Genomic DNA, 72,089 nt, shown 5'->3' with positions numbered 1-72,089 from the left:
TGCATGGATGAATCCATCATCCTTGGCAGACCCTTCCTAGCCACAGCAAGGGCTGTGATTGATGTTGATAGAGGAGAATTGATCATTCAAGTGAATGAAGAATCCTTTGTGTTTAAGGCTCAAGGATATCCCTCTGTCATCATGGAGAGGAAGCATGAAGAACTTCTCTCAAAACAGAGCCAAACAGAGCCCCCACAGTCAAACTCTAAGTTTGGTGTAGGGAGGCCATAACCAAATTCTAAGTTTGGTGTTGAATCCCCACATTCAAACTCTAAGTTTGGTGTTGGGAGGTTCCAACATTGCTCTGAGTATTTCTGAGGCTCCATGAGAGCACTCTGTCAAGCTACTGACTTTAAAGAAGCGCTTGTTGGGAGGCAACCCAATGTTATATTTTATCTATTCTCTTTTGTTATTTCATATTTTTTGTAGGTTGATGATCATGAGAAGTCACAAAATCAATGAAAAAGGCAAAAACAGAATGAAAAACAGAAAGAAAAACAACACACCCTAGAGGAGAGCACACTGGCGTTTAAACGCCAGTGAGGCTAGTAGATGGGCGTTTAACGCCCAGTCTGGCACCATTCTGGGCGTTTAACGCTAGAAAGGGGCACCAGACTGGCGTTAAACGCCAGAAAAGGGCAAGAAGCTGGCGTTAAATGCCAGAAATGGGCACCAGCCCGGCGTTTAACGCCAGAAATGGCTAAAAACGCATTTTTGCATGCCATTTGGTGCAGGGATGACTTTTCCTTGACACCTCAGGATCTGTGGACCCCACAGGATCCCCACCTACCCCTCCACTCTTTCTCTTCTTCACCCATTCACCAATCACCTCAACACCTCTTCCCTAAAAACCCTTCACCTATCAAATCCCATCTTTCTCTTCACCACTCACATCCATCCTTCATAAAACCCCACCTACCTCACCATTCAAATTCAAACCACTTTCCCACCCAAACCCACCCTCAATTGACCGAACCCTACCCTTCCCCCTCTCCTATATAAACCCATCTTCACTCCTTCATTTTCACACAACCTAAACACCACTTCTCCCCCTTTTGGCCGAACACAAAGCCATTCCTTTCTTCCTCATTTCTTCTTCTTTTACTCTCTTCTTTCTTTTTTTGCTCGAGGATGAGCAAACATTTTAAGTTTGGTGTGGTAAAAGCATTGCTTTTTGTTTTTCCATAACCATTTATGGCATCCAAGGCCGGAGAAACCTCTAGAAAGAGGAAAGGGAAGGCAAAAGCTTCCACCTCCGAGTCATGGGAGATGGAGAGATTCATCTCAAGGGTGCATCAAGACCACTTCTATGAAGTTGTGGCCTTGAAGAAGGTGATCCCCGAGGTCCCTTTTTTCACTCAAAAAGGGTGAATATCCGGAGATCCGACATGAGATCCGAAGAAGAGGTTGGGAAGTTCTTACCAACCCCATTCAACAAGTCGGAATCTTAATGGTTCAAGAGCTCTATGCCAATGCATGGATCACCAAGAACCATGATCAAAGTGTAAACCCGGATCCAAAGAATTATCTTACTATGGTTCGGGGGAAATACTTGGATTTTAGTCCGGAAAGTGTAAGGTTGGCATTCAATTTGCCCATGATGCAAGGAGATGAACATCCTTACACTAGAAGGGTCAACTTTGATCAAAGGTTGGACCAAGTCCTCACAGTTATTTGTGAAGAGGGCGCCCAATGGAATAGAGATTCAAGAGGGAAGCCGGTTCAATTGAGAAGGCATGACCTCAAACCCGTGGCTAGAGGATGGTTGGAGTTTATCCAACGCTCAATCATTCCCACTAGCAACCGGTCCGAAGTTACTATAGACCGGGCTATCATGATTCATAGCATCATGATTGGAGAAGAAATAGAAGTTCATGAGGTTATATCTCAAGAACTTTATAAGGTGGCGGACAAGTCTTCTACCTTGGCAAGGTTAGCCTTTCCTCATCTCATTTGTCACCTCTGTTATTCGGTTGGAGTTGACATAGAGGGAGACATCCCTATTGATGAGGACAAGCCCATCACTAAGAAGAGGATGGAGCACACAAGAGACCCCACTCATCATGAGATCCCTGAGATACCTCAAGGGATGCACTTTCCTCCACAAAACTATTGGGAGCAACTAAACACCTCCCTAGGAGAATTGAGTTCCAACATGGGACAACTAAGGGTGGAGCATCAAGAACACTCCATCATCCTCCATGAAATTAGAGAAGATCAAAGAATCATGAGAGAGGAGCAACAAAGACAAGGAAGAGACATTGAGGAGCTCAAGCACTCCATAGGATCTTCAAGAGGAAGAAAGAGCCGACATCACTAAGGTGGACCCGTTCTTTAATTTCCTTGTTCTTTATTTTCCTGTTTTTTGAATTTTAGTGCTTATGTTTGTCTATGTTTGTGTCTTGTGATCATTAGTGTTTTAGTTTCTATGCCTTAAAGTTATGAATATCCTATGAATCCATCACCTTTCTTAAATGAAAAATGTTCTTAATTGAAAAAGAAAGAATTGCATGAATTTTGAATTTTATAACAGTTTAATTATTTTGATGTGGTGGCAATATTTTTGTTTTCTGAGTGTATGCTTAAACAGTGCATATGTCTTTTGAATTTGTGGTTCATGAATGTTGGCTCTTGAAAGAATGATGAAAAAGGAGACATGTTACTAAGGATCTGAAAAATCATAAAAATGATTCTTGAAGTAAGAAAAAGCAGTGAATACAAGAAAAAAGAAAAAAAAAGAAAAGAAAGAAAAAGAAAAGAAATAAGGTTGTGATCCAAGGCAAAAAGAGTGTGCTTAAGAACCTTGGACACCTCTAATTGGGGACTCTAGCAAAGCTGAGTCACAATCTGAAAAGGTTCACCCAATTATGTGTCTGTGGCATGTATGTATCCGGTGGTAATACTGGAAGACAGAGTGCTTTGGGCCACGGCCAAGACTCAATAAGTAGCTATGTTCAAGAATCATCATACTTTACTAGGAGAATCAATAACACTATCTGGATTCTAAGTTCCTAAAGAAGCCAATCATTCTGAATTTCAAAGGATAGAGTGAGATGCCAAAACTATTCAGAGGCAAAAAGCTAAAAGCCCCGCTCATCTAATTAATACTGATCTTCATAGATGTTTTTGGAATTCATTGCATATTCTCTTCTTTTTATCATATTTGATTTTCAGTTGCTTGAGGACAAGCAACAATTTAAGTTTGGTGTTGTGATGAGCGGATAATTTGTACGCTTTTTGGCATTGTTTTTAGTATGTTTTTAGTATGATCTAGTTAGTTTTTAGTATATTTTTATTAGTTTTTAGTTAAAATTCACTTTTCTGGAATTTACTATGAGTTTGTGTGTTTTTCTGTGATTTCAGGTATTTTCTGGCTGAAATTGAGGGACCTGAGCAAAAATCTGATTCAGAGACTAAAAAGGACTGCAGATGCTGTTGGATTCTGACCTCCCTGCACTCAAAGTGGATTTTCTGGAGCTACAGAAGCCCAATTGGCGCGTTCTCAACGGCGTTGGAAAGTAGATATCCTGGGCGTTCCAGAAATATATGATAGTCCATACTTTGCCCAAGATTTGATGGCCCAAACCGGCGTTCAAAGTCACCCTCAGAATTCCCAGCGTTAAACGCCGGAACTGGCACCAAAATGGGAGTTAAACGCCCAAACTGGCACTAAAGCTGGCGTTTAACTCCAAGAAGAGTCTCTACACGAAAATGCTTCATTGTTCATCCCAAGCACACACCAAGTGGACCCGGATGTGGATTTTTATGTCATTTACTCATCTCTGTAAACCTTAGGCTACTAGTTTTCTATAAGTAGGACCTTTTACTATTGTATTTTAACCTTCTGATCTTTGGAATCGTTTGATCTTTAGATCTTTTGATCACTTTGGGAGGCTGGCCATTCGGCCATGCCTAGACCTTGTTCTTGTGTATTTTCAACGGTGGAGTTTCTACACACCATAGATTAACGTGTGGAGCTCTGCTGTACCTCGAGTATTAATGCAATTACTACTGTTCTTCTATTCAATTCCGCTTGTTCTTGTTCTAAGATATCACTTGTTCTTCAACTTGATGAATGTGATGATCCGTGACACTCATCATCATTCTCACCTATGAACGTGTGACTGACAACCACCTCCGTTCTACCTTAGATTGGGTGGATATCTCTTGGATTCCTGATACACGATGCATGGTTGATCGCCTGACAAACGAGCGCTCGCCTGACAACCGAGCCAGCCATTCCGTGAGATCAGAGTCTTCGTGGTATAGGCTAGAACTGATGGCGGCATTCAAGAGAATCCGGAAGGTCTAACCTTGTCTGTGGTATTCTGAGTAGGATTCAATGATTGAATGACTGTGACTTGCTTCAAACTCCTGAGGGCGGGGCGTTAGTGACAGACGCAAAAGAATCACTGGATTCTATTCCGGCCTGATCGAGAACCGACAGATGGATAGCCGTGCCGTGACAGGGTGCGTTGAACATTTCCACTGAGAGGATGGGAGGTAGCCACTGACAACGGTGAAACCCTTGCTTAAGCTTGCCATGGAAAGGAGTAGGAAGGATTGGATGAAGACAGTAGGAAAGCAGAGAGACGGAAGGGAAGGCATCTTCATACGCTTATCTGAAATTCCTACCAGTGAATTACATAAGTATCTCTATCTTTATCTTTATGTTTTATTCGTTTATCACCATACCCATTTTAGTTTGCCTGACTGAGATTTACAAGGTGACCATAGCTTGCTTCATACCAACAATCTCTGTGGGATCGACCCTTACTCGCGTAAGGTTTATTACTTGGACGACCCAGTACACTTGCTGGTTAGTTGTGCGAAGTTGTGTGATCACAATTTCGTCCACCAATTCCCATGTGACCCGGACGCGTCAGCGACGCGGTCGCGTGGGACAATTTGTGCCACTGGCACGCCTCCAGCCACGCTCCAGCGTGACCCTCTGTTCAACTTTCTTTTCTTCATAACGCACTGGTGATGCGGACGCGTCAGCGACGCTGCTGCGTCGTGTGCGTAATTTTTTTCTTGATTATGCAGTATGCAGAGTGCAATGCTTAATATGAATGTTATGCATGATTCCAGGTTCAGTAAAAATTCAAAAACAAAAAAAAAACATACTAGAATTAAAACTGAAAAGGGAACGATCATACCATGATGGGTTGTCTCCCACCAAGCACTTTTAGTTAAAGTCCTTAAGTTGGATATTTGAGGAGCTTCTTGTTATGGCGGCTTGTGCTTGAACTCATCCAGAAATCTCCACCAATGTTTGGAGTTCTAGTAGCCTCCGGGGCCCCAAACTAGGCACAGAAAGCCTTCAAGTAAGTTAAAGCAAGTGACAAGGCCCCAAGAGTGTTGATTTCTAGATTGAATTATGGGGTCCCAAATCTTGCTTTTGCACCCGTCTTCTTGTTGAGCAATATTGTTCCAGCCGGGTGGCAAACAGTCTGAATTCTCACTGAAGCAGCCAGACAACTTCCTAGACCCATTCAGTTGAGCTCTACACCAACCTTTGCGTTTAAATGTTGAGCACACAACCATGTTGAACCTTGCAGGATAAATCTTATCACTGACCATCTTCTTCTTACTCTTAATGCCACAAAGGGCTCTAAGTTGACCATCCGTCTCCAGTAGCCCATATTCAAGTGGGGTTAGAAAGTTAAGGGATATGAATTTTACCCACTTGAATGTTGTGAAGGATGATGGCAACTTAGGGGGAGGTATTTTTAATGAAATTGCAAGCTCCACTCCCTTGTGCTCTTTTTACAACTTCCACCTCTTTACAAACTTCTTTGATTTCAACCTCTTCCTCTTGGTAGTTTTCTTCTAATTAAAACTCTTCTTCATTGCGTACCAAGGGCATGGGAGATTGTGCTTTTTCTTCTTGAATCTCCATCTCTTGATCAACCTCTTCCAAGTCTTCAACCATAGCATGCCTTGGGGGTTGTACACCCTCCTCAACAACAAATTCAAACTCCTTAGAAGAGGGTTCTATGACTTGAGGCTCCCGTGGAGGTTCTGCATCTCCTAAATCTTCAACCACTTCTTCCTCTGCAACTATTATGGCTTTCTCCACTTGTTCCAGTACAAGGTCATGCTCCTTATTGTCCACTGGAGTCTCTAGTGTCTCCTTCATGCTACGTTCTTTATTAGATTCTCCACATGAAGCCATAGGGGTCCCTTGAGTATCCGAACATCCGAAAGGTAATTGACTTATTGCTTGCTCCAATTGATGAAGGGTTGCATGAAATTGATCTACTGTTTCCTTGAAATGATCCCTTGACTCCTGCTCATCCTTGATGATTACCTTTCCATGACAACTCCCTTCAATTACTCCTTCACCTTCAAGGGTCTCTTCTACCTTCACCTTTAGTGCCTCCTCTAGCTCCTTATGAAGTATGGGTTCGCGAAGATGATCCATTCTCTCTTATTCCATATCAATAGCATCATTGGGATCATCTTGCTTTTGGATTGATGGATGTAGGTGCTCTTCCATGGATGGTGGTGATGGGATAGGTGGATCATTATGTGGTTGAAAAGAAAGTGCACTAGAGCTTGAGGGTTGATTGTTGAAGGTATTTGGTGGTCTGATTCGCGCGGCGAGAGCTTGTATAGTAGAGTTTAGATCGGTAAATGCTTTCTCCATGGAGGGTTGGGGTGGATAGGAGGGTTCATTTGTTGGGAGAAGGGGTTCATGGTAGGAAGGTGGTTCATCTCGATAATGATAAGGAGATGGTGTATATTGAGGTGGTGGTTCTGGGTATGGTTCATATGGTGGTTGGTGTGGTGAATAAGGATTGGGGTCATATGGAGGTGAATGGTGGAAAAGGGCTGGTGAGTGTGCTGGTTCAAAGTTATGTTGTGAGGTGGTGGACGAAATTGTGATCACATCAATGTAGTATTCTTTGTTGTTGTATGTAATCATTATTATGGCACTTATGTGTGGACACAACTCCGTTCAACTAACCAGCAAGTGTACTCGGTCGTCCAAGTAATACCTTACGTGAGTAAGGGTCGATCCCACAGAGATTGTTGGTATGAAGCAAGCTATGGTCACCTTGTAAATCTCAGTCAGGCGGATTCAAGTATAATTGGATTATTGGTTTAAATTTGATTAACAGAATAAATAGAAAATAAAAAGGGATAGAAATACTTATGTAAATCAATAGTGGGAATTTCAGATAGGCGTGTGGAGATGCTAGAATCCTTTCGAATCTCTACTTTCTTATTGCTCTCATCCAATCCTTCTTACTCCTTTCCATGGCAAGTTGTATGTAGGGCATCACCATCATCAATGGCTACTTTTAATCCTCTCGGGAAAATGGTCCTATGCACTGTCACTACACAACTAATCGTCTGGAGGCATCACCCTTGTTGATAGCTACATCCCATCCTCTCAGTGAAAATGGTCCAAATGCTCTGTCACAGCACGGCTAATCATCTGTCGGTTCTCAATCAGGTTCGAGTAGAATCCATTGATTCTTTTGCGTTTATCATCACGCCCAGCCTTCAGGAGTTTGAAGCTCGTCACAGTCATTCAATACCGGAATCCTACTCGGAATACCACAGACAAGGTTAGACTTTCCGGATTCCCGGGATCTTTCTTAGAATACCACAGAAAAGGTTAGACTTTCCGGATCCCCATGAATGCCGCCATCTATCTAGCTTATACCATGAAGATTCTGTTGGGGAATTTAAGAGATATGCGCCCGGCCTAGAGTAGAATGGAAGTGGTTGTCAATCACGCGCGTTCATAAGTGAGAATGATGATGAGTGTCACGGATCATCACATTCATCAAAGTGTTGTGCAACGTATATCTTGGAATAAGAATAAAAGAGAATTGAATAGAAAGTAATAGTAATTGTATTGAAACTTGAGGTACAGCAGAGCTCCACACCCTTAATCTATGGTGTGTAGAAACTCCACCGTTGAAAATACATAAGTGAAAGGTTCAGGCATGGCCGAATGGCCAGCCCCCATGAAGGTGATCAAAAGACCGAATGATCAAAAGATGACTAATACACTAGTAAAAAGTTTTATTTATACTAAACTAGCTACTAGGGTTTACATGAGTAAGTAATTGATGCATAAATCCACTTCCGGGGCCCACTTGGTGTATGTTTGGGCTGAGCTTGATCTATCCACGAGCTGAGGCTTCTCTTGGAATTGAACGCCAAGTTATAACGTGTTTTGGGCGTTCAACTCCGGGTTGTGACGTGTTTCTGGCGTTTAACTCCAGACAGCAGCATGTACTTGGCGTTGAGCGCCACTTTACGTCGTCAATTCCCGAATAAAGTACTGAGGCTTCTCTTGGAGTTTAAAGTATGCTGGAAAGCTCTAGATGTCTACTTTCCAACGCCGTTAAGAGTGCGCCATTTGAAGTTCTGTAGCTCTAGAAAATCCATTTTGAGTGCAGGGAGGTCAAATTCCGACAGCATCAGCAGTCCTTTGTCAGCCTCCTACCAGAGTTTTGCTCAAGTCCCTCAATTTCAGCCAGAAATTACCTGAAATCATAGAAAAACACACAAACTCATAGTAAAGTCCAGAAATGTGAATTTAACATAAAAACTAATGAAAACATCCCTGAAAATAGCTTAAACTTACTAAAAACTACCTAAAAACAACGCCAAAAAGCGTATAAATTATCCGCTCATCATGAGGATAGTCTATAGGCACGGGGTGGGGCTTGTTGGTAGTTACAAGGTTGTCCACCATATCTTTCAGCTGGGTATGCATTGTAGAATGGTCGTTGTCCATGATATCTTGGAGGGTGTTGTTGCCTAAAGGGTTGATTAGATCCTCTTGGCTCCATCCATCCTTGATTGGTCTGACCTTGATGCATATTCCTGCTGTAGTTTCTATTTCCTTCAACAAAGTTAGAACCAAACTCAAAGCGAGAGGGGTGAGAATTCATAGTAGTTATCAGAAATAAGAGGGAAGAGAGAAAACAAATAAACAAGTAAAAGAAAAATATTTTTTTAAATATTTACAATAACCAATAATAAGGCACACGTTTGCAATTCCCCGGCAACGGCGCCATTTTGACGTTAGAATTTTTGCTACTAAAGAATTTATAAAAATATTCGCGTTGTAGATATAGCTTCTAAACTAACAGAAATCCCTTCGTACAAAAGTTTTGGTTGTCATAAGTAACAAACCCCTAAATAAATTGATAACCGAAGTATTTAAACCTCGGGTCGTCTTCTCAAGGAATTGCAGGGAGGTATGTTCTTATTATTGGTTATGAGTTTGTAAATTGGGGGTTTTAAGAATGAGGAACAATTATGATGAATGACAAGTAAAATAAATAATTGACTGTAAAGCAAACCCTTTGGCAAGGTATGAGAAATTGGAAGTCCAGACTTAGTTATTCTTATCAATAATAATGAAAGTTGAATCTTAATTCCACTTAGTTAACCTTTGCTAAAGCAAAGGAAAGTCAAGGGACTAATTAGTTTGACCTTTGAATCCTATTTATTTCCTAAGAAAAGGTTGGGATTATTGAAGTTCAATTCAATTAGCAAAGATAACAGTTATCAATTATGTTGAGCTAAGATAACTCCTGAGTTACTGATTTCTTAACCAAGACCAAAAGTGTGGAAAGCTGAATTGAAATCATAAATCTAAAAACATCTCAATAATGTATAATCCAAACATGAAAGGTTCATAAGCCAATTGGGCAACACAAATCACATACCAATAAAAGCATTAAAGTATCTAAGATAAGAGATAAATATAAAGTAAAGGAAATATTGAACCTGATGAAGAGTCGAATTAAATCCTAATTTCTAAAAATCCTACCTAAATCCTAAGAGAGAGGAGAGAACCTCTCTCTCTAAAAACTACATCTAAAACTGAAATTATGAATTATGAGAGCATCCCGAGTCTCTGCAAGTTTCCTGACTTTAATCTGTGTTTTTGGGCCAAAAATTGGGTTGAAATGCGTCCCAGAATCTCTGCCAGCAACTTTTGTAATTCTGCAGATCGTGCACGTCACGCGATCGCGTCATCCGTGCGAACGCGTCATTCGCGTTTTTTCCTGCCACGCGTTTGCGTCGTCCATGCTTCCGCGTCACTTGTGCTTTTCCAATCCGCGCGGTCACGTGAGCCATGCGACCGCATCACTACGGATTCCTTTCTTCCGCGCGGTTGTGTCGCTGACGCGTACGCGTCACTTCTCGCTGGTCATCTCCTCAATTTCTTGTGTTCCTTCCATTTTTGCAAGTTTCCTTCCCAATCTCTCACTCATTCGTGCCCTATAAAGCCTGAAACACTTAACACACAGATCAAGGCATCGAATGGTAATAAGAGAGGATTAAGATTAGCTAAATTAAGACCAAAGAAGCATGTTTTCAATCATGTAATAATTTTAGGAAGGAAATATAAATGCATGCTAATTATATGAATAAGTGGGTAAAGACCATGATAAAACCACACAATTAAACACATTGTAAACCATAAAATAGTGGTTTATCACTCCGCCTACAATGCTCTGATAGGTCAGACGACGCTAAAACGGCATGGGGAGTCCAAAACCGGCATGGGGAGTCTACAATTTAGTCTCCTCACCCCTGTATGAAGTTCCTAACACAAGAAGGGATTGCTACCATCAGGGGAGTCTAGAAGCTAGCGAGGAGGTATTATAATGAGAGCCTAAACCTAAAGGGTAAAGGAAAAGAAGTCAATACAATTTAACTCAGCGGAGTCCAAGTAAGAGAAGAATTACGACGAGAACCCGGACGAAAAACTGAAGAAGTCTAGATCGGGAAAGAAGTCGGGAGAAATATCAACATATGAGCTAATTTAGCAGAAGATCTGAAGCAAAAACTTGTAAAGCTCCTACAAGAAAACTCCGAGCTCTTCTCCTGGAAAGCCTCCAACATGCTCGGGATCAATCCCAAGCTTATGTTGCACAGGTTATCCGTCTACCCCAGATCCCAACTTGTCCAACAAAAAGGCAAAAGCTCATACAAGAACGGGCCCAAGTGGTCAAAGAGCAAGTACAAGGCTTGCTAGAAGCCGGGTTCATCAGGGAAGTCAAGTACCCGGCGGGGCTGGCAAATGTGGTATTGGTAAAAAAACAGAACGGAAATTGGAGGATCTGTGTCGATTATACCAACCTCAACAAAGCATGTCCAAAAGACCCATATCCTCTGTCCAACATTGACTCCCTGGTAGATTCTAGCTCAGGGCACTAGTATCTATCATTCATGGATGCTTACTTGAGTTACAACCAGATACCGATGTACAAGTCATCTAAGAAGAAGACATCTTTCATCACACCTAGAGCAAACTATTGCAACGTGATCATGCCATTTGGATTAAAAAATACATGGGCCACCTATCAAAGGTTGATGAATGAAGTGTTCGCACCTCATCTCGAAAGCTTAATAGAAGTGTATGTGGATGACATGCTGGTAAAAACCAAGGATGAGGCTAGCCTCCTGGTCGACCTTTCACAAGCCTTTGATACTATAAGGAAGCATGGGATGAGGCTAAATCCTACCAAATGCACTTTTGTAGTGGAAGCAGGAAAATTTTTAGGATTCATGCTGACACAAAGGGGAATTGAGGCTAACCCTGATAAGTGCAGAGCAATCCTAGAAATGAAGAGTCCGACCTATTTAAAGGAAGTCCAGCAGCTAAATGGTCACCTCGCAGCACTATCTAAATTTTTGGCAAGATCAGCATTGAGATCCCTACCACTTTTTTTACTACTTAGAAAAGGATGCAAATTTGAGTGGCCCCTGAATGCGAAAAGGCTTTTCAAGAGTTCAAAAGGTTTCTGAGCCAGCCTTTTATCCTTACTCGACCAAAAATAGGGGAAGAACTCATATTATACTTAGATTTCACTGAGAAGGCTATGTCATTAGTATTAATACGAGAAGGTGAGGTCGGATAGCATCCCATTTATTTCACTAGCAAGGTGCTACAAAGTAGTGAATTAAGGTATCTAAAACTTGAAAAGTTTGCATATGCCTTAATTGTAGCATACATAAGGCTCCGACTTTACTTTCATACTCATACCATAAGAGTCCGAACGAACCAACCTATGAAGCAGATCCTTCAGAAAATTGATATTCCGGGCAGAATGGTTCAATGGACTATACAGCTATCCGAGTTTGTCTTGAAATACGAAACTCGGACAACAATCAAAGTCCAATGTCTCACCGACTTTTTTGCAGAATATACAGGCGATTAGAGTAAGACCTCTATAACCTGGGAGCTTTATGTAGACGGATCCTCTAACAAGGTCAGAAGTGGAGCCGGCATAATATTGGTCAATAAAGAAGGAACTCAGATAGAGGTATCCTTGAAATTTGAGTTCTACGCTTCCAACAACTAGGCCGAATATAAAGCTTTGATCGTAGGGCTAAAACTTGCTAAAAAAGAAGTCAGTGCTAATTAGATAATAATCTTTAGTGACTCCCAAGTAGTAACTTCTCAAATTAACGGAGAGTACCAGGAAAAAGATCCTAACATGAAAAGGTACTTGGAAAGAACGCTTGAGTATCTCAGACAATTCTTGGAAATCGAGGTTAGGCACAAAATGCGGGAGCTCAATAACTGAGCTGACGCTCTCTCCAAGCTAGCAAGTACCAAGCCGGGAAGAAATAATAGAAGCTTGATACGGAAAACTCTACAGGATCCCATAGTTACGAGGATAGACAGCAAATTGGACGTCCTACCTGTCTCAGGCCTAAACCTCGGATGGATTACTCCTCTAGTCGAATATCTAAAATTTAACATCCTTCCCGAGGAACAAAAGGAAGCCCAAAAACTCAGAAATGGAGCCGAAAACTATACTTTGGTGCGGAGTGTCCTTTATAGAAGAGGGATATCCACACAATTGCTGAAGTGCATCCCGCCTCTAAGACAGAGGAGGTCCTGAAGGAAGTACACAATGGCATTTGTGGGAATCACCTTAGAGCAAGATCTCTAGCCAGAAAGGTGATACGAGCTAGGTTCTTCTGGCCGACTTTGCAAAAGAATACCACTGACTTCATTAAAAAGTGCCAACCTTGTCAGATGCATGCCAATTTCCACGTTGCTCCTCCCGAAGAGCTCATTAGCGTGACCTCTCCCTGGCCCTTCGCGAAATGGGGATTAGACCTACTTGGACCTTTTCCCCAAGCTCCAGGATAGGTCAAATACATAATTGTGGGATTAGATTACTTCACCAAGTGGATAGAATCAGAACCACTGGCCACTATAATGGCACAAAGAAGTCGAAAATTCCACTATAGGAACATAATCACCTGGTTCAGGATTCCCCACTCTATCACCATAGATAATGGCACCTAATTGGCCGATTCCACATTCAGAAGCCTGGTATCTAGCATGAAGATTAAGCATCAGTTCACCTCGGTAGAGCATCCTCAAGCTAATAGACAGGCTAAAACTGCCAATAAAGTTATCCTGGCAGGATTAAAAAAGAGGCTACATGATACAAAGGGAGCATGGGCTGAAGAGCTCCCTCAAGTATTTTAGGCTTACAGAACAACACCTCACTCCACGATTGGCGAAACACCATTCAGATTTGCCTATGGAATAGAAACCATGATCCTAATAGAAATCAATGAGCAATGTCCAAGGGTGAGATTCTACGATGAGGTTGACAACATCCAAGCCCAAAAGAAGAACTCGAGCTACTCCCAGAGGTCTGAGAACAAGCGCAAATAAGACAAGCAGCGATAAAGCAAAGGATGATAATAAGGTATAACCAAAAAGTCATTTGAAGAAGTTTCGATACAAACGACTAAGTTCTCATTCGAAATGACATCAGAGTAAACAAGTCAGGAGAAGGGAATCTCACTACAAACTGGAAAGGACCTTTCAAGATAATTGAAGTCTTGGGAAAGGGTTACTATAAAGTGTCTGACTTGAATGGAGCTGAGTTCTTGAGGTCATGGCATGCTTGCAATTTGAAAAGATATTATAGCTAGAAGCATACTCCGTTCCCTAATGTACTCTTTTTCTCAACTTCATGGTTTTTTCTCGAGGAGGGTTTCCCTGAAGAGGGTTTTGACGAGGCATCAAAGCGGGGGAAGGGGGTGGTAGGGGCATGAAAATTATTCCCTTAGTAGCAAAAGCATCTTTGTAACATTAGATCTCATTAATGATGGTACTTCTCTTTCTTAAAATTTCCATTATTATTATTACTATGTTATGCACCGACTTAAGCTTGAATAAGAGCAAAAATCTATTGCCTGACCTAGGTGGCCGATAAGATAAAGCAACGAGGTACAAGTCGATGTAAAGAGGTTATAAAAAAATGATCATAACATCTCGGCCATGAAAAGGCAAATGACTTACAAGTCGGAAAGCCCCCAAACAGAGCAAAATGCATCACAAAAATAACCTAAGTTATGAAAACGATTCAAAAGCAAAAATAAATTGAACGTTTATGCCCAGTTAGTAAAAAATTGGAAAGTCTTCATAAAAGTTTTCATAAAAACTTTCTAAAACAAAATGCCCTTAGAAACTATTTGGCTAAAGGTTTTCATAAAAAGCTTTGCAAAATTCTTTCATAAGAAATTGTGGCCAAGAAAAAGGTGATTCCCGGGGTCCCCTTCAAGCTCAAAAAGAACAAATATCCGGAGATCCAACAAGAGATTCGAAGAAGAGGTTGGGAAGCTCTCACCAACCCCATCCAACAAGTCAGAATCTTAATGGTTCAAGAGTTCTATGCTAATGCATGGATCACTAAGAACCATGATCAAAGTGTGAACCCGAACCCAAAGAATTGGCTCACAGTAGTTCGGGGGAAATACTTGGATTTTAGTCCAGAAACCGTGAGGTTGGCATTCAACTTGCCAATGATGCAAGGAGATCTTCATCCTTTCACAAGAAGGGTCAACTTTGATCAAAGGTTGGACCAAGTCCTCATGGATATCTGTGTGGAAGGAGCCCAATGGAAGAGAGACTCTAAAGGCAAGCCAGTTCAACTGAGAAGGCTTGACCTCAAACCCATAGCTAGAGGATGGTTAGAGTTCATCCAATGCTCTATCATTCCTACTAGCAACCGGTCCGAAGTAACTGTGGATCGGGCTATCATGATCCATAGTATCATGATTGGAAAAGAAGTGGAAGTTCATAAGATCATACCTCTAGAACTATACAAGGTGGCTGACAAGCCTTCCACTTTGGCAAGGTTAGCCTTTCCTCATCTCATCTGTCACCTATGCAATTCAGCTGGAATTTGTCATAGAAGAAGACATCCTCATTGAAGAGGACAAGCCCATCACTAAAAAGAAGATGGAGCAAACAAGAGAGTCCACTCATGGACCTCAACAAGAGCATGAGAAAATTCCTCATCAAGAAATCCCTGAAATGCCTCAAGGGATGCATTTCCCTCCATACAACTATTGGGAGCAACTCAACACCTCTTTAGGAGATTTGAGTTCCAACATGGAGCAACTAAGGATGGAGCACCAAGAGCACTCCATTATCCTCCATGAAATTATAGAGGACCAAAGAGCCATGAGGGAAGAACAACAAAGGCAAAGAAGAGATATTAAGGAGCTCAAGCATTCCATAGGATCTTCAAGAGGAAGAACTAGCCGCCGTCACTAAGGTGGACCCATTCTTTAATTTTCTTGTTCTTATTTTTCTATTTTTTGGTTTTTATGCTTTATGTTTTGTCTATGTTTTTGTCTTTATTACATGATCATTGGTGTCTAGTGTCTATGTCTTAAGGCTATGAATGTTCCATGAATCCTTCACCTTTCTTAACAGAAAAATGTTTCTATTTGCAATAGAACAAGAAGTACATGAATTTCGAATTCTATCTTGAAATTAGTTTAATTATTTTGATGTGGTGGCAATACTTTTTGTTATCTGAATGAATGCTTGAACAGTGCATATTTTTTATAGTGAAGTTTATGAATGTTAAAATTGTTGGCTCTTGAAAGAATGATGCAAAAAGAGAAATGTTATTGATAATCTGAAAAAATCATAAAATTGATTCTTGAAGCAAGAAAAAGCAGTGAAAAACACAAAGCTTGCGAAAAAAAGAAAGGGGCAAAAAAAAAGAAAAAGAAAGAAAAAGAAAAAGCAAGCAAAAAAAGCCAATAACCCTTTTAAACTAAAAGGCAAGGGTAAAGAGGATCCAAGGCTTTGAGCATCAGTGGATAGGAGGGCCCAAAAGAACATAATCCTGGCCTAAGCGAATAAATCAAGCTGTTGATGATTGGATTTTTGACGGTTTAGAAATTCACAAATGAATTCTCGTTGCAAGTATAGTTCCTAAACCAACAATAATCCTTTCATACAAAAGATTGTTTGTCACAAGTAACAAATCCCTAAAATTAATAACCGAAGTATTCAAACCTCGGGTCGTTCTCCCTAGGAATTACAATAAAGTGTCTTGTTATTGGTTAGAAATGTGTTTTGGGGTTTTGGATAAGAAGCATGAAAGTAAATGGCAATGAAAATAAACTAACAACTATAAAAGGCTCTTGGCAAGGTATGAAAATTAGAAGTCCTATCCTAGTTATCCTTCTCAATTGTGATGAGAATTGTTCATTGCTACCACTTAGTTAACCCTTACTAAATAAAGGAAAGTCAAGTGGATGAATTGACTTGAGCCACAAGTCCTAGCCAACTCGTAAGGAAAGACTAGCTTTAGTGCACTCCAAACCAATTAGCAATCTCTCCAATGACCAATCAATAAAGGAATTAGATAACTCAAGTGTCACTAATTACTCTACCTAGGCGAAGAGGAACAAAATCTAACTAATAGCTATAAGAGACATTTCATCAAACACATAGAGTGCAATACAAGTAAACACATGAATTTGAAAGAATTAAAGAGAGATCTAACTACAAAGGCAAGAGGTCCACAATAGAAAACCAAATCAATCATGAAACAACAAAGAACTTACAAATTGCATTGAAGGAGAAATGTAGATCTACAAAAGAGAATTCACAAACTACAAACAAAGGAATTACATTAGAAGAAGAATTCTACAACTACAATAGAGGAGAGGAACGAAAATTGGAAGAGAGAAGAAGAAGAAATAGATCTAGATCTAAGAACTAACCTAATCCTAATTCTAGAGAGAAGAGAGAGCTTCTCTCTCTAGAAACTAACTAAAAGCTAAACTAAAACTAATTGGTAACTAACTTCCAAAGTATGAAAAGTATCCCATTCCCCCTTTAATCCCTGGCTTAAATAGCATCAGAAATGAGTTGGATTGGGCCCACAAGGCTTTAGAATTCGCTAGCCACGTTTTACCTTAAGTGAACCAGGTGGCAGCAACGGCGTGTGCGCGTACTATGCACGTACACGTCACCATGCGCGGTTCAACCATAGCAAATCTTATATCGTTTAGAAGCCACAGATGTTAGCTTTCCAACCCAATTAGAACCGCATCATTTGGACCTCTGTAGCTCAAGTTATGGTCGATTAAGTGCGAAGAGGTCGGCTTGACAGCTTTTGTGTTTCCTTTATTTCTTCATGAGTTCTCCATTTCTACATGCTTTTCCTTCATTCCCTTGGTCCAATCCTTGCCTCCTAAATCTGAAATCACTTAGCAAACATATCAAGGCATCTAATTGAATCAAGGAGAATTAGATTTAGCTATTTTAAGACCTAAAAAGCATGTTTTCACTCTTAAGCACAATTAAAGGAGAATATACAAAACCATGCTATTTCATTGAATAAATGTGGGTAAAAGGTGATAAAATCCCTTAAATGAAGCACAAGATAAACCCTACAAATGGGGTTTATCAGCTGTCCCTAACCATGTCCTTGTGTCATGAAGGTCCAAGTGAAAAGCTTGAGACTAAGTGGTTAAAGTCGTGATCCAAAACAAAAGAGTGTGCTTAAGAACTCCGGACACCTCTAACTGGGGACTCTAGTAAAGCTGAGTCACAATCTGAAAATGTTCACCCAGTTATGTGTCTGTGGCATTTATGTATCCGGTGGTAATACTGGAAAACAAGATGCTTAGGGTCACGACCACGACTCATAAGTAGCTGTGTTCAAGAATCAACATACTAAACTAGGAGAATCAATAACACTATCTGAATTCTGAGTTCCTATGGATGCCAATCATTCTGAACTTCAAAGGATAAAGTAAGAAGCCAAAACTGTTCAGAAGCAAAAAGCTACTAGTCCCGCTCATCTAATTGGAACTATGCTTCATTGATGTTTTGGAATTTATTGTATATTCTCTTCTTTTTATCCTATTTTTTTTTTGGTTGCTTGGGGACAAGCAACAATTTAAGTTTGGTGTTGTGATGAGCGGATAATTTATACACTTTTTGGCATTGTTTTTAGGTAGTTTTTAGTAAGTTTTAGTCACGTTTTAGTATATTTTTATTAGGTTTTATGCAAAAATCACATTTCTGGACTGTACTATGAGTTTGTGTGTTTTTCTGTGATTTCAGGTATTTTCTGGCTGAAATTAAGGGACTTAAGCAAACCTCTGACTCACTGGCTGAGAAAGGACTGCAGATGCTGTTGGATTCTGACCTCCCTGCACTTGAAGTGGATTTCCTAGAGCTACAGAAGCCCAATTGGTGCGATCTTAATTGCGTTGAAAAGTAGACATATTGGGCTTTCCAATAATGGATAATAGTCCATACTTTGCTCGAGATTTGATGGCCCAAACTGGCGTCCAAACGTCCACAAGAGACCCTTTTTTGGCGTAAAATGCCAGAACTGGCACCAGAACTGGAGTTAAACGCCCAAACTGGCATCCAAGCTCGTGTTTAACTCCAAGGTTGGCCTATCCACGTGAAATCTTCAAAGCTCAGCCCAAACACACACCAAGTCGGCCTCAGAAGTGGATTTATGTACTATCTACTCATTTTCTGTAAACATAGGTTACTAGTCTAGTATAAATAGCACTTTTTAGTATTATATTTGAAACTTTTTGGAATAACTCGAGATCATTTTGCACTTTTGGGAGGCTGGCTATTCGGCCATACCTAGACCTTCTTCTCTTATGTATTTTCTACGATAGAGTTTCTACAGCTCATAGATTAAAGTGAAGAGCTCTGCTGTTCCTCATGATTTAATGCAAGTACTATTGTTTTTCTTTCAATTCACGCCTACCTCTTCTCCAAGATATACTCTCGTACTTAATTTAGTTAAGTCAGAATGAAGGGGGTGACCCGTGATAATCACCCACTATCTTCGTTACTCGCTTAACCAAGATCTGCGTGCCTGACAACCACAAAGCGGTCTACATGATGTTCAACGTAGTCATTGGACGACAGCCGGAGTATATTCTCTTGGGTCTCTGATCCACGGATTCGCATTGCCTCTCCTGACAACAGAGCATCCGAATTCGTGATTAGAACCTTCGTGGTATAGGCTAGAACCAATAGATAGCATTCTTGAGATCCGAAAAGTCTAAACCTTGTATGTGGTATTTCGAGTAGGATCTGGGAAGGGATGACTGTGACGAGCTTCAAACTCACGACTGTTGGGCACAGTGACAGTGTGCAAAAGGATCAAGGGATCCTATTCTAACACAAGTGAGAACCGACAGATGATTAGCCCTGCGGTAGCTGTGCTTGGTATTTTTCATCCAAGACGAGAAATCTGACAGTTGATTAGCCGTACAGAAACCGTAGCCCGACCATTTTCACTGAGAGGATCCTACAGCTTGCCATGGAAGGTAGGACACATTATTGGATGAAGACAATAGGAAAGCAGAGGTTCAGAAGCAACAAAGCATCTTCAAATGCTTATCTGAAATTCCCACCAATGAATTACATAAGTATCTATATGTTATTTTCCGTTTTATTTATTTTTTAATTATCAAATCCTCATAACCATTTGAATCCGCCTGACTGAGATTTACAAGATGACCATACCTTGCTTAAGCCATCAATCTCCGTGGGATCGACCCTTACTCACATAAGGTATTACTTGGACGACCTAGTGCACTTGCTGGTTAGTTGTGCGGAGTTGTGAAAAGTGTGATCACAATTTTGTGCACCACTAGACCCCATCACCGTTGTTCTAATTGTTGCTTGAGGATGAGCAAGCATTCTAAGTTTGGTATGGGAAAGGGGAAGAATAGGAGGAAAAGGACAACAACAATGAAGAAGAACTACAAGATGGTAACGTTCTTTTTTCTCCCTACTTATTCCCAGCACTATAAAATACATGATTGTCTTAATTTTCTCTGTATGCACATGTGTGTATGAATAAGCATAGCCTGAATTTGGAATTGTAACATCTTGTTGTGACATTATGATTACCATCTTGAATCGTGTGAGTTCAAAAGCAATAAAGTATCATGATCATAAACAAACAAGGAATTAAAGAAGAATTTAGCATGGGCATACAAGTATTGGAAGGCTAGTATGATTAATTGTTGCTCAATTGCATCAGATTTTATTTAATTGAAGTTTTCATCTAGCACCTTTTTTGAAATCTTTTGAAATCTTGAAAACCTTTAAGAAGCAATTGCAAATTAGGGCAAGAAAAGAAAAGGGGAAAGAATGAGAAAGCTGAAGGCTCTAAGTACCAATGACAATTCATTTGTTAAGTACTTGTGGTGTTTATGTATCAGGAAAAAAGCTTGAAAACAAAATACTTAGACTCAAGGCTAGGCTTAAGTGCAAAAGCACTCCCTCAAAGCTCAAGGTTCTGAGCATCAATGATTAGAGAGTAAAGAAAAGAAACAAACGAGCTTAAAGAAGACCTCTAATTAAATGCTTGTGGTGCTTGTGTATCAAGTGGTAATACTTGAAAACAAAGCATTTAGAGTCGTAGCTTTGTTATCAACTCATGGGGCAAAACACCCAAAAGGAGAAGCTAATAAGAAAATCAAAAGCTTGTTTCAAGGAAGAAATATAAGGAAAAGATTTCATAAATTGAGCTAGATAGAAGCATCAATCATTTACATTTCTTTTGTGATTGTGGCATGCATAGAAAACTAGCCAACCATGAACATTGAGTTGCTATTCTTCTTACCTTGGATTGTCAATCTCTATTGCATGATTGTTTTCTTGCTTGGGGACAAGCAAGGTTTAAGTTTGGTGTTGTGATGACATGTCATCATGTCATGTTTTTCTATGCTTTTTCATATAAGAAATTGATGATTAGTGCTTAAATATTGAATGCTTTTGTGCTTAAATGGTATATTTCTTTGATCTTTTGATTTTATAAATCTTGTAGGAAATAAGTGGAAAAAAGAAGAAAAAAAGCACAAATTAAGCTCAAAAAGAGAAAAGAAGAATTTTGGGGCACACTTTGAAGTTTGAGCACTCTTTAGAACCTTAGACCACGTTTTTAAAAGCGTAGCCCATGACCATGAAGCCTTGGCATCAGTAACATGATATATTAGTATTAATATTTTATGCATGCATTACCATGAATTGATGATTAAAGCTTGCATGCGTGAAACATTTATTACTAATGCCAATTGGCAAATCATGCATTACTAAGTAATATAATAAAGTAAATGAAAGCTTGCATGCATGAAACATTTTATTATTAATGCCAATGAATGAACGCTAACGTTAAGTAATTGGAATTATTAATTAAAGTTAATGAAAGCATGCATTAGTAAAGCCATCAAAATTCATGAACAAGATAGCAAGCGTTCATTAAAGAGAGCGCTACGTCAAGGAACGCTGCAACAAACAATGAGCGTTCATCACTTTGAAGTAAGCGACACGTTCATGAAGCAAACGTTTTCATAAATTTAAAGCCTGGAGCGAAGGCTTTGCCATCCAACACCAAATGGTAGCGCTCAGATTTCGAACGCAGCATTCACTCAAAGAGCGCCAAGGGAAGGAGTGCGCACCAAAGCGCTCAACCAAGAAGCCAGCGCTCACTAAGGAAGTGCATCGTTCAATAAGTGAGTGCTAGTAGAAGAAAATTGGCAGGTGAGGAGGCACGCCAAGAAAGTGAACGTAGCGTTCATTTCGTCAACTGAACGCTCCACTGGGAGCATCAATTAAGCATGCACCCCTGACCCACTTCAAACAATCACCCAAGACCCATTTCATTGAAGCCCGAAAGTAAGAAAAGCCCGTTGACATGACTCAAAGGCACAAGAAACAGTTAGATTAGGAATTTCATTTGAATTATAATTTGTTTTCAATTTCAATTTCACTTTGTAAAACCTATATAAAGGCATTAGTTTCATTTTATTAGGGAGATCGGTTAGGCTCTAATGGAGAGCAGCAAGAGTAGGAGTAGAATAGAGAGCTATCTTTTAAATTTTCCTTTTTGAATTTGAGAATTGGAAATCAGATCTGGGTTTTCTTTTCTTTTCTGTTTCATCTTCTTTCCTCTCCAATTTCTTTTCTATTTTGATCGAGAGAGCAATTGAGCTCTTGGCTATCTTTTTGTTTTTGATATTTCATTGAAATTGTTAATTTCTCTTTAGGATTTCAAAATTGATCTAAGTATTCTTGTTGTTTTGATTCTTCTGCACTTTTACATTTCTGTTTTGGTACTGAATTGATCTGTTTCTGAATTTCCTCATCTAAGAGCTCTTTAGTTTACTACACTTCACATTTTTAAGTTATGTTTTAATTCCCAGCACCCAAATCCCTTTATTCTTCATGCAATTTAAGTTCCCTTGCAATTTATATTCAGCAATTTAAATTCCTTGCGCTTTAAGCCTCAGTCATTTACCTTTCTTGCAATTTAAATTTGAAACTTGCTAGTTGATTTGAATTTCACTAAAGCTAGTCTTTCCTTAGGAGTTGACTAGAAATTGAGGAATTAAATTGATTTATCCACTTGACTTTCCTTCATAGTTAGAGGTTAACTAAGTGAAAGTAAAAGGCAATTACCATCACAATAGATAATGACAATTAGGATAGGACTTCTAATTATCAATCATTGCTAAGAGCTTTTCTTAGTTTTAGTTTATTTTATTATCATTTTACATTTCTTGTTCAACATTTAAGTACCCCCAAAATTTACTTTTCCATAACCAATTATATTCAGCAATTTAAATTCCTTGCACTTTAAGCCTCTGTCATTTACCTTTCTTGCAATTTAAGTTTCAGCTCTTTTACCTTCTTGCACTTTAAGATTCAGCCAATTTACTTCTTCTGCACTTTTAATTCACTGCAATTTACTTTCTGTTGATCAATTTCACCCAATTCACCACTGTTAGCTTGACTAAACTAATCACCTCACTAAAGTTGCTTGATCCATCAATCCCTGTGGGATCGACCTCACTCTTATGAGTTATTACTACTTGATGCGACCCGGTACACTTGCCGGTGAGTTTGTGGGGAATCGTTTTTCCCTCATCACATTCTAGTTTATTTATTTCCCTTGTTGATTACTTTATGTTGCCAATTTAGTTTATGAATTCTCATGTTAGATTTGATTTCCCTTTTAATGCAATTTGAGGTATTTCATGTTTATTGCTTCTTCTTTTATTTGTTATCATTGATCTTGCAATTATTGGTTTTAGATATTTCATTCTCTTATTGCTTTCCTATGCTTTTATTTTGTGCCCACCAAGTGTTTGATAAAATTCTTCATTGGATTTTAAATTAGCTTTTTATGTTCTTAGCTTAGATTGAGTAATTGGAGACTCTTGAATTGTCAAGGTCTCTTGTTGGTTGGTGATTGAAACTTGCTAGTTGATTTGAATTCCACTAAAGCTAGTCTTTCCTTAGGAGTTGACTAGGACTTGAAAAATCAAATTGATTTATCTACTTGACTTTCTTTCATAGTTAGAGGTTAACTAAGTGAAAGCAAAAGGCAATTACCATAACAATTGATGATGACAATTAGGAGAGGACTTCTAATTATCAATCTTTGCTAAGAGCTTTTCTTAGTTTTGGTTTATTTTATTATCATTTTAGATTCCTTGTTCAACATTTAAAAACCCCAAAAATTTACTTTTCCATAACCAATTATAAGTACACCTCCGTGCAATTCCTTGAGAGACGACCCAAGGTTTAATACTTCGGTTAATTTTATTGGGTTTGCTTAAGTGACAAACAAATTAAATTTGATTGAGGTTTAATTGTCGGTTTAGATCTATACTTACAATGCGATTAATTTTGTGAAAATTCTTTACCGACATTTTTCCCCCATCAACTTTTGGCGCCGTTGCCGGAGAGTTGCAAGTGTGTGCCTTATTATTGGTTATTGTGAATATTGTGAATATTTTTGCTTTTTTCGTTTCTTTGTTAGTTGTTTATAGTTTTAGAAGTTTATTTTCATTATTCCTTATAAGTTTTTATTTTAATTTTCTTTTGTTACCATGAATTCTCACCCCTTTGGCTATGAGTTTGGTTATAATCATGTTGCAGGAAGTGGAGTTTACAATGAAGGCTTGGATCAAGGATGGGACAATCAAAGATGGGAGGAGCCACAAGGATTTGATCAACCCTCTTGGCAACAACCACCTCCAATCGACTATCAACAACCATTATATGATGCATACCAAGACAATGGTTATGGTGGACCTTTTCGTGACAATCAACACCCATCACAATATACCTATGAACGCCCTCCCCAACATAGTTTTGCACCACCATACTCACAAGCCCCTTACCACCAAACATCCCCATATGACCCTAACCCATATCCACCATACCAACCACCCTATGAGCCTTATGAACCATACATAGAATCACCCCCATTCCAACCCAATTACTCCAAAGAACCACTACCTCAATATACATCATTTCCATATCCTTCTCAAGAAGAACCACCTTCCTATTATGAGCCCTTTCTCCCAAGAAATGAACCCTCCTATCCACCACAAGCTCCCATAGATGATACCCTAGGTGCTATTTGGCAAGGACAAAGAGATCTTCAAACTACACTTACCTCTACTCTTACTAGTCTCACTTCTACCCTCCAAGCTCTTATATCTCGTATGGATCCCCCCTCTACCTCCAATACTCAACCCTCAAGCTCTAGCCCACCACCACCCTCCACAAAAGAACATCTGTATCCATCAATCCAAGAGCAACATGATCCCAATTATGTTATTGACATGGAACAAGAGAGAAGGGATCGTCTTAGGAACTTAATGGATCGGATTCATGCATCCATACCTCAAGAGAAGCAAGAGGAGGCCCAAAAGGTGGAGGAGGTAGAGACCCTTGAAGATGAAGGAATAGTTGAAGAATTAGGGGAGGTTGAACAAGAGGAAAGTTCCATCATTGAAGACAACTCTACACTAAGTGACATTAAAGATCTTGTTGAAACTTCTTCCATCGGATGCGAAACCAATGTTGAGGAAGAATGTGCACACCCTCCAACATATGACTTGATCATTGAGGAAGAGTTGGAAGAAGTTAACAAGAAAGTGGGAATTGAAGAGAGTTGTCAAGAGGTGGAAGTCATCAAGGAGGAATTTGATTTTGTATTGGAACAACTGGAGGAAACTATTATTGTTGAAGAGGAAGAAGTGGTTGAATACTTAGGAGATGCGGAACCTCCATGGGAATCTCAAGGCATAGAATCCCCCTCCAAGAAGTTTGAATTTGAGGTTGAAGAAACATGTCAAGAGGTGAAAGTTATCAAAAAAGAGCACAAGGGCGTAGAGCTTGCAAGATCATTAAAAACACCCCTCTCCAAGCCATTGCCATCCAAGACAACATTCAAGTGGCTAAAATTCTTATCCTTAAACTTTACTTTCCCACTTGAATATGGGTTACCTGAGACGGATGGTCAACTTAGAGCTCTTTGGTTGGCAGCACAATCCAAGGTTCCTTATAGTTGGAAGTCCAAGGTCTAAGTGCAATGGTTGGTATAGTTCCCAATTGATTGGATCTAGGAAGATGTCTTGGTACGTAAATGAGAATTCTTCAACCTTTTCACCCGAATGGAAGCATGAAGATCAAGAAGAAAGGGTGATGACCAACAAGGTTTGGGACCCCGAAATACACCTCAACCTTCATCAATCTTGGGGCCTTGTCACTTGTTCAAATTTGCTTGGAAGCTTGATGCGCCTAGTTTGGGATCCCGGAGGCTATTGGAATTATAAACATTGGTGGGGATTCAAGGATGAGTTCAAGCACAAGCCACCATGACAAGGAGCTCACCAAATGTACAACTTAAAGACTTTAACTAAAAGTGCTAGGTGGGAGACATTCCACCATGGTAAAATCTTCCTATTTTATCTTTTATTTGTGTTGGTAAAAAATTGAATTTTTATTTTTAGTTAGGAGTATATTGTCTAAATTTTGGTTTTATCTTTCCTGTTTATTAGTTCTATTTTATTAATATTAGTATTCATTCCCAGTTCTGCATGTTTACCTTTCTTTTGCTTTAAAAAAAAAAGGATGTGACGCGTATGCGTAACCCACGCGTACGCGTCGATGTAAGTTTTGCTCTCAGTAAAAAGTTACAGAGAGTTGGGCTGGAACTGCGCATGAAGGGTGCTTGGCGCACGAGTCAACCCACGCGTACACATGCGCGACGCGTTCGTGTCACCTTAAATTTGCCTACTCCACGCATAAGCGTCCGTGACGCGTACGCGTGGATGGAAAATTGGCGTAAAATAGAGTCTTGACCCGAGAGTTGCGCAGGAAGGAGGCTGGTGTCGTGCGTTTGGCACAACGAGATGTCACACGTACGCATGACCGACGCTTATGCGTCGCCTCTTCTTCTGCACACCCACATGTACGCGTGGGCGACGCTTACGCGTCGTGTCGCAGACTCCTCTCTTCTTCTTTCTTCTCTCCTTTCTTATTCTCTCCTTTTCCTTTCTCACTTCCTTATCCTTTAACTTCTCATCCTTATTATCTTTCATTTTCTTTTCCACATTGCATTTACATACTATCATTCATTGCATTTTAACTTTGTGCATGTTTTTATTTTCTTTTTTTAAGTTAGTTATTTCTCCATTGGTGTTTGAATTTTCTTACTCATCTGACTGAATATTTCTTGCATTATTCTGGTGCTTACTGACTTGTTTTACACTGTTGGGTGATATTATTTAGATGTCAATGCTAATCTTTTATAATACTTGTATTCCTTTTGCATTGATATGAACTTATATTGTCTTTCATTACCCACTCTCTCTCCCCCATTGTTGCAATTCTTGCACTATTAATATGCCCTTTACTTCTATTGCTTTTTCACTTGCATGTTGTAGCTACCATGTAGTTGAGAACCTTATTATTATTTAGCATTAACCCACCTATATTTTATTTATTTTCATATCTTTGTTTGTGGGTTATTCTTTTTCCTTTTCCTCTTCTTTCAGGATGGCCACCAAGAAGAGAACCTAAATACTTCTAAATGGAGCAAACAAGTCCCGCCGTATACTCTTTGGAGAAAGTGTATCAGTTGTAGCAACCCGTCCACTTGCCCATTGATAAACCACTATTTTGTGATTTATCTTGTGCTCAATTGAGTGATTTTCTCAATTCTTCGCCCAGTTATTCATATGAATTTGCATGGTTTTACAATTCCTTCCTTATGATATGATATATGTGAAAACATGTTTCCTATGCTTTAGAAATATTAAATTTAATTATCCTTTATTACCATTCAATGTTGTGATCTATGTGTTAAGTACTTTCAGGCTTTACAGGGCAGGATTGGCTTAGAGGATGGAAAGGAAGCATGCAAAAGTGGAAGGAATACAAGAAGTTGAAGAAATTGCTAAGCTGTCCAGCCTGACCTCTTCGCATTCAAACAGCCATAACTTGAGCTATAGAGATCCAAATGATGCAGCTTTAGTTGCGTTAGAAAGCCAACGTCTGGGGCTTCAATTTGATATATAATTCGCTATAGTGGCCATACAGAAAAACAACGCGCACGCGTAAATCATGCGAACACGTCGTTTTGCAGAAATTCAAGCAATCTGCACGTGTTTGAACTCGGTCCCAGCGATTTCTGGGCTATTTCCGACCCAGTTTCAAGCCCAGAAAATACAGATTAAAGGCTGTAAAGTGGAGGAGTGAAGAGGAGATGACTCATATTTCACTTTTCATAATTTAGATGTAGTTTTTAGAGAGAGAGGTTCTCTCCCTCTCTTAGGATTAGGATTAGGATTTCATCTTCTTCTCAGGTTCAATGTTCCTTTATTTATTTTTTCAATTTAATTTATGAACTTTTCCATGTTAGAATTGATATCTTCATTTAATATAATTTGAGGTATTTCAGAATTATGATTGCTTTCTTTTACTTATATAAATAATTTAGATTTTTCCCTTTTGGCTTTGGTTGAGTCATTGGAGACACTTGAGTTATCAAACTTATTGTTGACTGAAAATTGGGGTTCTTCAAGAATTAATTCAAGTTCCAATAACTCTAGCCTTTCCCAAGGAAATACTAGGACCTGAGGAATCAAAATCAATTCATCCACTTAACTTACCTTCATAGTTAGAGGTTAACAAAGTGGGAGAAAAATCCAATTCTCATCACCATTGATAAGTATAATTAGGATGGGACTTCCAGTTCTCATACGTTGCCAAGAGCTTTATTTATAAAACATACCTTTTCCATAATCAATAATAAATCATACCTCCCTACAATTCCTTGAGAAGACGACCCGAGGTTTAAATACTTCGGTTATCAATTTCAAAGGAGTTTGTTACTTGTGACAACCAAAATTTTTGTACGAAAGGATTCTCTGTTGGTTTAGAAACTATACTTACAACGCAATTATTTTTATATTTCTTTACCGATAGAAAACCCATTCGTCAAAATGGCGCTGTTGCCGGGGAATTGCAAACGTGTGCCCTATTATTGGTTATTGTAAATATTTTTCAAAAAAAATTTTCAGATTTTTATTTTATCTTATCTTAGTTTTAAATTTCAAAAAAATCAAATCTTTTTTCAAAAATCATATTTTTTCAAAATATTATCTTATATTTTTTTTCCAAAAATCATATATTTTTTTCAAATATTTTCTTTTTTATTTTCTTTCACTACTATGAACTCTCACCCCTTTGGCTATGAGTTTGGTTATAATTATGTTGCAGGAAGAGGAGATTATAATGACAACATGTACCATGGTTGGAACAATCAAAGATGGGAAGAGCCACAAGGATTTGATCAACCCTCATGACAACAACCACCTCCAATGGACTATCAACAACCATTATGTGATGCATATCTAGGCAACAGCTATGGTGAGCACTCTTTTTATTATCAACAACCACCACCATATGCCTATGAACCCCCTCCTCAACATGATTTTGGACCACCATACTCACAAGCCCTTTTCCGCCATTCACCTCTATATGACCCTAACCCAAATCCACCATACCAACCACCCTATGCACTGTATGAACCATATATAGAACCACCCCAATTCCACTCCAATTACTCCTAAGAACCACCACCTCATTATACACCATCTAAATATCCATCAATCCAAGAGCACTATGACCCTACTTATGATAGCCGAGCGCAACAAGAATCAAGGGATCATCTCAAGGATACAGTGGAAAAATTTCATGCAACCCTTCACCAACTAGATCAAGCGATAAATCGATTACCTTCCCGATGTTCAGACATTCAAGGAACCCCCATGCCTTTATGTGGAGAATCTACTGAAGAACGTGGCAGGAAGGAGAAGTTAGATACTCCTGTGGACGATGAGCAGCACGATTTGGTATTGGAACAATTGGAAGAAGCTACGCCTGCCATTGAAGAGGAAGAAGTGGTTGAAGACTTAGGAGATGCAGAACCTCCATGGGAAACTCAAGTCACAAAGCCCCCTTCTAAGGAGTTTGAATTTAATGTTGAGGAGTGTGTACAACCTCCAAGGCATATCATGGTTGAAGACTTTGAAGGGGACGATCAAGAGATGGGTTCAATCATTAATGAATTCTTATCTACATTTGAATCCTCTCCCATTGGACTTGACATGGAGATGAAAGCAGAGGGAGCACAACCTCCCATGCCCTTGTGAGTAATGAAGAAGAGATTGAATTAGAAGAAAGCTACCAAGAGGAAGAGGTTGATATTGAAGAAGCTTGCAAAGAGGTGGTAGTTGTCAAAGAAGAACACAAAGGAGTGGAGCTTGCAAGTTCATTAGAAACCCCTCCCCCTAAGTTGCCATCATCCTTCACAACATTCAAGTGGGTAAAATTCATATCCCTTAGCTTTCTAATTCCACTTGAATATGGGCTACTGGAGACGGATGGTCAACTTAGAGCTCTTTGGGGCATTAAGAGTAAGAGGAAGATGGTCAGTGGTAATAATTGTCCTACAAGGTTCATTATGGTTGGAAGCTTTAAGTTTAAACGCAAAGGTTGGTGTAGAGCTCAAATGAATGGGTCTAGGAAGTTGTTTGGCCGCTTTAGTGAGAATTTAGATTGCTTGCTACCCGGATGGAATCATAATGATCAACAAGAAGACGGGTGTAAAAGGAAGGTTTGGGACCCCGGAATTCAGTCCAGCAATCAACACTCTTGGGGCCTTGTTACTTGCTTCAACTTGCTTGAAGGCTCTTTACGCCTAATTTGGGATCCCGGAGGCTATTGGAAGTACAAATATTGGTGAGGATTCCTGGATTAGTACAAGCATAAGCCACCATGACAAGGAGCTCGCCAAATGTCCAACTTAAGGACTTTAACTAAAAGTGCTAGGTGGGAGACAACCCACCATGGTACGATCGTTCCTTTTTTAGTTTTAATTTTAGTCTGTTTTGTTTGATTTTGAGTTTTGATTGAACATGGAATCATGCATAACATTCATATTAGCACTGCATTCTGCATTTTGAATATTTAAAAAAAACGCCACGACGCGACAGCGTCGCTGACGCGTCCGCGTCAAATGTGCGTTGGGAAGAAAACAAAATTGAACAGAGAGTCACGCGAAAGCGTGGCTAGAGGCGTGCCTTTGGCACAAATTGATCTACGTGACCGCATCGCTGACGCGTCTGCGTCATGTGAGAAAAATGCCTCACACGCGTCCGTGTCACCCACGCGAACGCGTGGCCTTGTAAAATCGACGTAAACGGGTATATGGCAGCAAGTTGTGATGGAGTGGGGCTGGAACGGTGCTAGAAGCACAAGCCTTACCACACGAACGCGTGCCCCACGCGTCCGCGTCATTTTCAAAATATAGCCATTCACGCGATCGCGTCAACCACGCGAACGCGTCACCCCAGATTTTTGGCAAAAAATGCATTTAAACAGAGAGTTGTGCGTACGCGAGGCTGCTCTCGCGCCACTAGCACAAATCAAGTCATGCGTCCGCGTGTCCCACGCGTTCGTGTCACTTGAAAACACTGCACACCACGCGACCGCGTCACTGACGCATCCACCTCACAAGCGGCGCACAGCTTATCCAAGTCACCGCCAACTATCTTCTCTTTTCTTTCCCAAATCTAAATCTTTTCTTTCCCTTCTTTTTCTTTTTTCTTTCTTTTTCTTTTAATTGGTGTTGGAAATTTATCTGGGTCATTATTTTGCTTTTGGATTATTAAGGAATTGTTTGACAATTATATATTACTTTTTATAGGGTTGCTTGCATGTTCAATTTAATACTTTCAATAACTTATTTACCATGCATGCTAAGTGTTTGTGAAAAAGCCCATATGGCATCACACACTACTTTTCTGTTATCCTACTTTCATGCCTATTTTTCACAAAACCCTTCTTATATTTTATTAATTATTTATAATTGTCCATACAAACATATTGTTAGTTTGAAAGGCTTGGTAATCTAACTTGGACATTGAATGCTTGATCTATACTACTCATGTCTTTGCCGGTATGCCAATAAATATCTTGTATTTAACTGTCATCACATGCACTTGCTATATTTCCATTGGTGACTTTTCACATGCAGTCATGACCATGTGTTAACGTCATTCTTTTTTACTGTGCATTGATTACCACCTTTCCCGTTCTCTTCCTTGCTATAACCCTTAGCTTTAATAGTTACTTTCTTTTTCCTTTTTCAGGATGGCCACCAAGAAGGGTAGAGAGAAAGCTACTCCCAAACCACCGGCAAGGAAAGGAACAAAAAGAGCACCAGCTGAGGAACTACAACCCCCATCCACTTGCACATCTTAGCATGCACCGAGGACGGTGCAATCTTTAAGTGTGGGGAGGTCGATACCGATCTCCGTGGGTTAGTTACTTCTTTTTTTTCAACACAAATGTTAATTTGTTAATTGTTGCATTTGCATGTTTGTTTGATTTTATGCATTTAGTTACTACTTGATTGAAGTACTATTTTCTTTTTCAAGAAATTTTTACAGTATTTCACTAATTTAAATTGAAAATTTATTTTTTTAAATTTGTTTGAAGTTGTATTTGGAACATAGTTTAAAAAGCTAAGAACACACAACCCGTACGATTTTGAGCCTAGTTATATGGTTACACTATTTAACCATAAATATTTTATTCTTGTCTGTTTTCTTCTCTATAATTGCAATCTTTGCTTTGTTCCATTCTATATGTCCATTATTTAGTGTATTTACATGCTTGCATATGATTGAGTCTATTATTTGTTTTTGCTCACTTATCCCAAATAAGCCTACCCTTTTATGTCACCCTTGTTAGCCACTTTGAGCTTTTTAATCCCCTTCTATTTTATAACCACATTACTAGCCTTAAGCAGAAAAACAAAATAAAAATCCCAAGTTGAATCCTTGGTTAGCTTAAGATAGATATTGTGTATAATTTAAGTGTGGAGAATTTTATGGGAACATGGGATGATAGAAAAAAAGTAGGGAATTAAATTGAATAAGTTATTTGAAAATTTGGGAAGCATGCTCATGTGAAATCAAAATAATTAAATTACCATGTGCATTGATAAAAAAAGAAAAAAAAATAATAATGAAGTAATTAAATAAGGGGATACAAAAAAATATATTACCCCAAATGCAAAATAAAAAGAATCAATGCACATGGGACAAAATTCAAAAAATAAGTTTGATACATGAGCATGTAATACAAAAGTGGGAAAAATTTGGGTAGCTAGGTAAAGCATTTTAAATTATATAAAGTATGTATATGTTAGGTGAGATCTTAGACTAATCAAGGATTCACTTTGTTAGCTCACTTAGCCTTGTATATACATCCTTACCTTTACCTCAGCCCCATTACAACCTTGAAAATACCTCATGATGTTTGTATTGGTATACTAAATATTTGTTGATTGGTTAGCTAAAGAACAAAGTTTAGAAAGCATGATTAGAGAAGATTAGAGTGAATTACCCCAAACACTTGAAAGTTAGAGTGATATACACTACAGGTAAGGGTTCAATGCTTGATTCTATGTTCCCTGCTTTCATGAGCTATCTTCTTACAAGTTTACTTGTCTTTCATTGTATAATTTGAATTAATGGAATTTGATTCATATTTGTCTTGGAGAACTTATTTACTTTTAACCAAGTAGGTAGAAACATTTTGCATGTAGTTGCATTCACATAGATAGGCTGCATTGCATACTCTCTATCATTCCTCTTCACTCCTTTATAGCTTCTCTTGAGCTTAGCATGAGGACATGCTAATGTTTAAGTGTGGAGAGGTTGATAAACCACTATTTTGTGATTTATCTTGTGCTCAATTGAGTGATTTTATCAATTCTTCGCCCACTTATTCATATGAATTTGCATGGTTTTACAATTCCTTCCTTATGATATGATATATGTGAAAACATGTTTCCTGTGCTTTAGAAATATTAAATTTAAATATCCTTTATTACCATTCGATGTCGTGATCTGTGTATTGAGTACTTTCAGGCTTTACAGGGCAGGAATGACTTAGAGGATGGAAAGGAAGCATGCAAAAGTGGAAGGAATACAAGAAGTTGAAGAAATTGCTAAGCTGTCCAGCCTGACCTCTTCGCATTCAAACAGTCATAACTTGAGCTACAGAGGTCCAAATGATACGGTTCTAGTTGCATTGGAAATCTAACGTTCAGGGCTTCAATTTGATACATAATTTGCTATAGTGGCCATACAGCAATACGACTCACACGCCTGAATCACGCGGATGTGTCGTTCTGCAGAAATTCCAGCAACCTGCACGTGTTTGAATTCGGTCCCAGCAAATTCTGGGCTATTTCTGGCCCAATTTCAAGCCCAGAAAACACAGATTAAAGGCTGCAAGGTGGAGGAGTGAAGGGAAGATGACTCATATTTCACTTTTCATAATTTAGATGTAGTTTTTAGAGAGAGATGTTCTCTCCTCTCTCTTAGGATTAGGATTGGCGTTAGTATTTTTGCTAGTAAAGAATTTATAAAAATATTCGCGTTGTAGATATAGCTTCTAAACTAACAGAAATTCCTTCGTACAAAAGTTTTGGTTGTCACAAGTAATAAACCCCTAAATAAATTGATAACCGAAGTATTTAAACCTCGGGTCGTCTTCTCAATGAATTGCAGGGAGGTATGTTCTTATTATTGGTTATGAGTTTGTAAATTGGGGGTTTTAAGAATGAGGAACAATTATGATGAATGACAAGTAAAATAAATAATTGACTGTAAAATAAACTCTTGGCAAGGTTTGAGAACTGAAAGTCCTGTCCTAGTTATCCTTATCAATTGTGATGAGAATTGGATTTTTCTCCCATTTTGTTAACCTTTAACTATGAAGGTAAGTCAAGTGAATGAATTAATTCGAATCCTCAAGTCCCAGTCTTTCATTGGGAAAAGTTAGAGTTATTGGATCTCGAATCAATTCTTGAAGAATTCCAATTTTCAGTTAACAATGAGTTTGATAACTCAAGAGTTACCAATTAATCAACCAAAGCCAAAAGGTAGAAAAATCTAAATTATTTATATCATAAATAAGAGAAACAAATCATAAATCTGAAATACCTCAATTGCATTAATAAAATAAAATCAATCCAAATATGAAGAGTCATAAGCCAAATAAGCAACATCAATAATCAACAATTAAGAGAAGTCGAAATAAAAAGATATTGATCCTGATAAAAAAGATGAGATAAAAATATTCCTAAGTTCTAAAAATCCTAATCCTAATCCTAAGAGAGAGGAGAGAACCTCTCTCTCTAAAAACTACATCTAAACTAAAATTATGAATTATGAGAGCATAATCATGAATGGATGCATTCTCCCACTTTATAGCCTCTAATCTGTGTTCTTTGGGCCAAACACTAGGTCAGAAATAGCCCAGAAGTCACTTCCAGCGCTTTCTGGTCCATACAGGTCGCGGCCAAGTGACGCGGAGGCGTCATCCATGCGTCCGCGCGGATTGCTATTCGCAGATGCGACGCGGGCGCGTCATTCACATGGGCGCATCATTCACGCGTACGCGTCGCCTAACTTTGGGGCAGCTATGGCAAATTATATATCAAATTGAAGCCCGGACGTTAGCTTTCCAACACAACTGGAACCGCGTCCTTTGGACCTCTGTAGCTAAAGTTATAGCCGTTTGAGTGCGAAGAGGTCAGGCTGGACAGCTTAGCAATTCCTCCAACTTCTTGTATTCCTTCCACTTTTGCATGCTTCCTTTCCAATTTAATTTATGAACTTTTCCATGTTAGAATTGATATCTTCATTTAATATAATTTGAGGTATTTCAGAATTATGATTGCTTTCTTTTACTTATATAAATAATTTAGATTTTTCCCTTTTGGCTTTGGTTGAGTCATTGGAGACACTTGAGTTATCAAACTCATTGTTGACTGAAAATTGGAATTCTTCAAGAATTAATTCAAGTTCCAATAACTCTAGCCTTTCCCAAGGAAAGTCTAGGACCTGAGGAATCAAAATCAATTCATCCACTTAACTTACCTTCATAGTTAGATGCTAACAAAGTGGGAGAAAAATCCAATTCTCATCACCATTGATAAGGATAACTAGGATGGGAATTCCAATTCTCATACCTTGCCAAGAGCTTTATTAGTTATTATTTTAACGACTTGTTATTTTACATTACTTGTTCCTTATTTTAAACACCCCAAAAACATAACTTTTCCATAACCAATAATAAATCATACTTCCCTGTAATTCCTTGAGAAGACGACCCGAGGTTTAAATACTTCGGTTATCAATTTCAAAGGAGTTTATTACTTGTGACAACCAAAATTTTTGTACGAAAGGATTTTCTGTTGGTTTAGAAACTATACTTACAACGCGATTATTTTTATATTTCTTTACCGATAGAAAACCCGTTCATCACCCATCTTTGCATGCACTGAAGACGGTGCAATCTTTAAGTGCGGGGAGGTCGATACCGACTTCCTTGGGTTAGTTACTTTCTTTTCAAGACCAATTTTTATTCTTCTTTATAGTTAGTGCTTGCATTTGCATGTTTGATTGCATGCTTGTTAGACTTTGTGCATATTTTACTGCTATTTGGTTGAAGTGATATTTTCTTTTCCAATACACTATTTTATATCATTTCACTAATTTAAATCAAAATTTTTGTTAAAATTATTTGAATATTTTTAATTTGGAACATGGTTTTAGAGCTCGAACACACTAAACCAGTGAGATTTTGAGCCTACTTGATTGGTTGCCTTTTATCAACCAATGTTTTATTTTGGTGTGTGTTTCTCTCTCTAAAATTGTGATCTATATCTTGCTTGATTCTATATTTCCATGTTTTAATGTATGCATACAATTATATGATTGAGGCCTTGTTTCACTATAGCTCACATATCCATATGGCCTTACCCTATCATTACCCTTGCAACCAATATTGAGCCTATATTACCCCTTTTGTTCTTTATTATAGCACATCATTAAATCTAGGCATAAAATAATAATTGTCCCTAATCTGAATCTTTGATTAGCTTAGACTAGTGAGGTGCACATGAATTAAGTGTGGAGAAATTGAATTGGGGGACTACATGTTTAGGAGGTTGGGTACTTTATATGCTCATATGAAAATGTGAAAATAATTTGAGCACTTGTTCATGCAACATAAATCACATGCATTAATTCACTGAAAAAAAAAGAAAAAAATAATGAGAAATAAGAAAAAAAAAGAGCAAATAAATAAAAAGGGGACAAAATGCCCCAATGCAAATAAGTGAACTAATGCATATGACTTGTACTTATAAAATATCAAGGTGCATGAATTTCTGGAAAAATAGTTAATGGATGGCTAGGTTTTGCATTGTAATATCTTGGAATGTCTTAGGTTAGGTGAGAATTTTAGGTTGATCAAAGATTTGGATTTTAGTCCACTTAACCAAATACATTCCTACCTTGGCTCTAACACAATTACAACCCTTGAAAAGACCTCTTGATATGTATATTGCTGCATTAAATTGTGTTGATTGGTAGAAGAAAAGCAAGCCTTAGAGAGCAAGATTAGTAGAGAACCGAGAGACTCGACCCTCAAACACTAGAGTGATTAGAGTGTATACACTTCCAGTGAGGGTTTGATGCTCGACTCTATGTTCCTGGCTTTCATGAGCTTTCTTCTTGCAAGTTTACTTGTATCTTATTGCGTGATTTGAATTAGTGGAATTTATTTATGTTTGTCTTGGGGAGTATGTTTACTTTTAACCAAGTAGGCAGAAACATTTTAGCATATAGTTGCATTCATATAGATAGGTTCCATTTCATGCATTCTACCATTTTGCTTTCACTCTTTATAGCTTCTCTTGAGCTTAGCATGACGACATGCTAATTTTTAAGTGTGCGGAGATTCATAAACTGCTATTTTATGGTTTATCTTGTACTTAACGGTAGATTTTACCCATTATTCTCACACTTATTCATAGAAATCGCATGTTTTACATTTTCCTTCCTAATTTTGTGTTATGATTGAAAACATGTTTCTTTGGCCTTAAATTTGCTAATCTTAATCCTCTCTGATTACCATTCGATGCCTTGATATGTGTGTTAAGTGATTTCAAGATTTATAGGGCAAGAAATGGCTTAGAGGATGGAAAGGAAGCATGCAAAAGTGGAAGGAATACAAGAAATTAAAGAAATTGCAAAGCTGTAAAGCCTAACCTCTTCGTATTAAATCGATCATAACTTGAGCTATGGAGGTCTAAATGAGGCGGTTTTAGTTGCGTTGGAAAGCTAACATCTAGGGCTTCAAAATGATATGTAATTTGCGATAGTTGCCTTGCTGTTAAGCAATGCGTACGCATGGATAGTGCGGCAGACAAGCGACGCATATGTGTGGGACGCGTATGCGTGACAGAGTCACATGTTGTACGTATCAGAAAATGCTGGGGGTGATTTCTAGGCTGATTTGGACCCAGTTTCAAGCCCGAAAATACAGATTAGAGGCTGCAGAGTGGAGGAATCAATGAGACACTTCTCATTATTCACACTTTTGGTTTTAGATGTAGTTTTCTAGCGAGAGAGGCTCTATCCTCTCTCTAGGTTTTAGGTCTTTGTTTCTCTTCTACTTTTATTTGCTCTAGCATTCTAATTTATTTATTTTCCTTGTTGATTACTTTACGTTTCCAATTTAGTTTATGAATTCTCATGTTAGATATGATTTTCCTTTTAATGCAATTTGAGGTATTTCATGTTTATTGCTTCTTCCTTTATTTGTTATCATTGATCTTGCAATTATTGGTTTTAGATCTTACATTCTCTTATTACTTTTCTATGCTTTTATTTTGTGCCCACCAAGTGTTTGATATAATGCTTCGTTGGATTTTTAATTAGCTTCTTATGTTCTTAGCTTAGATTGAGTAATTGGAGACTCTTGAATTGTCAAAGTCACTTGTTGGTTGGTGATTGAAACTTTCTAGTTGATTTGAATTCCACTAAAGCTAGTCTTTCCTAAGAAGTTGACTAAGACTTGAGGAATCAAATTGATTTATCCACTTGACTTTCCTTCATAGTTAGAGGTTAACTAAGTGAAAGCAAAAGGCAATTACCATCACAATTGATAATGACAATTAGGATAGGACTTCTAATTATCAATCCATGCTAAGAATTTTTCTTAGTTTTGGTTTATTTTATTATCATTTTACATTTCTTGTTCAACATTTAAAAACCCCAAAAATTTACTTTTCCATAACCAATTATAAGTACACCTCCCTGCAATTCCTTGAGAGACGACCCGAGGTTTAATACTTCGGTTAATTTTATTGGGTTTGCTTAAGTGACAAACAAATTAAATTTGATTGAGGTTTAATTGTCGGTTTAGATCTATACTTACAACACGATTAATTTTGTGAAAATTCTTTACCGACATTTTTCCCCCATCAAGCACCATTCCACGCGTATGCGTCACCTACGCGTACTGATGACTTGCATCATTTACCCTTTTTACCTATGCAAAAAAACTATAAAAAGAGCACATATTCGTTATTTCAATGCAATTTCATGAGCTAATTGATGAATATTATGGTATATTGCTTTGAAATGGGTTAGTGCTGAATTTCAGGTGAAAAGTGCAACAAAAAGGGAAGAAAAACAACAAAATAGAGCTGGGCGTGTGAAACTGGTGTGCCACTTGGAGCAAACGTCATGCAAATACATGGGCATGGTACGCCAGTATCTGGGCATGGCACGCTGGTACAGTTTTCTAGAGAGCAATGCTAGAAGCCACAGGAGAACGTGGCACGCCAGGACCATTAACCATCACTTGGGCGTGCCACTTGAAGACCCAGGCGTGGCATGCCAATGATAGAGAAGGCCAAGTAAAGCTGGGCATGCCACTTGATGTCGAAAGCGTGGCACGCCAGCTCTCAATCATCACTTGGGCATGCCACTTGAAGACCCAGGCGTGCCATGCCAATGCTAGAGATGGCCAAGTAAAGCTGCACGTGCCACTTGATGTAGAAAGCGTGGCACGCCAGCCCGAAACCATCATTTGGGCGTCCCACTTGAAGACCCAGGCGTGGCACGCCAAGATTTAAAGAAGGCCAAGTAAAGCTGGGCGTGCCACTTGATATCGAAGGCGTGGCACGCCATCCCTCAACCATCACTTGGGCGTGCCACTTGAAGACCCAGGCGTGGCACATCAATGCTAGAAAAGGGCAAGAAGAGCTGGGCGTGCCACCTGAGATCGAAGGCGTGGCACGCCAGGCTCTCATCCTCACTTAGGCATGCCACTTGGATGCCAAGGCATGGCACGCCAACCCTCATTGATCATCTGGGTATGCCACTTGATTTTTGGGCGTGGCATGTCAGCTACTGGAGTATAAAAAACACTGAGCGTGGCACGCCAGCTCTATTTTCCAGAAAAGGGAGTGACGCACATACAATGGGTGTGGCATGCCAGACCCCGGACGTGCTATGCTAGTTTAACATTCCAGAAAGGAGAAGAGGAAGACAAAGGCCTAGGCGTGCCACTTGGGATCGAAGGCGTGGCATGCCAGGCTAACAAAGACCCAACAAAGGCCTGGGCGTGCCACTTGGGCTCGAAGGCGTGGCACACTAGGCTAACCAAAAGCTTGAAAAGACCCTGAGCGTGCCACTTGGGATCGAAGGCTTGGCACGCCAGGTATATCAACACATGGGGGCGTGCCACTTGAGAGCTGCGTGGTGCGCCAAGCAAAATTAGAGGCTGGGCGTGGCACGCCGCTCAAGCGCCTATCACACTCCAAGCTGGAAGGTCATGTTTATTGGGTTTTCTTTCCCTCCAATTGTAATTTTCTTTTCCTCTTTTGTATTTTCTTTATTCCAGCACTATGAGTAGAATAAATAACCCCTGAGAGTATTGAGAAAGGGGTTGGGTAGTAGTTTGTTAAAGTGGATTTAGATTTACTTTCACATCATCTCTTTCATCTCTTGTACTTTTCTTTAAGCTATGAGTAGCTAAATTCCCTCTATTTGAGAGAGGGAGCTCTGTTGTACTTGATGGATTAATGATAGTGAATTTCTTCTTCTCTTCATCTTCTCTTTGATTTGCTAGAAGGAATTTCATTTTAATGCTAGTGTTCAATCATCTTGAGAAAGAGGTTGAATGAAAAATGGGTTTCATGGGAACCTTGGAAAAGGAAACATGAAACCATGCTTGAAATCCCTTCTCACATATGAGTAGATATGGGTTTTGTTGATTGGATATGGTGACATATAATCCACCGTCTATTCTAGATCTACAAGGATGTGTGCTATAATCAGAGACCAAGCATATCTCTCTTCAAGAGCAATTAGACCAAGGAATTGGCTGATTATCAAGATTTGAGAGATTGAGTCACCAAGGGATTGGGGCTCAATCAATCATGATTGCCAAGAGGTCAATGAGTTGCATGATTGAAGATGAGATGAGCTGGATTTAATCCAAAAAGAACAATATCTCCCAATCTCAATGAACTCCCCTATTATTATCCTCCACACTCTTTATAGCTTTCTTTACTATTCTGTCAATCCCCATTCCCATTTACAATTAAGATATTTATGATTCTGCACTTTACATTATTGCCATTTCCTTTTATGCACTTTACTGCTTCTCTTTATCTTTGAGTCATTTACTTTCCTGCTCCTTTACAATTTTATAATTATTACAATTCTTCAATCATACTCTATATTGCTCAGCTTGACTAATTCACCAATTAATTAGAATTGCTCAAATCTACCAATCTATGTGGATACGATCTCACTCCACTGTGGGTTATTACTTGACGATAATTTTGGTGCACTTGCCAAAAGAACAGGTTCATAATCAAAATTTTGAGGGTAGTGAATTCCGTTCGTCAAGTTTTATGGCACCGTTGCTGGGGATTGGTTTGAATTTGACAATTACTAAATTGATTGGGGAGCTAGATTAAGCATTTTAATTACCTTGTTAATTCCTTTTCAATTTTTTTCTTCTTTCTTATTTTATTTTGTTTTTGCTTTAATCATTTTAGTTACTCATTATTCATATTGCCAGTCTTCTTACTGCCATATTAACTGTTTGATTAATTACATCAACCAAGCTAACCACTAACTTCAACAAGAATTTTCACTTCACTTGTCCTCTGCTGGCTATTTGTTGAATGTATGACAGGTAGAAGGGGAGAAACTTCATCCTCCTTCAATAGTAAACCTGAGAGGACCTTCTTTAGATTAAGGAGGGAAGCAAAAAGCAAAGGCATAATTGGAGAGGAAGTAGTGGAGGAAGATCTAGAAGCGATTATGGAGGAAGAGGTGCATAACCATGTTGGAGAGGAAGCTGGCAATCATGTTGGGCAAGAGAGGAGAGTCTTAGGCTCATACATCAACCCAAATCCAGGAAACTGTGGCAGTAGCATTCTGAAGCCAACAATCCATGCTAACAACTTTGAGTTGAAACCTCAACTCATCACACTTGTCTAGAATGATTGTTCATATGGAGGGGGTGCCTAAGAGGACCCAAACCAACATCTCACTACATTCTTGAGGATATGCGACACTGTAAAATCCAATGGTGTACACCCTGATACCTACAAGCTACTCTTGTTCCCTTTTTCACTCAGAAATAAGGCAGCAAAATGGTTGGAGGCATTTCCCAAGGAAAGCTTGACCACTTAGGATGAAGCAGTAAACAAGTTTTTAGCAAGATTCTACCACCACAAAGAGTCAATAGATTGAGAAATGAGGTGTAAACCTTCAGACAGCAAGATGGTGAAACACTTTATGAGACCTGAGAGAGGTTCAGAGACTTGACAAGGAAGTGCCCTCCGGATATGTTCAACGAATCGGTTCAACTACACATCTTCTATGAAGGGCTATCATAAGAAGCAAAGAACGTTGTGGACCACTCTTCAAGGGGTTCACCCAACAAGAAGAAAACCATCGAAGAAGCCATAGATGTCATTGAGACTGTAGCCAAAAATGAATACTTCTATGCTTCAGAAAGAGCTGAAAAGAGAGGAGTGCTGGAACTCAACTCTATGGATGCCTTCTTAGCTCAAAATAAGGCAATTGCAGCATAATTAGCAGCCTTAACAAAGAAGGTTGAGGCAAGCCAAGTCTCAGTTGTCCAAGCTCAAGCACCACTACAAGAAGAAGATGCACCAGAAGCTGAATGTGAATGGGAGTAGGAAAACTATGTGAACAACCCATCTAGACCACCATATGATCCAAACTCTAAGACATACAACCCAGGTTGGAAGAAGCACCCAAATTTTGGGTTGGGAAACCAACAAGACCACAAACCATATCGCCCTAATCATCACAATAACCACAACCCCAACCACCAATCAAGCAACAACAGACCCTACCATAACTCATAAAACACATCATATCACCCCAAACAGCAAACACACAACAGCCTCCACCAAGATACATCAACCCCCCACCCTGCAACCATGTGAAACTGGTGCGCGAAATTGTGAACAATACTTTTCACAACTCTCATAATCCCCCGGTCATGAACCCCAAAAACTTGGTGTTCAATACCATGGCATTACACAACTTCGCACAACTAACCAGCAAGTGCACTGGGTCGTCCAAGTAATAAACCTTACGCGAGTAAGGGTCGATCCCACGGAGATTGTTAGTATTGAAGCAAGCTATGGTCATCTTGTAAATCTTAGTCAGGCAAACTGAAATAGTAATGGTGATGAACGAAAATAACACAAAGGTAAAGATAGAGATACTTATGTAATTCATTGGTAGGAACTTCAGATAAGCGCATGAAGATGCCTTCCCTTCCGTCTCTCTGCTTTCCTACTGTCTTCATCCAATCCTTCTTATTCCTTTCCATGGCAAGCTTGTGTAGGGTTTCACCGTTGTCAATGGCTACCTCCCATCCTCTCAGTGAAAGCGATTGCATATGCTCTGTCACAGCATAGCGGAATTCATCTGTCGGTTCTCAATCAGGCCGGAATAGAATCCAGTGATTCTTTTGCGTCTGTCACTAACGCCCCGCCCTCAGGAGTTTGAAGCACGTCACAGTCATTCAATCATTGAATCCTACTCAGAATACCACAGACAAGGTTAGACCTTCCGGATTCTCTTGAATGCTGCCATCAGTTCTCGCCTATACCAGAAAATCCACTTCGAGTGCAGGGAGGTCAGAATCCAATAGCATCTGCAGTCCTTTTCAGTCTCTGAATCAGATTTTTGCTCAGGTCCCTCAATTTCAGCCAGAAAATACCTGAAATCACAGAAAAACACACAAACTCATAGTAAAGTCCAGAAAAGTGAATTTTAACTAAAAACTAATAAAAATGTACTAAAAACTCAACTCAAACTACTAAAAACATACTAAAAACAATGCCAAAAAGCGTACAAATTATCCGCTCATCACAACCCCAAACTTAAATTGTTGCTTGTCCCCAAGCAACTGAAAATCAAACAAGATAAAAAGAAGAGAATATACTATAGACTCCAAATTATCAATGAAACTTAGCTCCAAATTAGATGAGTGGGACTAGTAGCTTTTTGCCTCCGAACAGTTTTGGCATCTCACTTTATCCTTTGAAATTCAGAATGATTGGCTTCTTTAGGAACTCATAATCTAGATAGTGTCATTGATTCTCCTAGTTAAGTATGATGATTCTTGAACATAGCTACTTATTGAGTCTTGGTTGTGGCCCAAAGCACTCTGTCTTCCAGTATTACCACCGGATACATTCATGCCACAGACACATAATTGGGTGAACCTTTTCAGGTTGTGACTCAGCTTTGCTAAAGTCCCCAATTAGAGGTGTCCAGGGTTCTTAAGCACACTCTTATTGCCTTGGATCACAACTTTATTCCTTCTTTTTCTTTCTTTTTCTTTCTTTTTCTCTTTCCCCCCCTTTTTTTTTCGCTTCCTTCCCCATTTTTTTTTGTATTCACTGCTTTTTCTTGCTTCAAGAATCATTTGTATGATTTTTCAGATCCTCAGTAACATGTCTCCTTTTTCATCATTCTTTCAAGAGCCAACAATTTTAACATTCATGAACCACAAATTCAAAAGACATATGCACTGTTTAAGCATACATTCAGAAAACAAAAGTATTGCCACCACATCAAACTAATTAAGCCAGTTTTAAAGATGAATTTGAAATCCTGTACTTCTTGTTCTTTTGTGATAAAAACAGTTTTCATTTAAGAAAGGTGATGGATTCATATAACTTTTTGGCATAGACACTAAGACACTAATGATCACAAGACACAAACATGGATAAACATAAGCATAAAATTCGAAAAACAGAAGAATAAATAACAAGGAAATCAAGGAACGGGTCCACCTTAGTGATGGCGGCTCTTTCTTGCTCTTGAAGATCCTATGGAGTGCTTGAGCTCCTCAATGTCTCTTCCTTGTCTTTGTTGCTTCTCCCTCATGATTCTTTGATCTTCTCTAATCTCATGAAGGATGATGGATTGTTCTTGATGCTCCACCCTTAGTTGTCCCATGTTGGAACTCAATTCTCCTAGGGAGGTGTTTAGTTGCTCCCAATAGTCTTGTGGAGGAAAGTGCATCCCTTGAGGTATCTCAGGGATCTCATGATGAGAGGGGTCTCTTGTTTGCTCCATCTTTTTTTTTCTTAGTGATGGGCTTGAGGTCATGCCTTCTCAGTTGAACCGGCTTTGGATGCCATAAATGGTTATGGAAAAACAAAAAGCAATGCTTTTACCACACCAAACTTAAAAGGTTTGCTCGTCCTCGAGCAAAAGAAGAAAGAAGAGAGTAGAAGAAGAGGAAAATGGAGGATATGGAGGAGGTTGTGTGGTTCGGTCAAAAGGGGGAAGAAGTAGTGTTTAGGGTGTGAGTGGTGAAGAGAAAGATGGGTTTTGATGGGTGAAGGGTGTTTGGGGAAGAGGTATTGAGGTGATTGGTAAATGGGTGAAGAAGAGAGAGAGAGTGGTGGGGTTGGTGGGGATCCTGTGGGGTCCACAGATCCTGTGGTGTCAAGAAAAAGTCATTCCTGCACCAAATGGCACTCAAAATCACGTTTTGAGCCATTTCTGGCGTTAAACGCCGGGCTGGTGCCCCTTTCTGGCGTTTAACGCCAGGTTCTTGCCCTTTTCTGGTGTTTAACACCAGTCTGGTGCCCCTTTCTGGCGTTAAACGCCCAGAATGGTGCCAGACTGGGCGTTAAACGCCCAACTGCTAGCCTCACTAGCGTTTAAACGCCAGTGAATTCTTCCTCCAGGGTGTGCTGTTTTTCTTCCTGTTTTTCATTCTGTTTTTGCTTTTTCAATTGATTTTGTGACTTCTTATGATCATCAACCTACAAAAACATAAAATAACAAAAGAAAATAGTTAACTATAAAACATTGGGTTGCCTCCCAACAAGCGCTTCTTTAATGTCATTAGCTTGACAGAGGACTCTCATGGAGCCTCAGAACTGCTCAGAACCGTGTTGGAACCTCCCAACACCAAACTTAGAGTTTGAATGTGGGGGTTCAACACCAAACTTAGAGTTTGGCTGTGGCCTCCCAACACCAAACTTAGAGTTTGACTGTGGGGGCTCTGTTTGGCTCTGTTTTGAGAGAAGCTCTTCATGCTTCCTCTCCATGATGATAGAGGGATATCCTTGGGCCTTAAACACCAAGGATTCTTCATTCACTTGAATGATCAATTCTCCTCTATCAACATCAATTACAGCCTTTGCTGTGGCTAGGAAGGGTCTGCCAAGGATAATGGGTTCATCCATGCACTTCCCAGTCTCTAGGACTATGAAATCAGTAGGGATGTAATGGTCTTCAACCTTTACCAGAACATCCTCTACAAGTCCATAGGCTTGTTTTCTTGAGTTGTCTGCCATCTCTAGTGAGATTTTTGCAGCTTGCACCTCAAAGATCCCTAATTTCTCCATTACAGAGAGGGGCATGAGGTTCACACTTGATCCTAAGTCACACAAGGCCTTCTTGAAGGTCATGGTGCCTATGGTACAAGGTATAGAAAACTTCCCAGGATCCTGTCTCTTTTGAGGCAGTTTCTGCCTAGACAAGTCATCCAGTTCCTTGGTGAGCAAAGGGGATTCATCCTCCCAAGTCTCATTTCCAAATAACTTGTCATTCAGCTTCATGATTGCTCCAAGGTATTTGGCAACTTGCTCCTCAGTGACATACTCATCCTCTTCAGAGGAAGAATACTCATCAGAGCTCATGAATGGCAGAAGTAAGTCCAGTGGAATCTCTATGGTCTCATTTTGAGCCTCAGATTCCCATGGTTCCTCATTGGGGAACTCACTGGAGGCCAGTGGACGCCCAGTGAGGTCTCCCTCAGTGGCGTTCACTGCCTCTTCTTCCTCCCAGAATTCGGCCATGTTGATGGCCTTGCACTCTCCTTTTGGATTTTCTTCAGTATTGCTTGGGAGAGTACTAGGAGGGAGTTCAGTAATTTTCTTGCTCAGCTGACCCACTTGTCCTTCCAAATTCCTAATGGAGGACCTAGTTTCAGTCATGAAACTTTGAGTGGTTTTGATTAGATCAGAGACCATGGTTGCTAAGTCAGAGGTATTCTGCTTAGAACTCTCTGTCTGTTGCTGAGAAGATGATGGAAAAGGCTTGCTATTGCTAAACCTGTTTCTTCCACCATTATTGTTATTGAAACCTTGTTGAGGTCTCTGTTGATCCTTCCATGAAAGATTTAGATGATTCCTCCATGAAGGATTATAGGTGTTTCCATAGGGTTCTCCCATGTAATTCACCTCTTCTATTGAAGGGTTCTCAGGATCATAAGCTTCTTCCTTAGATGAAGCTTCCTTAGTACTGCTTGGTGCATTTTGCATTCCAGACAGACTTTGAGAAATCATATTGACTTGTTGAGTCAATATTTTGTTCTGAGCCAATATGGCATTCAGAGTGTCAATCTCAAGAACTCCTTTCTTCTGACTAGTCCCATTGTTCACAGGATTTCTTTCAGAAGTGTACATGAATTGGTTATTTGCAACCATTTCAATCAGTTCTTGAGCCTCAGTAGGCGTCTTCTTCAGATGAAGAGATCCTCCAGCAGAGCTATCCAAAGACATCTTGGATAGTTCAGAGAGACCATCATAGAAAATACCTATGATGCTCCATTCAGAAAGCATGTCAGAAGGACATTTTCTGATTAATTGTTTGTAGCTTTCCCAAGCTTCATAGAGGGATTCACCATCCTTCTGTCTGAAGGTTTGGACTTCCACCCTAAGCTTACTCAATTTTTGAGGTGGAAAGAACTTTGCCAAGAAGGCATTGACCAGCTTTTCCCAAGAGTCCAGGCTTTCTTTAGGTTGAGAGTCCAACCATATTCTAGCTCTGTCTCTTACAGCAAAAGGGAATAGCATCAGTCTATAGACCTCAGGGTCAACCCCATTAGTCTTGACTGTGTCACAGATTTGCAAGAATTCAGCTAAAAACTGATGAGGATCTTCCAATGGAAGTCCATGGAACTTGCAATTCTGTTGCATTAGAGAAACTAATTGAGGCTTAAGCTCAAAGTTGTTTGCTCTAATGGCAGGGATAGAGATTCTTCTCCCATAGAAATCGGGAGTAGGTGCAGTAAAGTCACCCAGCACCTTCCTTGCATTGTTGTTGTTTTCGGCTGCCATGGCTTCTTCTTCCTTGAAAATTTCTGTTAGGTCCTCAACTATGAACGTGTGCCTGACAACCACCTCCGTTTATAGAGATTTGTGCTTTAGCTTCTCTTAGCTTTCGCTTCAAGGTCCTTTCAGGCTCAGGGTTAGCTTCAACAAGAATGCCTTTGTCTCTGCTCCTGCTCATATGAAAGAGAAGAGAACAAGAAAATATGGAATCCTCTATGTCACAGTATAGAGATTCCTTGAGGTGTCAGAGGAAGAAAAATGGAAGACAGAGGTAGAAAATTCGAACTTATCAAAGAAGATGGAGTTCGAATTTTGCATTAAGGAATAGTGTTAGTCCATAAATAGAAGGATGTGAGAAGAAGGGAAGTAATTTTCGAAAATTTAAGTAAAAGATTTTGAAAACATTTTGAAAAACACTTAATTGATTTTCGAAAATAAGAGTGGAAAAGAAATCAAGTGATTTTTGAAAAAGATTTTGAGATTAGAAATTAAAAAGATTTGATTGAAAACTTATTTTGAAAAAGATGTGATTAAAAAGATATGATTTGAAAACAATTTTAAAAGATATGATTTGAAAACAATTTGAAAAGATATGATTTTAAAAATTAATGACTTGCCTAACAAGAAAAGATATGATTCAAACATAAAACCTTCCTCAACAGAAAAGGCAAAAAATGTTCAATCAAATCATTAATTGTTAGTAAGTATCTTTGAAAAAGGAAAGAAATTGATTTTGAAAACATTTGATTGAAAAGATTTGATTTGAAAAAGATTTGATTTTGAAAAACTTTGAAAACTTGAAAAAAAAATGATTTGAAAACAAAATCCTCCCCCTTGTGCCATCCTGGTGTTAAATGCCCAGAATGGTGCACATTCTGGCGTTTAACGCCCAATGCACTACCTTTTTGGGCGTTAAACGCCCAACCAGGCACCCTGGCTGGCGTTTAAATGCCAGTCTGTCCTTCTTCACTGGGCGTTTTGAACGCCCAGCGTTTTCTGTGCAATTCCTCTGCTGTATGTTCTGAATCTTCAATTCTCTGTATTATTGACTTGAGAAGACACAAATTAAAAATATTTTTGGATTTTTTTTTAATAATCAAAATGCAACTAAATTCAAATAACAATGCATGCAAGACACCAAACTTAGCAGTTTGTATACTACTGACACTAACAGGATGAAAATGCATATGAGACACACAAAACACTCAAGTCAATTGAATTCAAAGATCAGAGCACGAAAATTATCAAGAATCACTTGAAAATCCTTAATACATATGAATGAATGCATGCAATTGACACTAAACTTAAGATGAGACACTAGACTTAAACAATATTTTTGGATTTTATGATTTTGTAATTTTTTTTGTGTTTTTCGAAAATTAAGTGGAAAAAGATATCAAAGTTCTCAATGAGAATTCCAGGAATCATGCAATGTTAGTCTAAAGCTTTAGTCTAAAGGAATTAGACATGGCCGGCCAAGCTTCAGCAGGACATTGCATTCAAGAGCTAAATTGATGAAGATCAATCAGCTTTGGTGATAATAAGAGCATCACTTTGAAACACTAGAATTCATTCTTAAGAACTCTGAAGAAAAAAAAAATACCTAATCTAAGCAACAAGATGAACCGTCAGTTGTCCAAACTAGAACAATCCCCGGCAACGGCGCCAAAAACTTGGTGCGCGAAATTGTGAACAATACTTTTCACAACTCTCATAATCCCCCGGTCATGAACCCCAAAAACTTGGTGTTCAATACCATGGCATTACACAACTTCGCACAACTAACCAGCAAGTGCACTGGGTCGTCCAAGTAATAAACCTTACGCGAGTAAGGGTCGATCCCACGGAGATTGTTAGTATTGAAGCAAGCTATGGTCATCTTGTAAATCTTAGTCAGGCAAACTCAAATAGTAATGGTGATGAACGAAAATAACACAAAGGTAAATATAGAGATACTTATGTAATTCATTGGTAGGAACTTCAGATAAGCGCATGAAGATGCCTTCCCTTCCGTCTCTCTGCTTTCCTACTGTCTTCATCCAATCCTTCTTATTCCTTTCCATGGCAAGCTTGTGTAGGGTTTCACCGTTGTCAATGGCTACCTCCCATCCTCTCAGTGAAAGCGATTGCATATGCTCTGTCACAGCATAGCGGAATTCATCTGTCGGTTCTCAATCAGGCCGGAATAGAATCCATTGATTCTTTTGCGTCTGTCACTAACGCCCCGCCCTCAGGAGTTTGAAGCACGTCACAGTCATTCAATCCTTGAATCCTACTCAGAATACCACAGACAAGGTTAGACCTTCCGGATTCTCTTGAATGCTGCCATCAGTTCTCGCCTATACCACGAAGATTCCGATTAAAGAATCCAAGAGATATTCACTAGAGCCTTGATCACTTGTAGAACAAGAGTGGTTGTCAGTCACCTTGTTCATGGGTGAGAATGATGATGAGTGTCACGGATCATCACATTCATCAAGTTGAAGAACAAGTGATATCTTAGATAAAGAACAAGCGGAATTGAATGGAAGAACAATAGTAATTGCATTAATACTCGAGGTACAGCAGAGCTCCACACCTTAATCTATGGTATGTAGAAACTCCACCGTTAAAAATACATAAGAACAAAAGTGATCATTGGTTTCGGCCCCAGAGAGGGAACCAGAAGAACCAAGATGATAATACAATAGTAAAAGGTCCTATATATATAGAGAACTAGTAGCCTAGGATTTACAGAGATGAGTAAATGACATAAAAATCCACTTCCGGGCCCACTTGGTGTGTGTTTGGGCTGAGCATTGATGCATTTTCGTGTAGAGACTCTCCTTGGAGTTAAACGCCAGCTTTTATGCCAGTTTGGGCGTTTAACTCCCATTTTGATGCCAGTTCCGGCGTTTAACGCTGGAATTCCTGAGGGTGACTTTGAACGCCGGTTTGGACCATCAAATCTTGGGCAAAGTATGGACTATCATATATTGCTGGAAAGCCCAGGATGTCTGCTTTCCAACGCCGTTGAGAGCGCGCCAATTGGGCTTTTGTAGCTCCAGAAAATCGACTTCGAGTGAAGGGAGGTCAGAATCCAACAGCATCTGCAGTCCTTTTCAGTCTCTGAATCAGATTTTTGCTCAGGTCCCTCAATTTCAGCCAGAAAATACCTGAAATCACAGAAAAGCACACAAACTCATAGTAAAGTCCAGAAAAGTGAATTTTAACTAAAAACTAATAAAAATGTACTAAAAACTCAACTCAAACTACTAAAAACATACTAAAAACAATGCCAAAAAGCATACAAATTATCCGCTCATCAGAAACCAATAGCAGTTTCTCAAAATTAGAGGCAGCCATAGCACAATTGTCAACACAACTAACCGGAACTATCTCCACAATTCTGGAAAGACAGCTACAGGCTGATAGAAAGATAGATGCTAATCAGGAAGAGGTCAGATCCAACATAAAGATTAAGGGTTAGCGATTTCAAAGTTGGAGGCATAATTAGGGAGCTTATATAAGCAAATACCTATGTCCACACATACCTTTTCTAGTGACACCATGGTTAACCCAAGGGAAGAGTGCAAAGACATAACACTAAGGCCATACCTTTTCTATATATAATGCTTTAAGGCTCCCTCCCTTAAAAAGGTCGGCAGCTCGTTTTGTGTTAGCAGATAAAAGCATTATCACAGTGGTTGGAATTGCTGAAGATGTATTAGTGAGCATTAAGGTGTTCACATTTCCTATTGACTTTTATATCTTGGAGATGCCCCAAAATGACTCAGGAAGACCTTCGTCCATCCTGCTTGGTAGACCATTTTTGAAGACTTCAAAATTCAAGCTGGATGCCTTTTCGGGAACCTATTCCTTTGAGGTAGATGGCAGAACAGTAAGCTTCAATCTGGATGAAGCTATGAAGCATCCCCCAGAAGATCACTCCATATTCCAATGTGACCTCATTGATGAAATCATAGCAGTAACTCACCAGGAAGACATGGAAAGGAATCACATAGAACGAAATCCAAGTGTGGGGACAACCTATGAACATACTGAAGATTCATTACCATTTTCACCAGTCCCAGAAAACCCAGAACCAAACCATGAGCGAAAAATGGAATTAAAGCCTCTTTCTCCATACCTCAAGTATGCATACCTTGAGGACAAGCAGAAGTTTCCAGTTATCATTGCAAGGGAGCTCACTTCCCAACAAGAAGAACAACTGCTTAGTGTATTGAGGATGCATAAGAAAGCAATTGGATGGAGCTTGGCAGATATAGTAGGCATCATCCTTCAAGTTTGTGAACATAGAATATTTTTAGAGGAAGGAGCAAAGCCCGTCCATCAACCTATGAGAAGACTGAATCCCACCATCTTAGAAGTTGTCAAGAAGGAAGTAACCAGACTACTCGAAGCAGATATTATTTACCCCATTTCGGATAGTGAATGGGTTAGCCTAGTACAAGTGGTGCCCAAGAAGTCTGGAGTCACAACAATAAGAAATGAGCAAGGAGAACGTCTGATAACCAGAGTGCAGAACGCATGGAGAGTTTGCATTGACTACAGGCGTCTCAACCAGGCCACTCGCAAGGACCATTATCCTTTGCCATTCATTGATCAGATGCTTGATCGCCTGTCAGCTAAATCTCACTACTGCTTTCTTGATGGTTATACAGGTTATTTTCAAATCTATATAGCTCCTGAAGATCAGGAAAAGACTACTTTTACATGTATTTTTGGGACCTGTGCTTATAAAAGAATGCCCTTTGGCTTGTGCAATGCACCAGCCACTTTCCAAAGGTGTATGATGAGTCTTTTCTCTGATCTCATTGAGACTTGTATGGATGTTTTTATGGATGACTTTAGCGTTTATGGTGATTCATTTACCCTTTGCTTGTATAGTTTATCTAAGGTATTGGACATGTGTGTTAGTTTAAACCTTGTTTTAAATTTTGAAAAGTGTCATTTTATGGTAAAACAAGGTATTGTTCTAGGACATGTTGTCTCTGATACTGGTATCTCTGTGGACCCAGCAAAGGTGGATGTTATTTCTAGTTTACCTTACCCCTCCTCCTTAAAGGAAGTCCGTTCGTTCCTTGGCCATGCAGGTTTTTACAGGAGATTCATTAAGGACTTCAGTAAGGTAGCCCTACCCTTATCTAGACTACTGCAGAAAGACATTGAGTTCGAGTTCAGTGAGGATTGTAAACAAGCATTTGATAAGCTAAAGACCGCCTTGACTCAAGCTCCGATTGTGAGGGGACCAGACTGGAGTCAACCATTTGAAATCATGTGTGACGCCTCCAATCATGCAGTAGGAGCAGCACTGGCTCAACATGACGGTAACAACCCTTTTGTAATTGCTTATGCATCTAAGACTTTAGATGCTGCTCAATCTAATTACACTACTACTGAAAAAGAGCTCCTAGCTATTGTTTTTGCTCTGGATAAATTCCGAGCCTATTTACTTGGTACTAAGGTAGTAGTGTACTCAGATCATTTAGCTCTAAAATATTTATTAGCTAAAAAGGAGTCCAAACTAAGGCTAATACGTTGGATGCTATTACTGCAAGAATTTGATCTGGAAATTAAAGATAGGAGTGGTAACCAAAATTTAGTGGCTAACCACTTGAGTCGCCTTGAGCACATTAAAGATGACTCCATTCCTATCAATGATAATTTCCCATTTGATAGCTTACAGGCAGTATCTGATGTAGCCCCTTGGTATGCACCTGTAGCTAATTATCTAGTTAGCCATACTTTTCCTCCCAATTTTACTAAGCATCAGAGAGACAAGCTAAAAAGCGAGTCCAAATACTATGTATGGGATGACCCATATCTATGGAGGTGTGGTGCTGACTAGGTAACTAGACGGTGTATGCCTCAATCAGAATTCCAGTCTATTTTAGAGGCCTGCGACTCATCTGAGAGTGGAGGACATTTTGGCCCTCAACGAACTGCTAGAAAGGTTTTAGACTGCGGATTTTGGTGGCCTACTCTTTTTAAAGATGCTGCTAACCTTTGTAAATCTTGTCCTCCATGCCAAAGGTTTGGTAATATATCTCAGAGGGATGAAATGCCTCAACAAAACATGCTTTTCTGTGAAATTTTTGATGTTTGGGGCATTGACTTCATGGGTCCATTTCCAAATTCTAATGGCCACCTTTATATACTGTTAGCTGTGGATTATGTTTCTAAATGGGTGGAAGCAATTCTTACCCGTACTGATGATGCTAACACCGTTGTTTCCTTTGTTAGAAACCATATTATTTGTCACTTTGGATCACCACGAGCAATCGTGAGCGATCAAGGCACTCACTTTTGTAACAAGAGACTAACAGGTTTACTAAAGAGGCATGGGATAATTCATAAAGTATCAACAGCCTATCACCCCCGGACTAATGGGCAAGCAGAGGTGTCCAACAGAGAGATAAAGCGCATACTGCAAAAGGTAGTCAAGCCTCACAGAAAAGACTGGAGCACCAGGCTCTAAGACGCGCTTTGGGCATATCGGACAGCATACATTGGAATGAGTCCTTATCGCTTGGTTTATGGGAAGGCCTGTCACCTCCTAGTTACGTTGGAGCACAAAGCCTTCTGGGCAGTAAAAGAATGCAACATGGACTATGAGAGAGCCGGAGCTGAACGAAAGTTGCAACTGCAAGAATTAGAGATTCTTCGCCTAGAAGCTTATGAAAACTCCAGGCTATATAAAGAGAAAGTGAAGGTTGTGCATGACAAGAGCATTAAGAGAAGAGAATTCCAACCTGGGGACTTAGTCCTACTTTACAACTCCAGAATGCGGCTCATGCCAGGCAAGCTGAGATCCAGATGGGATGGTCCCTATCGAGTAGAGAGGGTGGAACCATACGGAGTCTTTCACTTGAGCCATCCTTCAAGCTCTGAACTTATCAAAGTCAATGGACATCGCTTGAAGTTATTCAATGGCAAAAAAATGGTGAAAAACCAGGAACTAGAGATCTTCCTCTTGGAAGATCCACCCACAGCAGAAGACGGAGCTAGTGGAGCGTCCAACTTAAGGACGTTAAAGTAAAGTGCTGGGTGGGAGACAACCCACCATTGTATGATCGATCCTTTCCCTCTCCTTACCTTTCTTCGTCTATAACTCTTCTCAGTATTAATGCCTATATTCTGCATCTCATTTGCATAATGCATATTGCATCCCAAAAAAAAAAGAAGGGGTGTTACGGCATGCGACGTGCCAGCGTCGTTGACGCGCTTGCGTCATCGTGCCTTCGCGTAATTAAAGAAAAGTAACAGAGAGTTGTGCCGGAATATGGCTGGAGGCGTGCCCCTGCCACCATTTGACCCACGCGTCCGCGTGGACGACGCAATCGCGTCAGTTGTAACATGGCCTCCCCACGCGTTCGCGTCAGCCACGCGAACGCGTGGTTCTGCAATTTGACGTAAAAGGGTGTATGACAGTAAGTTGTGCTGGAGCAGGACTGAACTTGTGCTAGTCGCACAAGCCCTGCCATGCGAACACGTTCCCCACGCGTCCGCGCCGTTCTCTCATTTTAGCTATCCACGCGATCGCGTCACCCACGCAATCGCGTCGTCCTGAAATTTGGCAAACCATGTTTTCAAACAGAGAGTTATGCGAGCGCGAAGCTACCCTTGCGCCCCTAGCGCAAATCATTTCTTTCAAGGGCTCTCCGCGCGACCGCGTGCACCACGCGTCCGCGTCGCTTGCGCCGCCCTTCTCATTCAAATCTGCCAGATTGTCTTATCTTTTCTCACCCAATCCTATTTTTCCCCCTTCTTCCTTCTCCCTTCTTCCTCCCTTCTACCTCCTCTCTCCCACCACCATTATCAAGGTTTTTCTTCTCTTCTTCCTTACTTTTTCATTCTTCTTCTCATTTTCATGTTTTTTTTCTCTTTCTCTTCTACTTTCCTCATCCATATTTTAATTTTATTTATTCTTTCTCATATTGGTGTTGGAGATTTATTTGGGTCATTATTTTTATATGTTGCTTGTGGATTGTTTAGGACCTGTTTAACAATTATACATTATTTTTATAGGGTTACTTGCATGTTCAAATTAATACTTTCCATCCCTTATTTAACATGCATGCTATGCGTTTGTGAAAACGCCCATATGGCATTGTGCACTATTTTTTTGGATTTCTTTTCATCTACTATTCTATATGCTTGCTTTTCACAAAATCCTTTTTATATTTTATTAATTAAATATAATTGTTATTACAAACATATTGTTAGTTTGAATGACTTGGTAATCTAACTTGGACATTGACTGCTTGATCTATACTACTCATGCACTTGCCGGCATGCCAATAAACACCTAGCATTTAACTGTCATCACATGCACTTGGTATATTTCAGTTGTTGATTTGCCACATGTAGTCATGACCATGTGTTCACATCATTATCCCTTATTGTGCATTGATTACCACCTTTCCTATTCTTTTCCTAGCTATATCCCTTAAAATATTCATGTCTTTCCTCGTTTCCTTTCAGGATGGCCACCAAGAAAGGCAAGGAGAAAGCTACCCCCAAATCCACAGCAAGGAGAGGAACAAAAAGAGCATTAGTGGCAGAGCCATATTCAACTGCATTTAAACCCTAAAAAAAGACTTAAAAGGATTATAAAGGTCGATGAAAAGGAAAAAGCATTCCCAGCAAAGGACACTGCACGATTTCCCAATCGCTACTGTGAGCAGGTGTTCCCCATTCTAGCAGCTCGGAATTACAACAACGAACACCTTTTTATCCTTCCACCTCGTATTGCCGAATTTGTTGAGCCAAAAATTGCACAGAGACAGTGGGGCTTCCTACAGAGACAGCCATGACAGGTTAATCTTTCTTGGGTAGTTGAGTTCTACTCCAATTTCCACCTGCTGTCCTTGCAGTCTGTTTATGTCTGTCAGAAGCAAGTCCCCATTACAGAAGAGGCCATTCAGCGAGCCTTAGATCTTTCCCTTGCTCCAGAAGGATTGGACGTATTTCAAGAAGCCGCACTCAAGCGCCAGGAGTACAAATTTGATTGGGACGCTGTTCTCAGCATTATTGCACAACCTGGCAGCAGATGGATTTTTGGATACCATCGTTCCTATCCTAAGGGAATATCAACTTCTGCACTCACCTTGGAGGCTCATGTATGGGCACAGATTTTGTCCCATTACATCTTTCTGAGCACTCATGAGTCCTCCTTCACTGCAGACATGGCCGTTCTACTATGGTGCATACTCACAGACCAGCCTCTAAATCTACCAAGACACATCCGGAATGCTTTGGGACACGTGCAAATCCGCTTTGGTCTCTGATCTTGTCTCAGCAGCTGGAGTCTCCTACAGAGCTGGGGACACCAAGGCCATACTTCCACGGGATGATGAATACGTCCCTAACGGGAGATATCTCAGGCCACCACTAGCCACTACCAGCCAGTCCGCAGAACATGATGCAGACATTCCACCTTCTACTAGTCAGCTGCTGCAACAAATACTGGAGAGGTTAGACCGGCAAGACCAGAAAGCGAAGCTACAATAGCGCCGCAACCACCGCCGATTCAAATACCTCAAATAGCTACTCACAGGAAACCACATACCTGACGAGGACCCAGGCACTCTGGACTCTACTTCCTTTACCAGCACAGGGAGTCATGACGGTCCCGATTGTGGAGATACTGCCATCAGCCCACCCTTGTTCCTGACAGATGGCACCGAGGATGGTGCAAAGCCTTAAGTGTGGGGAGGTCGGACAGTACCTGACTTCCGGAGGTAATTCTTCCCCATAACACCAATTTCTTTTTCTGTAGAATAGGATAGATTGCATAGTAGTAGATTAATTGCATGCATGTTCTACCTGATTGAAAAGATAATAAGTTTCTTTTAAGACCATATATCTTTTTAAGAATTTCACTAATTTAAATCAAAACAATTATGTTAAATTTGTTTGAAGTTGAAATTGGCACATGATTTTTCAGCTAAAAGAACACACAACCTGTGAGACTTTGAGCCTAAATACATGGTTATACTGTTTAACCATAAACATTTTTATTTCCTGTGTGTTTACTTCTCTATGATTGTAATCTGAATTTTGTTTTATCCTATATGTCCAATGTTAATGTGTTATGTGCATGCATATGATTGAGGCCATTGTTTGTTTAGCTCACATATCCCAAATAAGCCGACCCTTTTAATTACCCTTGTTAACCACTTTGAGCCATTTCTAATCCCATTTGTTCTATATTTTACCACATTACTAGCCTTAAGCAGAAAAATAATTGAAAATCCCAATTGAATCTTTGGTTAGCTTAAGATAGAATTTGTGTGTTAACTGAATATGGGAAAATTGTGGGAATAAAAGGTAATAGGAAAATATGTCATGATAGAATAAAGGGAATTTAGGTACCTATTCATGCGAAACCTTAAAAGAAAAATTACAAATCTATGTGCATTGATAAGCTATAAAAAAATTTCTTTATTTTAGTGAATAAAGGGACAAAAATCACCCCAATGATAAGTCAGAATTTAATAATCAATGCACATGTGATAAAATTAAAATACAGGTTGATGCATGGGTATAGAATGTGAAAAAGAACTTTGGGTAGCTAAGTATGAATGTTGAGATTATATAGAGTGTATGTATGTTAGGTGAGAGCTTAGGTTAGTTAAAGATTCAATGTATGAGCTCACTTAGCCATATGTATACCCTCACCCTTACCTTAGCCCCATTACAACCATGAAAAGACCTCATGATGTTTGCATTGGCATTTTAAAATTGTTGATTGATTAGGTGAAAAACAAAATTTTTGAAAGCATGATTAGAGAAGGACAGAGTGACTACCCCATATGCTAGAGATGATTAGAGTGCACACACACCAACAGTAAGAGTTCAATACTCAATCGTGTATCCCTGCTTTCACGAGCTATCTTCTTACAAATTTACCTGCTTTTACTGCATGATTTGAAATAGTGAAATCTACCCCATGTTTTGTCTTAGAGAACTTATCTGTTTTTAATCATGTAGAAAAAATCATATAGTTGCATTCATATGTATATAGGTTGCATTACATTGCATGAGTTTTGCATGTCCCTATTCATTCATATTTATCTCCTTCAACTTAGCATGAGGACATGCTAATGTTTAAGTGTGGGGAGGTTGATAAATCACTATTTAAAGATTCATATTGTGTTTAATTGTGTGGTTTTATCAAGTCTTCACCCACTTATTCACATGATTTGCATATATTTACAATTCCTTCCTAAAAATATTCTATGATTGAAATCTTGCTTCCTAAAGATCTTTTAGTTGTATATTTTTATTTTTCTTTCATACCATTCGATGTCGTGATCTGTGTGTTATGTGTTTTAGGCTTCATAGGGCAAGGATGGCGTAAAGAATGAAGAGAAAGCGTGCAAAAGTGGAAGGAACACAAGGAATTGAGGAGATGACCAGCGAGAAGTCACGCGGTCACATGGCTCACGCGACCGCGTGAAATGGAAGAAATGACAGTGACGCGCTCGCGTGCCTGACGCGACCGCGCGGATTGGAAGATGCACGAATGACGCGAATGCATAGACGACGCGCACGCGTGGTACGAAGAACGCTGAGTGACGCGAACGCGTGGACAACGCGGCCGCGTAACGTGCGCGATTTGCAGAATTATAGAAGTCACTGGCATAGATTCCGGGGCGCATTTCAACCCAGTTTTTGGCCCAGAAACACAGATTAGAGCCAGGAATCATGCAGAGACAAAGGCAATGATTCAATCCACATAATTTCAAGTTTTTAGATCTGAATTTACTCCTCCCCTAGGTTTCTCTGTCTACCTCCGAAACTGGTCATTATAGTTTGTTATTTATTTTTCATTTACTCTTCCATATTCTTAATTTGCCCAGAGTTGATATTGGATTACTTTAAGAGTTTATTAATACAAAAACTATTTTTACTTTTAATTAATCTCTTTCATTATTGTTTATTATGTCTCTTCTTATTTCCCCCATTGATTTTGTGAAGTCTATATTTATGATGATGGAGTAGTTCCCCAAATTGATTGGGAGTTGATTCAAAGGAGAACCTTGAGTTGGAATACTCAAAAGTTCAATTGTAATTGGTTCATTGTTAGTTGGCTTGTTAGTCACTAACTCTAATTCTTCCCAAGGGAGAGGATTAGGACTCGTGAATAGAAGTTGACTTTTAATTTGACTTTCCTTGATATGTTGATGGTTAACTAAATGAAAATAATGAATAATTACTAATTGATCTTGACAAAATTCCAACAAGGATAGAACTTCTAATTAATCTTCTCCCGGTCAAGATTTTATTTAAATCATATAATTTTTCTAGTTTAATCTTCTGTTCATTAAACTCAAAACCCATTTGAAAAACCTCTGATTGATAAAATAGCTCATCTTCCTGCAACTCGTTGGGAGACGACCTAGGACTCATACTCCCAGTATTTTATTTCTAAAATTTGTGACAACTTTTTTCTAAATTGATAAGTGGATTTTTGCCGGTTAAGAACTGTACTCGCAACGCTATTTATTTAATTAATTCTTAATCTACCAATTTCTGCTCGCATCAAACGCCCAAAAGAAGTATCTACTGGGCGTTTAACACTATTAGTGATAGCCATTTGGGCGTTAAACACCAGAATGGATACCATTCTTGGCATTTAATGCTAGAATGGATACCATTCTAGGCGTTTAATGCCAGATTTGCAGCATCCTGGGCGTTCAGAAAAATGCCCAATGATAAAGGATTTTCTGGCGTTTAACACCATCCAGATGCTACAGCTGGGCGTTAAATGCCCAGGAGAAGCTACAAATGGGCGTTAAACACCCAAAACATGCAGCAGTTGGGCGTTTAACGCCAGGATTATAGGGAGAAGGTAACTTTGTTTTCAATTCAAATTGTTTTCCATTTTTCATGTTTCAATTCAAGATTTCTTGCATAAATATGTTACAAACTCTCATCTTTCAACTTCAATTTTGAAAAATTTTTAATCATAAACATATTTCTTAATTTTTCTTCAATATCTTTTTAAACCTTTTTCAAAACTCACTTATCTTTTTGAATTCTTTTCAAATCTTTTTAAATTCCTCTAAAATCTTTTTAAACTCATCATATCTTCTTTTCAAAATTCAGATTTATCTTTTTCAAATATCTTTCATATCTTTTCAATTTTAAATTACATCTTTTTCCTATCATACTTATCTTTTACAAATCATATCTTTTTCAAAAATTTTCGAAAACCCACCCCCTTCCCTTTAAATCCACGTTCGGCCTCCTTCCTCTCCTCTACAATTTGAACTTGGCTCTCCCTCTATCTATCTCCTTTCCTTTCTTTTGCTTGAGGACAAGCAAACCTCTAAGTTTGGTGTGTTTATCCGTGATCAATAAACCAATACCCACTAAGATCATGGCTCCTAAGGGAAAACAAACCACTCCAAGAGGCAAGAAAGAGAATATTCCAAAATCACTTTGGAATCAACGGAAGTTCTTAATCAAAGAACATTCAGACCATTACTACAAAATAATGGGTCTAAGGTCAGTGATCCCGGAAGTTAAAATCGATTTGAAAAAAGACGAATATCCGGAGATCCAAGAGCAAATTCGAAACAAGAGCTAGGAAATCCTAGCTAATCCTGAAACAAAGGTGGGAAGAAACATGGTTCAGGAAGTCTACTCTAATCTGTGGCAAACAGACAGGCAGAGAATAGCTGGAACCGCCTTCTATGACTATCAAACTCTGGTAAAAGGGAAGATTGTTCACCTCTACCCTGACAAAATAAGAGAGATTTTCAAGCTGCCTCAACTGAAAGATGACCCAGACTCCTTTAATAGGAGAATGATGAGAACAAATAAGGGCTTGGACGAAATTCTAGAGGACATATGCCTCCCTGGAACCAAGTGGACAACCAACCCAAAGGGTGTCCCAAACCAACCCAAGAGAGGAGATCTCAAACTAATCGCCAGAGGTTGGCTGGACTTCATTGGGCATTCTATACTGCCCACTAGCAACCGCTCTGAAGTCACCATCAAAAGAGCAGTAATGATCCATTGCATTATGTTGGGAAAAGAAGTGGAGGTTCATCAGCTGATCTTTTGTGAACTTTACACCACTGCAAAAAGGAACTCCAAAGATGCCAAATTGGCTTATCCAAGCTTAATCTCTATGCTATGTAAAGATGATGGGGTAAAGATGGGAGTAAATGAGTATATCTCAGTTGAGCAACCAATCACCAAAAAGTCAATAGAAGGACAACAAGTGTAGGACGACCCCATCAAGAGGACAACAAGTGTAGGACGACCCCATCAAGAGGAAAGCACAGGAGTTTCTCCTGGAAATCCCTCAAATTGAATACTAGGAGCGTCTTGAAGCATCTATTACCAAGTTACAAGAAGCTATGGACCAACTAAAGAAAGAATAGAAAAATCAAAATAACATGCTTTGCAAACTACTTGGGGAACAAGAAGAGCAAGGGCGTGAACTGAAGCAACTGAAGCGTCAGAAACTATCTCTTGAAGGGCCAAGCACCCCACAGACTAAAGGAGCATCCACTTCCCAAAATAAAGGTTGTTGAGTCCTAATCTTAGCCTTAACTCTGTGATAATTGTTCTTATTAGGAATTTACCTTAGAAGTTATATATGAGTAGTAGTAATTAGTATCTCTATTTTGATTTTATCTCCAAATAAGCTATAATTTATTTTTCTCATCATCATCAAACATGAATAAAATAGCAGATTTTTAGAATAAGGAGGCAATATTTTTTTGAGTTTTAATAAGGAAAATTCTAATTATTTATATATGGTGGCAATACTTTTTGTCTTATGAATAAATGCCTGAATAGTGCATTTTTTTATATTAAATTTTATGAATGTTAAAATTATTGGCTCTTGAAAGAATGATGAACAAGAGAAATGTTATTGATGATCTGAAAAATCATGAAATTGATTCTTGAAGCAAGAAAAAGCAGTGAAAAAAAAGGAGCAGCAGAAAAAGCCAATAGCCCTTTAAACCAAAAGGCAAGGGCAAAAAGGGTCCAAGGCTTTGAGCATCAATGGAAAGGAGGGCCTAAAGGAATAAAATCCTGGCCTAAGCGGCTAAATCAAGCTGTCCCTAACCATGTGCTTGTGTCATAAAGGTCTAGGTGAAAAGCTTGAGACTGAGTGGTTAAAGTCGTGATCCAAAGCAGAAGAGTGTGCTTAAGAACTCTGGACACCTCTAATTGGGGACTTTAGCAAAGCTAAGTCACAATCTAAAAAGGTTCACCTTGTTATGTGTCTGCGGCATTTATGTATCCGGTGGTAATATTGGAAAACAAAGTGCTTAGGGCCATGGCGAAGACTCATAAAGTAGTTGTGTTCAAGAATCAACATACTAAACTAGGAGAATCAATAATACTATCTGAATTTTGAGTTCCTATGGATGCCAATCATTCTGAATTTCAAAGGATAAAGTGAGATGCCAAAACTGTTCGGAAGCAAAAAGCTACTAGTCCCGCTCATCTAATTAGAATCTGAGCTTCACTTAAAACTGAGATATTATTGCTTCTTGATTTCTTTTTATCCTATTTAATTTATCTAGTTGCTTGGGAACAAGCAACAGTTTAAGTTTGGTGTTGTGATGAGCGGATATTTTATACGATTTTTGGGGGTAATTTCATGTAGTTTTTAGTATGTTTTAGTTAGTTTTTAGTATATTTTTATTAGCTTTTAGGCAAAATTCATATTTCTAGACTTTACTATGATTTTGTGTGTTTTTCTGTGATTTCAGGTATTTTCTGGCTGAAATTGAGGGAGCTGAGTAAAAATCTAATTCAGGTTGAAAATGGACTGCTGATATTGTTGGATTCTGACCTCCCTGCACTCGTAATGGATTTTTTTGAGCTACAGGAGTCCAATTGGCGCGCTCTCAATTGTGTTGGAAAGTAGACATCTAGGGCTTTCCAGAAATATATAATAGTCCATACTTTGCTCAAAGATAAAGGACGTAAACTGGCGTTTAACGCCAGTTTCATGTTTTATTCTGGCGTTAAACGCCAGAAACAGGTTGCAAATTGGAGTTAAATGCCCAAAATAGGTTACAACCTGACGTTTAACTCCAGAAACAGCCCAGGCACATGAGAAGCTAAAGTCTCAGCCGCAGCACACACCAAGTGGGCCTTAGAAGTGGATTTCTGCACTATCTATCTCAGTTTACTCATTTTCTGTAAACCTAGGTAACTAGTTTAGTATTTAAACAACTTTTAGAGATTTATCTGTATCTCATGACATTTTAGATCTAAACTTTGTATCTTAGACAGCATGAGTCTCTAAACTCTATTGTTGGGGGTGAGGAGCTCTGCTGTGTCTCGATAAATTAATGCAACTATTTCTGTTTTTCATTCAAATACGCTTGTTTCCATCTAAGATATTCATTCGAACTTCAATATGATGAATGTGATGATCTGTGACACTCATCACCATTCTCAACCTATGAACGTGTGCCTGACAACCACCTCTGTTCTACATTAGACTGAATGATTATCTCTTGGATTCCTTAATCAGAGTCTTCGTAGTATAAGCTAGAATCCACTGGCAGCATCCTTAAGAATCTCGAAAGTCTAAACCTTGTCTGTGGTATTCTGAGTAGGATTCAGGGATTGGATGACTATGACGAGCTTCAAACTCACAAAGGTTGGGCCTAGTGACAGACACAAAAGGATTAATGGATCCAATTCCAGCATGAATGAGAACTGACAGATGATTAACCGTGCGGTGACAGTGCACTTGGATCATTTTTACTGAGAGGACGGATGGTAGCCATTGACAACGGTGATCCACCAACACACAGCTTGCCATAGGAGGAACCTTGCGTGCGTGAAGAAGAAGACAGGGGGAAATGATGCATAAGAATTTGTCTCTCAACAAATTTTCTTCGGCAAGTATACCGAATTGTCGTCAAATAAAAACTCACAATAGAGTGATTTCGAATCCCACAGGGATTGATTGGTCAAGCAATTTTGATTGGAAGAATTCTCTAGTTGAGATAAGCAAATAGTGGATATAGAATTGCAGAAAATTAAATGGTGGGAAAGTAAATGATAGAAAATAAAGTGCAGAATCTTAAATGGCGAATTAGGGTGATTAGCATGAAAGTAAATGACAGAAAGTAAAGAGAATGTGTAAGATCAGAAATGGGGAAATCATTGGGTTCAGGAGGTATTGCATTCTCCGAATCAAGTTCATTGTCATCTCTTCCTCAATCAATGCATTCATTGATCTCCTTGGCAATCTTAAGTGATTGGATCCCAATTCCTTGGCAATCCAATCTCTCTAAACTTGAACAATTGCCCAATTCCTTGATTTAATTGCTCATGAGAAGAGATGAGGCATGGTCACTAATTATACCACATGTATTTCCAAATCAAAGTGTTGGTAAGGTCAAATGTCACAATACCCATCTAAACCCCAATTTGGTCCAACATGAGAAAGCATTTCTAGCATAATCTCCTCATCCCTTTTCCAAGGCTCAAAGGAGATCCAATTACGGAGAGTTTCTTTCCCAAGATAACAATCCAATTAGATGAAGATCGAAAGCTTTCTAGTAAGATCAAGAGAAAAGAAAGAAGAAGAATAATGAAAACTATGATTGATCCATCAAATTACAACAGAGCTCCCTAACCCAATGAAAGGGTTTTAGTTGTTCATAGCTCTGGAAAATGGAAATGAGGAAGAAGAAAGATACATTCTAACTCTAGAAGTTGCAGATAAGTAAAATATACAGAGTGTGGTTTTCTCCAATGTGCCAATCTCCTTTCTAGTTCAAAACTACTCCTATATATACTACTCTTCTTAGTCTTCTAGTCAATTCTGCAAGTCCTGGATATGGGCCTTTGATCTTAAGTTGAAGTAGTTGGGAATCTTCAGTGGCTCAGCTTTAGTTGCAGAGAGAAAGTGATGTAAGCCTAGACTTTGGCTTGGGGTGTTAGTGGCGTTAACGCTGAGTGACATTATGGGTTCAAGAACGTTAGTGGTAATCACTTTTCTCACTAACGTTCCCACCACCTGGCCCACATTAACTCCAACATTAGTGGTACTAACGTGACCACTAACGTTGCCTTACAAACCTTCGCAAGCATTATTAGGACTCACTTTTCCCAATAACGTTGCCTTGTGCCCCTAGTCCTCACGTTAGAGCTCACGTTAACTAAGTTAACGTGGCTCTTAACGTGGTTGTGAATCATCTTCGCAAGCGTTATTAGGACTCACCTTTCCCAATAACGTTGCCTTGTGCCCCCAGTCCTCACGTTAGAGCTCATGTTAACTAAGTTAACGTGGCTCTTAACGTGGTTATGAATGCCATCCCAACGTTAGTGACAAAGGTAAGTGTCACTAACGTTGGCTCATCAACTCCAACTCCACGTTAACTTTCACGTTAGTGGTCTTAACGTGACCCCTAACGTGGGCAATGCAAGCTTGATCCAATGTTAGTGACAAAGGTGAGTGTCACTAATGTTGGCATTGTTCCTCTCTTCCACGTTAGAGTCCACGTTAACTTAGTTAATGTGGCTCTTAACGTGGTTCATTGCCACATCTTGGAGCATTAGTGGTGATCACAATTACCACTAACGTTGGAGTCTTTTTTTGTCTCCACGTTAACTAACACGTTAATGTACTTAACGTGGCAATTAACATGGCTCATGATGGCTTCGAGGGTGTTACTGGTGTCCACTTTTCTCATTAACGCTGTAGGCTTATCCCTATTCCACGTTAGTATCTACGTTAACTAGGTTAACGTGGATGCTAACGTAGCTCTTCCTTGCTTCCTTTGTCCTGAAATTACACAAATACAGTGCACCAAAGCTCTAATCCAAGTCATGAAATCATGCATTATCCAATTTAACATTCATTCCTTGCATAATTCTCATGAAATAATGTAAAATTCACAATATTTGTCTAAATCAAGATGTAAGTGTTCTTTTATCTAAAACATGCTTATTTCCTAAGAAAATGCATGAAACTAAACTAAAACAGTAAAGAAAAGGTCAGTGAAACTGGCCTAGATGCCTTGGAATGACAACACCAAACTTAAAGCTTGCTTGTCCCTAAGCAAGTACTGAAACATGAATGATGAATGAAAGGGTAAGAGGAATGAATCATTATTGTGGAAGTTAAGTCCTTAGTTTTATGGAGTTTCATGCATAGCAACTTAGGTTCGTTCCTTTACCAGGTTTCAGACCTTTATCATGTCCTTGAACACTTGCTTGTTTACATCCCCTGAGACTTCCTAGTTATTGATCCTTTCTTCTTTTGTTTTCTCAAGATTTATTGCATTCTTTGTTTGGATAAGTGCTCTATAAGAGGGCGACTCTTTATGATAAGCTTTCAGTCAACACTTCCGAACCAGTTGGTTCAAGGTGCTAGGTGTTGAGACACCCCTAAGGACTTACTCCCTCAAGTCACTTTCCCTCATACATACACACCACAGACACATGGTTTATTATTTTTCTTTTTTGAGACCTTGGTGTCCAGCACCTCTTGGGGTTACTAAGTGTTCTGTAGCAAGGGTTACTCTTGATGGTGGACTTTCAGCTGATAATCCCGAGTTAGTTAACCCAAGTTACCAAGTGATAAGGCACTCCTGAGAGCTTATTCATCCAAGTAAATCCCCTATACATGAACACCACATACACATGCCTCCATCTTAAACCCTTGGTGCCTAGCATTGTTTCTTATTGTGTTTCTTTCCTTTTTCACTTTTATTGCTCTGTCTCTTTTTTTATTGGGATCTTATTATTTAGTTAGTCTCAAAGGATGTGTTTCAAGCATAGGATTCAGGGTAGATAGTTGCCTTCTTTTCTTGTTTGGTGAACCAACTTAGCTTACTAATCTTCCTACCACAAACATATAAAATTTACTTCACAAAATAACTCCACTCTTGTTTTTCATAACATTTCTTTTCATTTGGCTTAAGGGACAAACATACAAGTAAGCAAGATGAAGTTGAAAACTAGGGACATTAGACTAGTAATCATAGACTTGAGCAATGAAACTTAAATGCAGAATTGAAAATCCTAAATTACTATGGAAGCATGTTCTATTTCATATATGATTTTCCTTATTTAAAAATGTGAAAAGGTAGAGAACAAGGGAGAGCTCCTACTTCCACTCTAAACATTATAATGCAGCAGAGTTTAGTGCAATACAACCTCTTATTGATATCTTATTTCTTTTTCGTCAGCATCCTTCCTGCCTTTTGGATGTAGATGTTTTAAGAGATTGATTGAATTCTTGAGAGAATTTGAGTGGAAGTTGTTTGTCCTCCCAAACACTTGAGATCTCGTTAGCCTGCATGTATGCTTAAAAGTTCTTGGAATTCAATTGGTGTGTGAACACCAAACTTAGTTTCCAGCCTACTGAAATAGGTTAAATCCATGCAAGGAACTTCATGTGCTTTTATTGAGCAATTGACTACAAAACAGACATTAAACTATTGTTAGGTGGTTTCCTAATTGGTTGGAGCTAGTAACTAGTCAATCCAAGGATTCAGATATGTTCCTTAACACACTCCTTGATGGAGTACTAGCTTAGATTCACACATTCACTTTTGGATTGCTATGGTGTGAAACACCAAACTTAGCTCCTTGCAATACAGAGAAGTCACTTCACCCTTTTATTAAACTATTAGGAAGAGAAAATTACCTTTGTTTGGGTTGCCTCCCAACAAAGCGCTTTTTTTAATGTCGCTAGCTCGACAGTTGCTTCCTTACTTGAGATGGTACTTTAGTTTGGGACCCTCCCTTATGTTGCCTAGGTAGTGTTTAAGTCTTTTTCCATTCACTGTGAACGTCCTCTTTGAATCTTCCTCCATGATATCTATGTGTCCATAAGGTGAGACTTTTGTGACAAGAAAGGGTCCTGACCACCTTGATTTGAGTTTTCCAGGAATAGCCTCAGTTTGGAGTTGTAGAAGAGTACTTGTTGCCCTTCTTCGAAGCTCCTTAAAGCCAGTTTGAGGTCATGCCTCCTCTTTGCTTTTTCCTTATAGATCTTGGTGTTTTCATAGGCTTGAGACCTAAATTCCTCCAGTTCTTGCAACTACAGAATTCCTTTCTCACCAGCATCAATGCTATCAAGGTTCAGCAGTTTGAGAGCCCAAAATTCTTTGTGCTCTAACTCCAGAGGTAAATGACATGCTTTTCCATATACCAGTTGATATGGGGACATTCCTATTGGTGTTTTGAAGGTTGTCCTGTATGCCCAAAGATAGTCATTGACGTTAGGATTTTTACCAGTAAAGAATTTCATAAAAACAGTTGCGTTGTAGATATAGTCTCTAAACCAACAGAAATCCCTTCGTACAAACGTTTTGGTTGTCACAAGTAACAAACCCCTTTTAAAACTGATAACCGAGTATTAAACCTCGGGTCGTTTTCTTAAGGAACTGTGAGGAAGGTATGTTCTTATTGTAAATTGGGGTTTTGGAAGTAAGGTGGGAACATGTTATATGACAAATAATTTAAATGGCAATTAAAAATGAATAAATACTGTAAAGCAAACTTTTGGGCAAGGTATGAGAAATTGGAGGTCCAACGTAGTTTTCTCTCTCAACTATAAGGAAAGTTGAATCTAAACTCCACTTGGTCAACCTTTACTAAAGCAAAGGAAAGTCAAGGGACTAATTAAATTGAACTTTGAATCCTATTTATTTTCTAAGAAAAGGTTGGGATTACTTAAGTTCAGCTCAATTAGCAAGATAACGATTATCAAATATGTTGAGTTTAATAACTGTTGAGTTACTGATTTCTTAACCAAAACCAAAAGGGGAAAAAGTAAAATTGCTAGAATAATAGAGGTGACCTTAGATGGAAGGCAATAGTAACTTAAATCAAAGAGAACAATCTTAACTGAAAATACTTCAAATATCATTAATTCAAAATAGAGATCTGTAACATGGAATAATTCATAAATCAATTCAAATATTAAAAGCAAATAAATAAATAAAAGTAAACTGAAAATAAAAGAACATTAAACCTGGATCCAGAGTTACTCTCAAAACAAGAAGAAATCCTAAATCCTAAAGAGAGAGAGAGAGAGAATCTCTTTCTAAACTAAATCTAAATCATGAAAACTAGAAATTGGCGAGCTCTCTCTAAATGGATGCATTCCTCCACTTTATAACCTCTAATCTATGTTGTCTGTGCTTGGATCTGGGCCAAAAAGGGCTTCAAAAATCGCTGGGGACGTATTCTGTGAATTCTGATACATGGCCTCTGTCACGCGTCCGCGTGGGTCACGCGGTCGCGTCGTCTGGAGCTTTTCCTTGCCATGCGATCGCGTCGGTCACGCGTCCGCGTCGTGGGTGTTCTACTTGAGGCGCGCGGTCGCGTCAGTCATGCGGCCGCGTCGCTGCTTCTTCGCTTCTGGCACGCGATCGCGTCGTCCATGCGATCGCGTGGATACCTGTTTCCTTAAAGCTCCATTTTGTCTTCTCCTTCCATTTTTGTATGTTTCCTTTTTCATCCTTTAAGTCATTCAGCCTTAGAAAACCCGAGACTACTCAACACACTAATCATGGCATCGAATGGAAATAAAGGTAATTAAAATAATTAATTTTAAAGCTTAGGAAACATGTTTTTCACAATATGACATAATAAGGAAGGGAAAGTAAAATCATGCAATTAATGTGAATAAGTAGGTGAAGGATTGAATAAATCACTCAAATTAAGCACAAAAGAACTCATGAAATATGGGTTTATCAACCTCCCCACACTTAAACACTAGCATGTCCTCATGCTAAATCTAAGGTCAATAATTAAGGTTAAAGTGATGGAATGTTATGAAATGCAACCTATTCTAAATGCATCTACCTAATGAGTCATGCAATTCTAATTTATCCACTCATATATAAAGCCTACATGTAGTTAAATTATTTCGCATTCTCAAGGAGTTATATATACATATATAGCTAACCCTCAAATAATAACGCAAGTGAGATGAGAAAGAAAACATTAAAACTTGCAAGACAATTATTAATTTGAATAGAGATAAATGTTAATGAGCTATTGAACCCTTACTGGATTTTGTGTTTACTCTCTAATCACTCAGTGTTTATTGGGTTAATCACTCTATTCTTCTTTTTATTCTTCCCTTCTATAACTTTGTTTTTCGTCTAACCAATCAACAATTATAGAACATAGTCATACCAAAACTCATGAGGTCTTTAATCAAGGTTGTAATGGGGTCAAGGTAAAGGTAAGGATATATGTATAAGGCTAAGTGAGCTAATAAGTGAATCCTTAATTAGACTAAGATCTCACCTAACATACATATTTAGTAAAATAATGCTTCTTTACCTATTCTCCCTATTTTCTCACTTTTTATGTGACATGCTCATGTTTCAGTTCTTGTTTTTATCCCATGTGCATTTATTTTTATTTTGCATTGGGGAGTTCTTTTTGTATCCCCTTATTTACATGCTTGAAAAATAACCCTTTCTTTTTTTTTAAATACACATGGTAATTTTAATTAATTTGAATTTTCATGAGCATGCTTCCCAAAATTTTTGAGTTGCTTTATTCTTTCTAATTTTTCTACCTTTTGTTTTTATCAACTATGTTCCCATAAGGTTTCCCACATTTTACTCTATTAATAACTTTCTATCTTAAGCTAACCAAGGATTCACTTGGGATTTTCTTTTGTTTTTCTGCTTAAGGCTAGTAATTTGGCTAAATAGAATAAAGAGGTTTTAAAAGGCACAAGGGGGCTAACAAAGGTGATGTAAAAGGTAGGCTAATCTGGGGTAAGTGAGCTAAAATCAAATAATGGCCTCAATCATTATTTTGGGATGTACCTATATTCTACAATCGGACATATAGACTAAAACAAAGTAAAGAACACCAGAATAAGAAAGAAGG

The 72,089-nt window shown here is 39.0% G+C and overlaps 1 non-coding gene across 1 annotated transcript; it reads left to right on the top strand.

Moving 5' to 3' along the window:
- Nucleotides 1-47,714: 47,714 nt before the first annotated feature.
- Nucleotides 47,715-47,822, top strand: LOC112719154 (small nucleolar RNA R71). Its single transcript, XR_003161468.1, has one exon. It is a non-coding gene; the product is annotated as a small nucleolar RNA R71 (small nucleolar RNA).
- Nucleotides 47,823-72,089: the final 24,267 nt, after the last annotated feature.

The sequence above is a fragment of the Arachis hypogaea genome, chromosome 10 (genome assembly GCF_003086295.3).
Source record: "Arachis hypogaea cultivar Tifrunner chromosome 10, arahy.Tifrunner.gnm2.J5K5, whole genome shotgun sequence".
NCBI lineage: Eukaryota > Viridiplantae > Streptophyta > Magnoliopsida > Fabales > Fabaceae > Arachis > Arachis hypogaea.
The sequence above is the reverse complement of the archived record's forward strand: the minus strand, read 5'-3'. Positions and strand labels throughout refer to the sequence as shown.